The following is a 72,089-nucleotide window of genomic DNA, read 5'->3' as shown; positions in this document are numbered from 1 at the left end:
AACAATGTGATCTATATACTCTATTCAAATAAAGATTGGCATAGCTCAGATATTACAACTCAAAAATCCAAGATAATGTAATTCCAAAGTGTCAAATGGATATTTCCCATAATTTTAATTCAATTAGTTAAGACAATAATAGATTTTGATTATGATAGCAACTTCCTAATCATATAAAACTGCTTTATTTACAAATGACAACATATTTTTTACCAGGTAACCACCAGTTAATTGATGTAATTCCTACTTTGGGCATTATTTTTTATCAGCTACCCTACTTTGAATTTTATCATTTCCATATCTCATCATTGAAACCATTTTCCTAAATCACTGAATTAGAGCATATGTTTTCTATTCCAAATGTCCTAAATATTTTTCCTATTGATCTTAACAGGGAACTACCTGGTGGCTTTTGAAAAGAATCTTTAATCAAAATGTAAAAAGCCTACGGTTTGTTTTTTTTTATATGTTATACCTATATAATATGGCAAAAATCACACTACCACCTTGCAGGCTTATGCCATGTTCATTAAATAGGATGAATTGCACAGATGTATAGCTCATTTTTTTGCATTAAAAGCTAGGTATTAGCCAAATTTGTGTATTATTAACTCTACTGAACAGAATAACTATTTGCAGACAGTAGCCAAAGAAAGAGATAATAGTTAAATAAATTGTAAATATTGGTTACTCATACCCCTCCGCAGAATGACATCATTTGAGAAATTGTGTCAGCTGTGCATATCAATTGGCCTCTAGTCATGCCTGAGGTCTGTAAGATTCTGTATTGTCCTCACCCATGTCCTTGTCTTCGCCTCCTAACTTTATTGACTATTGTTTTCCTTTGCACTGAGTTGAAAGGATGACAGCACCTGCCTCCAACAAATATATTCAGAATTTCTTTTGTACTTACAAATTGGAGATAGAATGGAGAAGTCTCAGAGTTTATTTTCTTGCTGGCTGATTTCTCATGAGGCTTTCTTCCTTTTCAGGAAGTGTCTGGATATAACTCAGTAGGTGGACTATTGACTATTATCATGGCTGGTAGTAGAGTATTATACTAATGCTATGAACAGTTTCCTGATCCTAGATATGAGGGGAAAAGAGAGATCACTTGTTGGCATAAGGTCGAGGCAGGGGCATCACGGGCATATTGCTAAATTTTATGCAGAATATTTTTACTTCTGAAAAATCACTTAACCTCTGCTTTGGTTTTTCTAGTTGTAAAGTGGGGTGTTGAAGAGGTTATACAATTAATATTTCTAAAGTATTCTTAAAATGAAAAATGCTATGCAGGTGTTAATTATCTTGTCATGTTATTATTAATAGTAATTTAGGTAATACATTTTAAAACACAACCATCATGCCATTTCGCAGCCCAGTGAGCTGTTTTCCCTGAATAGCAGGCATATGAGTATCATATAGATTTTAACATTTATAAAACAACTCCTGTATAATCTCTAGAGGTAATCATATCTAAACAAGTTGTAGGATTACATTACATGAAGAGGAAAAAAAACACCCTAAAACAGTAAAAATACATGCAGATCAATAAACCAAAACACACTGGCTGTGTGAGTGCAGCACATATGTGTTCTGCGCCAATCAAGAGAGACAAGGGTTGAAGGAATATTATCTTAATGAAGGAAACAGGTCAGTGATCTCCAGTTTATTTTGACAAATTCTACTTTCTTTTTATTTTATGTTTTATTTTGACAAATCCTACTTTCTTCTGTCAATTCTCTTCCCCAGAGGCCTAACAGGAAGAGAACTTCAAATAGCTTTACTGGTTTGTGCAGTCAATAAACAGAACATATGGGAAGATAATACCACAGGGTATTAACAGCTCATGGGTTATGTAAAGGAGAAACTTCTATGCATAACACTTATTAGTGTTCTCCAGAGAAACAGAATCAACAGGATCCACACACAAACACACACAAACATATATATATATAAATATATATGGAGAGGAAGAGGGAACAGGAGAGGAAGGGGGAGAAAGAGAGAGATTTGTTTTAAGAATTGGCTCTGGAAGGCAGCTATGCTCACCACTAATTCTGGAGGCCAAGAAGTCCAATGATGAATCTGTGTTCTTCCTGGTTCCTAGAGAACCAATAGAGCCAGTTGTGTAATTCAGTCCAACTCCAAAGACTGGAGAAGCAAGAGTGCTGATGCCAGAGGGCAAGAGACGTCTTTCCCAGCTCAAACAAAACAGCAAACAGTCCCTTTGTCCGCCCTTTTGTTCTATTCAGGTCCTCAATGTGTGGAATGATATCCACCCACATTGGTGAGGGTAATATTCTTTACTCCATTGAATGATTCAAGTGTTATTCTCTTCCAGACACACCCATAGGTAAAAGTTTGACCACTATCTGAGCATCCCTTAATCCAATGAAGTTGACACATAAAATTAGCCATCACACACTGTTACAGACATTAAGAAAACATTAAAAGTAACCGATAATCAGGGGAGTCATGTGCTTTCTATATCTGAGAAGAAAAAATGCCCTTTGATCTAAGAAAAAATGCCCCTTCCTAGAATTCCTAAGGACATGTAGTGGGTAGTCTATGGTAGGGACCTTGAAAAGTTTACTAGACACTTTTTATCAGAAGGCATAGATTTGTGTAGATTAAGGTTTGTATAGATTAAAATAGGTGGGTAAATACTTCTGGAATGTCACTAGAACCAAACACAGAACCCAATACTCTAAGCTTCCCCTTAGATGAATTTCTGCCCTTTCTGTCTTGATATAGCATTTATTTGAAGCACGAATTTTGCTTCCTAAGATTCTATTCTATGCTGCAAATCATGATGCTTGTACTTATGGACAAATAAAAGATTATATGATATGGGTCCTAGCCACAAGCTCCTTACTGCCTAGAAGTGGAGATGAGGTATGTGCACAGATAATTGTATGATTTAGGTGTTTTTTTTTCTTCAAAAAGTACCATACCAGGTAGCTTTTGTTGTATAATAAATTACCCCAAAATGCAATGGCTTAAGATATCAGCCATTTATTTAACTCATAATTCCAAGAATTGACAATTTTAGGCCAGATTCAGCTGATCTAGACCTAAGATAACTCAAGCATTTATAGTTTGCTTTAGCCTGAGGGTCTCAGTTCTTCTCCACAAGATGTCTTATCCCCCAGCGGGCTAGCCCAGTCTTTTTCATATGGTAGAGTGCTCTAGAAGTATAAAGAAAGAGAAAAAATGAAAAGTGTTAAGTTCTTTTCAACCCTTTGCTTGTGTCACATTTGCTACTGTTCTATTGGCAAATATAAGCTAAATGGCCAACCAGATTCATCTCTTAATGGAAAGAGCTGCAATGTAACATTACAAGGGCATAAAAGGTAGGGAAAGAATCTGAAGCCATTATTGTAATTTGCCAACACTGAGGGACAAAAACAGACTCTCCTTGGAATAAATGCCAGATGCCATTGCCGAGAATCTTGTCCCTCAAGAACATACTTTCATAAATTAATGTAGTTCCTCTTCCCTAGACCCCTTTTTCCTTGAGATTACAAGAAATTTCCAGGGTGTACAGTCATGGCACAAGGGTTATTTCTTACTGTTATCTCCAACAGGTTTGCTGGATTTAGAACTAAGTTGTACTCCCTTGAAGTTTAGAGAGTCTCCACAATCTCTTTCTTCCAAAACAGTTGTCTTCCATCAACACTGAATAGAGTTTCCACACACAAAGCCTCTCTTCCTTCCATGGATTGACTCTTGAATTATATATCATTGCAAGGTAGATAGAGTTGAGTTCCCTGATCTGATTGCTGTGTCTTTTTTTGCTGCAAAATTCTTAAAGTTGCAGGTGAAAAGAAACCGCTCTCTATGTTACTTCAGAAAAGGATGCTTAAATCTAAATGTCCAAATTGGTGCTTGTACTTCTGGTGTTATAACTTTTTATATTTACTCACACATGCATATCACCAGAAAGCAAACCTACCCTCTCAGAATTTCAGAACTATCATGACTTTTTTTTTCCAGTGTAATTTCTAGCAAAAGTTCAAAAACATCATGATGTTTTTATCTTAAGTGTCCTATTGCTCTGACCTGTCTCTAGACCTAGTAATAGGGTCATTCTGGGTCATCACAATAGGTTGTTTGTTTCTCATTGACTGGCCTGGAAAAAACAGTATTTTAGGAATTATCAAAACTGACTGATGATTAGAATGAGACTTTGAGCCCAAATGAGAGTGCATGTCTTCAGAAAACCCTTCCAGCTATATTGAAGTCTGCTTTTTTAATAACTGAATCCAGAGATTGTGATCTTGTTCATTCTTCCCCGAATCTCCTGGGGATTCCAATGCCTGCTTTCTAGGTTCCTTTCCCAATAGCTTCCATTTTGTCAGGATCTCTCCCTATACCTCTACCAGCCACAAAACCAATTAATAACTAGATATCCACATCATTAGCCACCCAAGGCTATAAAAGTAGAATGGGTTAAGTTATAAGAGAGCTCACAGTAGAGAAAATTGTTCATGGTAGAAATAGATTATTTGAAACTGGGGAAATCAGGAAAGAGTTCATGAAAATTGTTATTTTACTTGTTTTTGATTTGGAGGACGTATAATCTTTGGTTATTAAGGAAGAGGAAAAAGGGCATTCCTTGAGTAGTTAAAAGTGGAGCAAATGCTCAGTTATTGGAAGTTTAAGCTGTTTGGGCAGAAGAAAGTTCCGGAATACTTTGGAATTTGTAGTTTTTGAAGGGATAAAGCAGGTAATAATTATTTCAGTATTGCATAGCAATACCTCCTGTAGTACTTGGAGTGGTAGGCTAAGAAGTTGAACTTTTTCTATAGGGAATGATGATAGCGACAAGATCAGAAATATGGTTTAGAAATAGAAATTTGGAAATAGCTTGAAGACTGCACTGGACAAAGCCTATGGATGATATGGAATTGAGCTTTAGGAAAATTATAAAGATAATGCAGGCAAAAAGCTTTCCAGTTCCCTTATTTGTTTCATGGGAAGAAGAATGTTTCCTTTACTTACCTTGAGGATTGAGTAAGATATTTTACTCTGGCACCTAACATTGAGCTTGGCACTTAAAAGAGAAACTGTGATAATGGTAAGTTGCTACTTCAGGCTTCAAATTACCCTAAACAGAATGCAAATCTTACTTCTAAAAAAAGTGATTTAAATTTCTTAAAGGGAAACTCTTCCTACGACCTTAAAGGACTTCTTTTGCTTTTTTGTCCTTTATATTTGACACAATTTTAAGTTCTTAGAAAATACTCGCTGAATGGAAATATGTAACCACGTATCACACAATTGTTTTTAAGCAGAAGTATCCATAATTTGACACCAATTCAGATTATTCCAATTGTGAGCAACATGTACTTTAAATGTTTTAATCTGTACTAATATACGGGTTTTCTAAACTCCTCCATTGTTGAAATCGCTTCAGAAATTTAGAGAGTAGTTAAAGTCAAAGGAAGTTCCTTAACTGCCTTATTCCAGTTGCTGAACCAAATTTCAGAGTCCATTTTAGTTCATTTCATCCTAGGCTTTCTGCATAAGTTCAGCAGAAGTGAATTATCTGCAGGAGGTCAAAATATAACCTCATATCCTTCAACACACATAAAAAAAAAACTGATCTGGCCTGTTTCTTTATGCTCTCTTACTTACCCTGACTTTTGAGACCCTATTGGCTTTTCCAACTTGTCTTGCCTCTAGATCCTTGCTCAGGTGTGCTTTTATGACTTTGTCCTTATTATGTCGTTTGCATACTATTTGCTATTTGCTCTCTTTTGTCTGAGCTTCACAGCTATTTTTCTTACTTCCCTCTGACACCCTGGATGCATATGACCCTTACTGGTTGGGACAGTCCTGTTGATCTTCTACATGAGGTAGCAGATTCAGAGATGGTTAAAGACTTGGCTCTGTGTTAGGGCAAGAAATATGAGAAGTACTAGAATTAAGAGCTGAGGCATTGGACCACCATATGTACCAGTGGAACTTCTAGGTGGCAGGACACATTGACAGAAATAAGCTTGGCATAGACAACGTGCCTCAAAGGGTGTTGCTTATTGGTTTTGTATGCTCTGGGCACTGGATTGTTGATTGTGATCATAATTCAGAGCCTACCCATTCCAAATATGGCTATCTTAGCCATATCAGCCATATTAGGTTTGTGTAGGTAGTCCAAATGTTTAGCAGACTCATTTGCCTACACAGACCATGCAGTTATCATCAATAAATAAAATGGGTGTTGTGTCAGAGAAAATAGCAAGTGGAGAGCACGGAGATGAACCAAGAGGACAACACCATGGAGAGCTGCCAGCTGCCGCTTAGCCCCAGCCAAGTGCTCCGAGAGGAAATTAATTCGGAATATACTTACTTTCTGAATTTTTCAAAAGAAGATTGAAATCTGCGGTTTCATGTGCCTTAAGTATATTTAAGACACTGTAGGGCCAGTATTCTCTATGAACTCTCATCCATAATAATAAAGAAAAGGGGTGGAATTTTATAAAAGTGATACCCTATTAAATTAGGGATATTAAAATTAAATTATATAGAATTTACTCAACGGTGTAAGCATGCATATATTTACAAAAATTATAAATATTATACTATGGAGTTTGTTTTTTAAGGCCAATTATTTTATCCCATAATGGGATAATGTTTGGAAAATATTAATAGAACTTATTTTTTATTCCTCCTAAGTATTTTCCTCTGTAGTGTTCTCTTAAGGACAAGCCAAGAGACTTAACTCTGGGAAAGATGGATATACCAGTTAGGACAATAAAATCATTGCTAGGTTTTGACTGTCAAATTAATCACTGAAGTCACTAAGAATTTCCGAGTCCTCTGTGTGACAATGTTCGGGAAAGCTAAGCATTACTGAGAAGAGGATTTTCTAAATTCCTTAAGCTCCCATTAACATATCAAGAGCCAGTTCTGATAGAGTCAAGCTTGAATAGTCAGTTTTATTCTAAGCCACATAGAGAGAACTCAAAGAACTCTGGATATGATGTAATAGAAATCCAACCTGCCAAAATAGGATGTGAGAAGTTGTCAGGGTAGGAAATGAGAGAAATTCTGTGAAACTTTTAGTGAAGGGAAGAAGGAGCTGGTTTATTTTGCTTTTTTTAAATTTTTTTAAAAGATTTTATTTATTCACTTGAGAGAGAGACAGACAGACAGACAGAGTACAAGCAGAGGGAGAGGTAGAGGGAGAAAGAGAAGCAGACTCCCCACTGAGCTGGGAGCCTGACGTGGGGCTCAATCTCAGGACCTGGAGATCATGACCTGAGCCAAAGGCAGACAGTTAAGCATCTGAGCCACCCAGGTGCCCCTGGTTTAACATTTTTCTAAGGGAATCCTCAAGATGGTATGTGAGAGAAATACCTAGATTAAGACAGGGGAATCTGGGAAAGGACAAAACCCTCCTTTAATAGTACCACATTATTTTGGTACCATATCTAACGTAGCAAAAATTTTACAAAGGCTTATATACCTCAGGTAAGTAACCAAAAAGTAGCATTCCAGTTTCCTCACAGCCTGCACAGGTAGAATTTCAGTGTAGAGGATGTAAGAGGATCAGAAGATTGATATCTTTTTGTGGTCCAGATGAAGAACTCATGGTTTAAAAGGGTTCATGAACAGAGGCAAATGGCCACAACCTTGAACTTCCACAGCAGATATCTGCACATCACTCTTTTGCTGGCTGGCATCTTGGGTAGATTGGAGTGGGCTAGGGAAAAAAATCCTCAAAAGATTAAGCTTTTACCTACAACAAATGGAGTCTATGCAAAAAGACTGACTTGACCCTTAAGAACCTGAGCAATTTCACTTGGCAATTTTCAGTCTTTAGTTCCTTCATCACTACCCAGTGGGTCTGGAATTTACAACCAAGATTAAGTAGTTGGAAGTAGTAGTTATTTTCTTGCTCACCTTAAAAATGGTTTAATTGCTGACTTTACCATATCTTTAAGGGATTAGAGAATTTCAGGCTAATGCAATTATTTCTGGTGGGAAATTAGTATATTTCTTCTCTTTTTTTTTAACACCTGTTTGTCTTAGGCTTTGCAGTTGTGCCCAACACCAGTCTTACCTCATTTCTGCTTTAAGGTGCCTTTTTCTAAAATCAAGGCATCTTGCACATAGCTATATGACAGGAGCATGGGCAGAACCTCATTTTTTTTTTTTTTTAAATTTGGAGTGTGGAGAATAATCTCACATACAAGACTTGTTTACAAGTTCCTATTTAGCATTTCCCTTCACCTGACTCAACTTAAACAGTTTGGTCCAGAAATACGGACATTATGGTGCTTACATAGTGACAGTATGAAAAGGTTCTCTTATGGTAATAGCAGATTAAGAAGTTTCTATGTTGTCAGTTCCTGACTACATTATGTAGTTGATGTTAACATGACATGTGACTATATTGAGTATGGGGCCTGGGTGGGGAACAGTAGGATGTTGGGATGTTTGAGAAAAGCGGCCCTTCAGAACTAGGAAACTGTCATAGTAGAGAAAATATGAGTGGGAGGAAAAAAAAACAAGCAATGAGCAACCTGTATGAACAGGCACTTTACATAAAAGAACATTAGAATGGCCAAAGAAGATGAAGAAAAGGAACACTTAAACATCATTGGAATTAAAGTTGGTATGACCACTCTGGAGAGTGATTTTGTGGAAAATAATACTGTGAATATGTGTATACTCTATGTCACAAAATTTACATTGCCACCTACAGTACATATTCTAGAGACATTCATGCATATGATCAGGGAGACATATACAACATATTTTCATAATTGTTTCTATTAATAAGAAATTGGGGGAATATGTTAAAATTATTCAATGGAAAAATTAATGTAAAACTCTAGATAGTTAAATAGATTACTTTCTCCATATATATATATATATATATATATATATACACACACGTCTATGAGTGTGTATGTGTGAGTGTGATATATATGTGCATATATATGCAAATTTGACAAAATAGTAATAATTTCCAATTTTGAATTATTGTAACATGAGTGTAAATTATATAATTTTATTTAATATCTATTTTTTAATTCCTAAAGATGATTGGTGGAATCAGAAATTTCTAATGTTTTTCAGCCTTGGAAAAAAATAATAAATCAGGATTACATACTTAGTATCTTCCATTTCCTTCTAAGGAAAATTAATCTTAAGATGTTTTTCAAGATGGGCCATGGTAACAATAATTCTACTCTTTTATTCTCTTCCCCAAAGAAATTTGTCCCTAATTCCTTAAAAAGCCAAGAAAATGAAGGTGACAGCTTTATCTCCATGCTTCACTGTAGGCTGGAGTAGCTGCTGGCATTCTCATTGGTCAGTAATTAGCTAAGGCAGCTCCTGCAAAGGTATAGTCAAGTGAATGTGATTCTGGGTAGGTGTGGTAGCCAGTCACCACTGAATAGCTTGCAAAAAAACACTTCTCTCTATTTTTTTAAAAGTATTTGCTCCTATTTTCATGATCTTCGTAAACGCATTCAGAATTCAGAGCACAAAAAAGAATATATGTAAATGGCTTTTGGACAATACAACTCTGAGAATTGTGCTCACGTGTCTATGCACTTCACACTTTCTTTAAAATACCTTAGAAATGAGTGGAAGCAGTTGGGTTGCTAAGCTCCATGGGGTTGAGAACAGTGTATGGCGTCTAGTAATGGTCAGTTAATAAGTATTTGTGGAAAGAGGGAAAATGGCAGGAAATATATTGTGAATAAATGTGGAGGTCAAAGTTAGATCTAGTCCAACTAGCCTCACATACAGAAAATGAATTGCTTTGCAGCTTTAGAAGGTAGCACTTACCTCATATAGCCATCTTGAAAATTTGGGCTAAATTACTCTCAAGATATGGTGCTGGGAGAATTGGATGGGAAGGTGTTTGAAGGGGAAGTTGTTGGAAGAGATGCAGAGGAGAGAAAAGATCATCTGGAAGCTCCCATAAGGCCAGTTAATTTTCAGTTCATGTTATATCATTTACTTATGGCAGGTGGTGATCCTCTTTTCTTTAATAGAAAAATAAATTTTGGTTGCACTCCCTAATGAGTGCATGTAGACACACACACACACACACACACACACACACACACACACACACTGATGATGTGGAGTTTTGAGTACATGGAGGACAAATGCCCTTATATTCAGTGACATACCTCTCTAGGGGCTGAACTTTCAATTCTTATGTTATGATTCATTGTCTTTGGATAGAAACCTGGGAAAGTCAAATGTGAAGTAGGGCACATGGGTCCAAGGAACACATTATTTTAATGTTGTATAGAATTGTGACTTCCTAAGCAAAAGGTCTTGTGACTCACACAATATTGGGCCTGAGTCACAAGGTCCAGGGCTTGCACATAGAGATTTGTGGCTACAAGTGTACATAAAACTTATTTGCTGCTTCTCTCCAAATATTCCTGGGATGAAAACAAACAAACAAAAATGCATTTCTTTAAAAGTAAGGTAATGCATTTTCCCATTGCATTGCTACATGAGCATGGTATGTGATTAACTGCCTCAAGAGACCCGAACATTCACAAATTCAAACTTCACAGCTCTGCTAATTTCTTCATTTTCATGTTTTCATCAACATTATACTAAGGAGAAAAAAATAGTTACCATTATCCATATGAATGTCACTTCATTTTCCCTATTATAACTTTTTTACTTAGTCCCTAACCCGTCATTAAGGTGAACTGAAATTACACATGAATATAAAATAATCAGAAATCTAGGTGTGAAAAATTGGATAGATATTTTTTTCTTTCTAAATTCGGCTTCTCAGAAATAAGAATATTTTTATATCTATGTTTTCTCATGTTTTTTTTTTTCTTTTTGCTTGCTTGTTCAGTTAGTGGGCAGGCTGCTGAACAATGGGACTTTTCCATCTAAAATGTAGGAATACCCTATGATTCCCAGTCACTGAGATTGCGTGCTACACTGAGTTTTAAAGAGTAACTTACCTTGACGGTGCCTGTTCCATATTAAATTTTATGTATAACAATTAAATTCCCTTCTGAGCCATCTGGTTTATTGGTTCTTTGAATTGAGATTTTTTCAACTTGTCCTCCCAATTTACCCATAGTGGGACCAGATTCTCTCACTCAGTTTTTCATAAATGCCCGGCATGTAACCAGTCCAGCAAACTCCCTGCTGATGGGTCTGTAATGTGGCTCAGATGTTTAAAGCTAAATATCTGTACATCAGACCTCACGAGGAAGCATGCACGTCTCTAGTTCTGTTCACTCAAGTAAGTTGGGTCATGATACAATTTTCAGAAAAATTACCTTGCTGGAAACTGGCTTGGCTTAGAAGTTAGTTCCTCCTGTTTTTTTTTTGGTTATAATTATAGTCTGGTAAGAATCCTCTGCTATATGTGTTATAGACATCCTTCATTAATTCTTTAAATTGAAGATAATTAGTCCTCTTTTTCTAGTAATTTATATAAAAAATAAAATCATTTTTAAATGGCTGATAGAAAATCAACATTTCCTTCAAGCTTTTATTTTAGGAGTTTCTTTAGGTCATCAAATTGAGGGAAACTATTCAAGTACAAAAACCAAATTACTTTCTAATGAAATTTATATAATTTCCTATTCTTCATACACTTAAGCTAAATAATAGAATATGTAGCATAAATAATACATCAACTCAATTAAAAGGCAAGCTAGCTGGACCTTCATGTTAGCAAAACAACTGGTTGAAAGTTTAATATTTCATTAAAAATAACTTCAGGTTTTTATTTTTATACCATGTAATTTAAATGCTAACAATAGAAAATCAATCCTGTTCTACATAATTTATAGTCTTCAAATGTGTTATATTTTAGTTTATTCTTTTATCAACATTTAAAACAATTATAAAATACAAAGAAAAATAATCACTTACATATAAGGACTACCCGGAATTAACAATTGTGAATTCTGTGTCATATTTTCTTTCTACTTCTAGTAAAACATTACATATAATATAAATATAAATAGTATATAATTTATATATACATACTATACATATATGTTGAGGTGTTATTGATGAATGACATAAACAAAAATCTTTTCCTTCTTGGAAATTATTTCTAGTAGGGAGGAGACAGAAAATAAGCAGTAAGTGTAAATTCTATCAGATAAAAAGAGATGAAAAGGACTGAGAGTGCCAGGGTGGGACTTGGTTTACTATTTTAAATGGGATGAGCAAGTGGTGGTAGGTCCATGATGTAAGAGAATGCGCCATGCAAATAACTGGGGAAGAATGTTCCAGGAAGAACAAATAGCTAGTGAGAGCCCAGAAGTGAGAGGATTGTGATGCCAAGCAGAAGGAAAGTATGTGTAGAGTAGAGTTGGCCATTAGAGAGACAATAGTAGACAGAAACAGAGAGATAACGAGGGGCTCAGATCATGTAAGACTTTGCAATGATATGGTCTTAGATATTAACACTTTGCCTCATGTCCCCAGCTCCAGTCCCTCTTTTCTGAGGCAATCACAATAATGATCTGTTGCATGTATTTATCATCTCCATTCTTATTGTTTAACCAATTATATATCCTAAAACAGTATACAGAATTGTTTGTGTGTAGTCTTATATACTTACAAAAAACAATTCACATTATTAACTCAGGCCTCTTACATAAGATCTTTCTGTATTAGTAGGGATAATCAAGGTATCTACAATGTAGATATGGTGTAGTCTATAGAAACTGCTTGTGCTAAAAGTCTTAAAATTGTACTTTATGTAGGGTAATAGAGTTTGCTTACATGTAAAATGCTTACAAGAATAGCATGTAAAAAAGAGTCAAAGAATATCATGATTATGATATTACTAATAATATTAATATCATTATATTGTAATTATTATTATATTAAAGGGACTGTTTTCTAGGTCTTAGGTTATCTTCTGGGTAAGTTATGCAGTGGCCTCTATTGTGCATCGCTTGCTCATATGATTTGCCCATTTCCTATTTGAATGTTTATTTTTTATTCTTATTTATTATTCATATCTCCTAGATATGAATCTTTTTTGAGTCAAACATTTTGTCAATATCTTCTAGTCTTTTGTCATTTAAATTAGTATATGGCTCGAAGGGGCAAACGCACCCCAATGCTTACAGCATTATTGTCAACAACAGCTGAATTATGGAAAGAGCCCAAATGTCCATTGACTGTTGAATGGAGGAAGAAGATGTGGTATATATACAACGGAATATTACTCAGCCATAAAAGAAATAGTGAGATCTTACCATTTGCAGTGATGTGGATGGAACTAGAGGGTATTATGTTAAGGGAAATTAGTCAGAGAAAGACAAATGCCATATGATTTCACTCATATGTGGAATTTAAGAAACAGAACAGATGAACATAGGGGAAAGAAAAAAAAAAAGAGAGGAGGCAAACCATAAAAGAGACTCTTAACTATAGAGAACAAACTGAGGGTTGCTGGAAGGGAGATAGGTGGGGGGATGGGCTAAATGGGTGATGGGTGAGCACTTGTTTGATGAGCACTGGGTGCTATATGTAAGTCATGAATCACTAATTTCTACTCCTAAAACAAATATTACATTATATGTTAAATAACTAGAATTTAAATAAAAACCTGAAACATAATAAATATATAAATAAATAAATAGGCATTATTTACTGTAATATCTTTATCTTTTTTATTATATTAATCTTTTATTGTGCTGCCATAGTGCAGTTAAAAAATTTTTCCCTTTATATAATCTTTACATCTTATTTAAAATAGTCTTCTTATTCTGGGGTTAAAAAAACTTTGACTTAATATTCTAAAAGTTTTGAATTTTCTTCCTCACTGAGATCGTTAATTCAGAAGAAAATTTCTTTTCTTCCCATGTGGAAAGCTCATTTTTGTAACCAGTTATATTGAGAAATCCTTTCCCCAGTAATTTGCAAGGCCACTCCTCATTTACTCAGGTGACTGTTTTGTGTAAACAAACTGTCCCTTTTGTTTATGAAGTTTTTGTGGGCAGAGAATATTAGTTATTTGTCTTTGTATCCATAGTGGCTGCGTGGGCCATTTAGCAATGAAATATTTTAAAAAGAGATGTCATTTAAAATGGATCTTGACAGAAAACTTATAATTTATGAAGAGCAAATGTCTAGGACATATATTTTCACTAAAATTAGTTCACTAAATGTGTCTGAAAGTAAATACAAAAATGTGAACTATTGTCTTTACCACTATGCCTTTCTAAATTTCTTCAGGGCTTAATTTTGCAATTTTATGTATGAATAACTATTAAGCATGTGATCTGTAATGTTGTATACCTCATGTTAAAGGTGATTTTCATGTATTTACTCATTTAACAAAAAAACAATTATTCAGTGCTAACCTGCGATGGGCTATAACTCAAGACATGGGATATAAAAACAGTCGGGTCATAATGTCTACCCTCACACAACTCAGTCTATCCGGAAGGCGAACACACAAGGACATAACTTTGATATAATTAGTACTATAAGGAGGGGGCACTATGAAGGGCAATGGCATGTAGTGAAAGAAGGGCGAGTTTTGCAATGGGGAGTCAGAGCTCTAAGTCTTCACCAAAGTGATCATGTTTGTAATCTCAGTAAGAAAATTTAAAGTTCACTAAGCCTAAAAAAGAAATGTGCTTTCTTCCTAGTGGGAATGACAAGCACAAAGGCACAAAAGCATGATGGAGCATGACATGTTCAGGAAATAGCAGTTGACCTTTTATAACTAAAGCAAAAACGTCAGGAGTGGGCAAAGGAGTTGGAGATTAATCTGGAAAAATAGATTGGGGTCAGATTTTGAAGAGATTGATAGGAAGTGGTTGGACATAATTCTGTAGGCAAGGAGTAACCATTGAAATTTTGAAATGGGCAAGTCAGGTGATCAAACCTGTAGTTCAGAAAAGAACTGATGTCAGGCTGATGGATTGATTGGAAGGCGTCTAGACCAAGACTTACTTAAGTTTATATTCATAGACAAAACAAGAAATGGACTTCCAGATTTCTGTAATAAACTCTTAAACTGGTCTTCTTGTTCTATCTTTGCCTCCTGTAATACAATCACAACACAGCAGAAAGAGCCATTCTTTTGTAAAAAAAAAAAAAAAATCAGGTCGTGCCACTTCTCTGCTCAACTCTTGTAATTGCTTCTTCAAATCATTCAGAGTAAAATCCTTGTGATCCAAAGCTTACAAGTTCATAGCCCTTGCCTGCTCTCCCTCACCACTCTTCCCCTGGCTCTCTCCATTCCAGAATTCCTGGCCTCCTTGCTGATCCTCACCCATTCTGGACATATTCCCATCTTAGGACCTTTGCCCCACAAATGCAGGGTTAATTTCTCCACTGCTTTTAAATCTTGGCTCAAGCGTCATCTTCCTATTGAGGACTTTTCTGGTCACCCTCTTTAACATTGCAAACATCTGTCTTCACCTAGCAATCACAGCCCTCTATAACCTGCTCCACTTGTGTGCCCCAGAGCATTTGTCCTCAAACATATATATATATATATTATATACATATAATATATATTACTTATATATATAACATATATTATTTACTTTATTATGCTATTGTTCTTCTCTCTTGCTAGAATTTAGGGCATAGATTTGCTATTTTGTTCAGTAGTGTATTCAAAAGTGCCTAGAATATTGGCACATAGCAGGGTCTCACTAATTAAAATTTGTAATGAATGAAATGATGAGAGCTTAAGATAGTAAGATGTCGACAGGGGAATAGTTGGAGTGAACAGTTTTAAGATAAATTCAGTGGAATTTGAATGAGACTGTTTTAATACAGCCATTAAAAGGATGAAAGATTAGAATCTGTCTCCTATTTCTCGTTTGAGTCAGTGGATCATAGTGCTATTAGCCTACATTCTTCTCTTACTTCTAGTATTAATTTTATTTTTTAAAATTTATTTAAAGATTACTTAGTTATTTATTTGACAGAGAGAGAGAAAGAGACAGCAAGAGAGGGAACACAAGCAGGGGGAGGGGCACAAGGAGAGGGAGAAGCAGGCTCCCCGCTGAGCAAGGCCCGATGCGGGACTCCATCCCAGGACCCTGGGATCATGACCTGAGCTGAAGGCAGACGGTTAACGACTGAGCTACCCAGGCGTGTACCTCTAGTATTAATTTTAAAACCATGTGGGGACTGAATAAAAATAAATTAAGGACAAGTTTAAACTTAAAAAAAAATCTCTTATTGGGGCGCCTGGGTCGTTAAGCATCTGCCTTTGGCTCAGGTCATGATCCCAGGGTCCTGGGATCCAGCCCTGCCTCGAGCTCCCTGCTCCGCGGGAAGCCTGCTTCTCCCTCTCCCACTCCCCCTGCTTGTGTTCTCTCTCCCACTCCCCCTGCTTGTGTTCCCTCTCTCACTGTATCTCTCTCTGTCAAATAAATAAATAAAATCTTTAAAAAATAATGAAAAAATAAAAAAATCTCTTATAATCTCTAGTAATTTGAATATACAGTGTTGTTTCTTTAATGTCCGATAGATATTTTACCTTGGAAAAGAGATAGAGAAAGAGAGAGAGAGAGAATGAGAGAGCAAGTGAGAGAGATGCTTTCAAGTTATCATCACCCTCTTCAACTATTATGTCAAGTAAAGGGGAAATTAGATCATTTTCTAATTTATCTCTAATTTAAATTACCTTCCAGTGCTCTTGTTTCCTTTTCTTTACACTGGGACCATTGTCCACTTGATACTGGTTACATCATTGACTCTGAGCTCTTACAGAGGTGCAATTACTTGCTCTGGCAATAGTCTGGTGTCCTCCGAGAGCATAGGATCATGACTGTTTTACTCTGAACAGTGTGGCCTTGTGGGGAGAAAAAGAGGAAAAAAAAAAAACCCCACCAAAAAACAAAACCAACTTTGCTCAGGCTTAGATTAAGCAGAACTGTTTTGTTGTTGTGTTTTGTTTTTAATTAAATTAATTAATTAATTAATTTCTTTATTTTAGATTTTTAATTTATTTATTTGACAGAGAGAGTGCACAAGCAGGGGGAGCTGCAGAGGGAGAGGGAGAAGCAGACTTCCCGCTGAGCAGGGAACTGGATGCGGGGCTCCATCCCAGGACCCTGGGACCATGACCTGAGCCGAAAGGCAGATTCTTAACGGACTAAACCACCCAGGCGCCCCTGTTTTTAATTTTAAAAACCTAATGAGAGAAGAACAATGTTTAGTCCACATGAAAATAGCCTGGTGCCCAGCGAAGGAGCTATGAAAGGGGACTTATCACTCAGCAGGGCACCGTGGTGTTTGTATTTGAGTTTACTTGCTTCCATAGTAGCAGCCAGAGAACATGTGGGTTGACTTTGATGTCGAATATGCACCCATTATCTTGTAAATTAAATTCTTGTCCTATTTGGCTGTATGGGACCAATGACAGAGGGAATTTGAGCCAAATAAAGACTACCCAAAGAACGAAATAATCAAAGAAAAAATATGGAAAATTTTGTTTAAAAATCCCTCTGTAAATAATTTTATATTCTAAGTAGAACTGTTTTTAAGTTCCAGCTTTGTTAGTTTATTAGTAATGTGCCTGAAACAAGTTATTTCACCTCATTAAGAATCAGTCCCTTCACTTGTAAAATTATACTGTCTTACAATAGTGTGTGAAGATGAAATGCGATGTTTTTCAAAATTGTGAAGTGCAATAAAAGTGTAAGATGTAGTCACCATTCTGAAGAGCATGGTGTCACAGAAAAGGTATCAAGTAGAGAATTTCATGTTACTTGGTCTCCAGAAAACTAGTTGGTAAAAGAAAACTTAGTTTTACAAATTCTTTTTTTCCTAACCAAACTTGTTGCTAGGTTCTAGAGTCATTTTTTCCTACTGAACAGCCATAGCCTGCATTGTCACATTTATATTTTTGTTTTACAACTTGCCTTGGAGTATGATCACTTAGGGACCCCTCTAAACTTCATGTGAGCTCATACCAGGATATTTCCTGTGCAGATACACTGCCCAATTAGCATCTCTAAAGGAGTTAAGTGTTTTAAAAATTAATCAGCGACTCTAATTTCACCTTCAGAGTATTTGTCAGAATCTGATAATGTGTAGTCACTAATATAACTTCATACTATTTCTTATTAAATCTAAGATTTGAGTTTTCCGTCTTGATTACATGCTTGAAAATTTCCATAATCGATAATCCCTTCATTTTTTCCCACAATTTTCATTGTTAAAGTCCTTCCCACATTACATAAGTTAAAATCAGTGACATTTTTTTTCTTTTTTGTATTTAGAAAATTAAATAATGGGAGTAATAAAACATTATAGGCAAGAGAGGACTGTTTTGACCCTCAAAGAACAAAGGTATTAATGCAAGACAGTTTAATGTAGCAGTAAGGACACTGAAATGAGTCACCAAAGATTCAGATTTGGTCCTGAATCTGTCATTAGTTAGATTCTATGCTAATCATTTTACTTTTTTATGCCTAAACTCTCTTACCTAAAAAAATATGAAAATAAACCACATCATTGGTCAACATCTTTACATACAAAATTCAATGCATATTCCATGAATATCTGATGCCCTCCTGGAATTAGATGACAATTAGTGTGAAAGAGATATTTTTAAAAAATCCGCTCATGGGATGTTAGCCAAAGATGCATGGCACAGACATCATCCTGGTAATTTGTAGTCATTGGAGAAGACACTCCTTCTTAATTGAAACAGAACTCAAAATATCAGCTTAGAGAGCCACTTCAATTATGTTTACAGTATTCTCTTTCTAGGAAGTAAAAAGTCCAGTAGCCAGCAGTATTCAAGAGCATGCATTTCCACCGGATTCACTGTGAAACTACTCTTGATTTGAGGGTCTGTCAGATGAGAATTGTTGTGCTTTATATACTTTGTTTATAATTACTTTGCCCATTTCAGTGCCCGTGAACAACTCTTTACAAAACTACAATGAAAGTATCACAAAACTTTCCATATCTATTCCTCGAGGCTGTTCTGTTAATTCTGAACCAAAGAAAAAATCTGATATCTCAATAATAACAATGCACGCAATGTATTAATTATTTATCTGAATATCAGAGAGTTTTGAATAACTAGGCAATAAAAGCAATATGCCAGGGGAAGATGAGAAAAGTAACAGCAATTTCATTTTGAACCAATTCTGCTAATGTTATTATTCTTTCTGGAAAAGCTCCCTCACCAAAGACTGCATACTGAGGCATTCTGGCAGAACCCAGATGGAGTGGATGACAGGTACAGCAAAAAGTTTCTATGCCCGTTTCCCCCCCCTGCCCCGGGAAACCAAAACAATTCCCACATTAATAGATGTCAGTATGGCTTGTGAATAAAAACATAAACAAAAAATCAGAGTAATGGTGTGGGTTGTTTGTATTTTCTTTTATAGGGTCATTATTTCACTCAGGAAACATCTATTGACAATATGCTACATACCAGGTATCGCACTCTAACTTAGATCTCTTCATAGGTTAGATCTGGGTTATTACTCTAAAGGCTGCTCAGTACTTTTACCTAAAAAGAATTATCATTCCCCCGGCATCTTCACTTCAGCAAGTGCTATCTATTGCTGTTTATTTCTTGATGGTGACTCCGTGTAATGTCACCCTATATTGTGCTTCTCAATAAACTTAAAACATGTATTGATTCCATCTTGCTTATTACCAACACAAAAGCTATCCACGTATTTTGTTATCATTTATCATTTCTGCCTTGTCCAGAGCTTTCTATTTGAGATGCTGTAAGCACAGTTTCACAGCTTGTGGACTTGTCACGCTCTAAGAATTGATTGTAAATTACTCTACCTTGTCATGTGGTATTAATTACAACTCATAGTGTGTTGGAGACATTGCTCAGGAAGTATAAGTGCTCAATAAAACTCTTCTGAAAAAAAGATTTGGAGTTTAGAGATGAGTTGACCCCACAATTTACATTTGCATGAAAAGTCTTTTCCCCCCAACTTTCTGTTTTGATACATTTCAAACCAAAAGCAAAGTTGAAAGAATAGTATGATATAAACACCCATATATTCTCTAGTTACATCTACTAATTGTTAACATTTACCACTTAAATTCTCTTTACACGCACAAACATATATGCATACACACACGTACATTTTTGCTGGACCATTTTTAAGTGAGTTGCATAAACCATGACTCTAAATACTTCTGCATACATAAAAACTTGAATTAAAAAAAAGCATGAGGATATTTTTCCACATAATCACAATAACTGCATAATTAAAACTCTCAAAGATTTTTAAATTGATAAAACAATGTTATCTCTTGTGCAGTCCATTATCAAACGGCCTCAGTTTTCCCAATAATGTCTTTTATAGCTACTTTGTTGTTGCATTGAGCCAAAAGTCAACTGAGAATAAAATGTGATAGTTGACTATTATATCTCTTTGTCCCTTTGATCTAAAATAGTAATAGTAATAACAGTCTTTAAAAAATCACTTATAATGTTGAAGCTTATGAATAATATAAACCAGCTGCTTTTGTGATATAAAATTTGTGTTTGTGTAATTGTTGTCTCATGATTTAATTCAAATTAAACATTTGTGGTCTGAGCGTTACATACCACAGGTAGCTCCATGTAACTTACTAGGAGTCATGTAATGTCAGTTTGATCTATAGATGATACTTGTTTATCTACTGTAAAGGCAATTTTTTCCCATTGTAACTATTTTTTAAAAGATTTTATTTATTTATTTGTGAGACAGAGAGTGAGATCATGAATGGGGGGAAGGGTAGAGGGAGAAGCAGGCCCCCTCTGAGCAAGGAGCCCGATGCAGGGCTCGATCCCAGGTGCCTGGGATCATGAGCTGAGCCAAAGGCAGATGCTTAGCCAACTGAGTCACCCCGGCGCCCCCATTGTAACGATTATTTTTAAAAAACATTCTATTTAAATTCTAAATCTAACTAGTTTTTTTTTTCTTTTTGAAAATTTACTAATGGTTTATAGAAAAAGTTGGTGACTTCTTTGCAATCTTGACACGATTTGTATCTGGATATATTCATTACTCCTCTTGCACTAGGCCAATTAGTTACCAGTAAGCCTGTTCTCCCATGATTCTAGGTAGACCCCATAAATTCTTGGGCATGTAGTTGTGGAATTACTTTTAACTTTTGATCAAATGTGATATCTATTGAATTTTCGTGTACTGATTACTTCAAGCTAGTAAAAATCAAGCCAGGATGAATTACTGGTAATTCAGCAACACTGAATTGGAAAGAAGTTGATATTATATTACTAATTCTAAATTTATCTGCTACATGATACAAAATTTAAGCATATTTCCCAATTCTTTTTGGGGGAATTAAATCTTAGTAACAAACAAACCCAAGACTGTTGTTGTTCCGACAGCATTAATAGAGGTAGTAAATAGGCAATATGATTATATGCTGTTTCCTTAAGTAGTACTTTTTCTGACCTGCTAGTGTAATTTCTAAGTTGTTCAGCTTAAATATCTTTTCAGGAAGAGATAACATAGTTATTCAGTAGGTTCAATACATTCTTTTCTTATATCTTAAATTATTAGGGATTAAAGTGAACTTAAGTTTTCTTTCTTTTTTTCTTTCCAGACTTTTGTTTGCTTGTTTGTTTTTGTTTTTTTAAGTGAAGAGTTTATGGAGTTGTTTTGTTAACACATCATCTTTCTCTCTAGGTCAGCTTTCGAAGCCAGATGAATATATCAGCATGGCCGGGAGCTCTACCATACTTAACTGCTCTGACCAAAAGAACAACATCTAGAAATAGGATACAGTATTACAAATAAAATAATAGAAATACAATAGGTATTCTCTTTTCTGTAAACATTCTATATCTTGCCAAGAACTTCATCAGTACTAGGAGAAAATGTAATGAAAAGATTTCTGAAAATCCTTGTTCCATAGGGGCATTCTCTTTTTGCCCATGAAAATGAACTATTTTCATTTTTTTAATGTGGGAAGACAGCCAAATGCCCTACTGGGTTTGATCTTCTCTATTTCAGGGAATTATCTGGCTTCAGTAGGCCAAATTGACCATTTAATATGTCTTCCTTTGATTAACAGATTATAATCGTGGATTATATAAATTTACTTCTTCATCTGTAGGATGGGGAATATATTTTATTCAATTAAGAATAGAAACAAAATCTACACCTAGATTTAATCATGATCTACAGTGGAACAATTTTCCTAGAAGAGAGGGGATATTAATAAGAAATAACAATGCCTATTAATCAACATGAGGTCCATGCTTTAATCTGATTCCTCACCATTGGACATTTGTTGCTTTTCAATTAATAACTTCCAGAAATGACTAATTTGACCAGGTTTATGATATTTCTCAAGTAACCGAATCATAGCCAGAGTTTAATTTCTATGCTGAACTGGTATTGATAGTGAATTGTTATCTTGAAACAGTGAAAAGTAAGACATATTTCAGGTGTATTCAAGTGAGCTAGGGTTGATAGACCAGGAGACATTTCTATTCTGTGCCTCTTTTGTATCAGTAATTTATAAGCTTGATCAAATGACCTGCGAGTCTTGGTTAAGACCCTCAGTGCGTGAAACATAAAAGAGTCCATACACTTTGTTTTCTAGGGTTTAATAAAAAATAGGCAAATTTGCTTGGGGCTCATCATCTATCCCCAATGTTGGTATGAATAGTAAAAGACATCAGCTCTACATGTCTGTTTGTCCTGGAGAGAATGAAAGACCCAAATAGAAAACCAGCGTGCTTATAGGGCAGATTGTCCCAGAGTCTGTATGGCCGGTGCTCTGTGAGAAATCAAACTCATCTGTACCAGTGAAAAGTGTTGGCTCCCACCTGCTAGTGTATCATTCAGGTACACATTGTAAAAGCAATTCATGACTAAACACAAATAAGTGTAATTATTCATGTCCTCTCCTGGCAAAATTATGTAGTGGAAACATGCTATGAGAATTCTCTCTTTTGCCCAAGTATTTTTCGTTGAAAACCGTTTTCTTAGTCTCTTTGCTGTGTTAGATTCTTCACCTCTTTATGGGAGCACTCTGAGTGGTTCACTAAATGAAAACGATTTGTAGGAAGGGGCATTATAGTGTTAAGTATAAATGGGAAATCACTCTTTAAAATGTAAGGGTTAAAATTTTAGGATTCTCTATCCTATATTTATATTCCTCAACCAAACAGTTAATACCACTAGTTCCTGATTGTGTTATTAACGGGCTTTCTTTTTGATATGTTCTTTTCTTTCTTTTCCTTTCTTTCTTTATAAATACAATACAGTGTCTCTAGCTAAAACAGAAATGAGTAAATCACAAATATGAAATGTATTCCCCAGCCATGAACTTCAAAAGCAGCCAGTGTTCACTACAGAGGCTGAAGTTTTTATGTTTTAGGAGCACTTGAAGTTAATGATTTTTGAGCAGCTCTGAATAATTTGAGCTAGTTTTTTTTCTAATTGTTTAATGTCCCATAAATGAACTATTACTAAAAATAATGCCATGCTCAGTTCTAAGTTTTAAATAATTTTTGCATGGATGATGCTTGTAATTTAGACAATATTATATAAATTAACAATCTGGGGTCTAAAACACCTTTCAACCATTTTGTTAACATCTCTGTCATGGACATTAAAATAATTTTACCTTTTTTCAGATCAGCCTTATATAGCAATAACAGTATCATTTTATTTTTTCTTTAAGATCAAATACTGATCGAGAATATAGTTTGCAACTATATTGCAAGGATATTTATCTTTTTCAAAGAAAGTAATATTAATTCTGTTCTGCTCCATAGGCCTTGTTAAGTTATTCAACAGAGGACGAAGGACTTTTTTTTTAAGAAAATACAAAGAGCACTTTCAGTTTACCAATTGTTCTGTCATTAGGGGTCCAAACTGTTGTACACTTTTCTTGGATCATTAGGCAAACTTGTAATAAGATAAAAAAGAAAAAAGTCTGGAACAATTTGTCCATAGTGGTAAAACTATATCCGTGGTATTAAAAGCTCCTTAGTGGGCAGGGTAGTTTCAGAATTCCCATGTGATGTATACCACCGCAGATGAGGTACTATGAACATTTCTACAGATGGCTGCTTACTGTGTAAATTAATGACTCAGTAAGGATCATGCCAGTCACTGGCAGCTATAATTATAGATCAGAATAAAATCTTGCTCTACAAATTTGTTCAACCAGAGAACTATAGCACAGACACAAGTTTATTTAAATTCTTTAATTATTTACCGTCAGAATTTGTGACATATCTGTGATCCAACTTGCAAACTAATAGGAATGATATAGCACCATGTTACTAGCATAAAATAAGCAAGGTAATTAAAAAAATACAGGAAAGAAACACCACAAAGCAACAAAACCAAACATCCATCTCCAAATACAATGGGTTTTCAAAGCAAATGGATCAACTAGCAGACCAGTCAGCATGGGCATTTTGAAGGATCCAATTAAATATGAAGCTGATACTTCTTTACATTTTTATAACCTTAAAATTAAAATTAAAATCTAAGTTAGTCCAATCAAGCCCTTATTAACTAGTTGAACGCAGAGTCTATTTCAACTTCAAGGTAACAGCTGAAAGTTTACTTAAGACAAGCATATTTACACTTAATGAGATTCATATGAATTTTCAGCTTTTATTTGAAGAGTTTAGAAAAGCACCAACCTTGAAAAGCACATCTGTTCCTGTTACTAGTCCTAGAAAACAATCCCCTTCGTCCTATTAACTACAAGAAACAGAATTCTCTGGAAAAAAAAAATACATGGCAATTGATAATCTTTTATTTTTTTTCCCCCAAGGTAAGCTTTAATCCTGTCCTTACTAAATTAAAGTAAATCCTAATTAAAATAAACTAATCTGAAGCTCTCTTTCATTTACAATAAAGGAAGAAGAGGTAGACTAAGATGAGATCTGCTGTGATCATTTCAAAGCCGCCAGTGTTCTCTTTGACAGGAGGCTAACATTAGCCAAACCCTCTGCCCAATGTTAAGGAATGTGGCCTTCTCTCTTTTCATGCCAGTCTGTCAATGGAGAGATGATTAAGCTATATACATCTTTCTTCACATTCATTAAGAAGTTGGGTAGCACGATGTTAAGGAACACAGGCTGGAAGTCAGGACCTTGGTTTCTGCTAGAATAAATGATTGTCAGCAAAGCACTTAACCTTGGTGAACCTCGGTTACCTCATGGATAAAATGAGAGGGTTGGTCCAGAAGACATCGAAGGTGTCTCTTTCAGTTCTAATAGTTAGTCATTCTATAAAACGGTGTATATACAAATGAAGAGAACCGACTTGTTTCTCCGGATAATTCTGGCCATTTAAACAAAGCTTATCTCAATGATATGGATGCTCCAAGCAAAATATTCTGCCTTACTTTTCCATTTCACTTTAAAGACACAAAAAGCCCTACTTCTAGCTAGAAGAGGTATGTGCCTTTGTGGTGTGCTTTGAGGCACCTGGGAAATCTCCATAACTCACTAAAGGAAATTTTCAGCTTTAGAGTTACTCTTTCATGTTTAGATGGCAACATTTTTCTGTAGGTTTTGAAATTGAAGTTGGTTCACTGTTGGTTTGTCAAACTGGGAATGTGAATGTTTATTGCAAAGGTCACTACTAAAGTGCAAGTACATATTTCAAGTCATTTGACAGGGAACCCTGTTTTGGGGTCCCATACAGAAAGATTTAGATGAAGAGGGAAGGGAATATTACCCAAGGAAATGAGACTCATTAGGAACACTGTTTATGCGTTAGGCATAAACAGACATTAATCTAGAAAAGCAAGAATTGGAACTCTGTGTTTCAAGATGTTGGAGGTACACACCACCCATTGGGGCATGGGTTATCAACCTAGTCTGAGGAAAACTTAATTTTCTTTGCTGATTGAATCATAAGTTTCTAGCAGGATTTGATTGTACTACATTCTTTAGTCCTCTAATTAAAACAGGGGTAGAAAATTGAAATGTGGCCAATGTAAATGGTTTAGCAGTAAGGATTTTTTTAAAGAAAGCAATAAAGCCAGAGGAAAAAGTGGACTGATGATTGCTACTTAACACTTGGGTTTGGTATAAGAAGGACAACAGATTAATGGAGACAATGGCAAATGACCCATCTAAAAGGGGCTACTTGGGTCTTCAGTTTCAGCGAATATACCCACATGATTGTTGGCTCAGTGCTGCCATGTCTACTGAATTTTTACAAGAAACCTTAAATCTGGACTTTTATAAGCAACCCTCCATTTTTCTCTCCATCTTTTTTTTTTTTTTTAATTTGGCAGCTATTTCAAAAGAAGAAAATGTTTGAAATACTTGCAGGTCAAACAAAATACATCTGTAAGCTGCATTTGGCCCAAGGGCCACCAGTTTTCAACTTTTGAACTAGAGCTCCATCAGACTTATATGTATGTACTGCTAAGAAGCCAATACTCCTCCTTTAGTAGAAAAGAAGTTGAATGCCCAAGTCAAAAACTTGCCTAAGGGCACACAGTAGGCTATCCTAGCCTGATTTCCTCGGTTTTGGACTGGTACTTAATCCACTGTGACAGGCTTTCACCAGTTAAGGTTTTTTTTTTAAATTAATAATATGAATGCAAAAGTATATACAACTTATAGAATCAAAGTTCACTCATTAATATGGATATAACGTAAGACATATTAATAGAGAAAATGCCATATACTCAAAAATTTAAATGTGGGTATTTGAATATTTTGAAAAATTATCACGCATTGTGTCTTGCTAATATGTGCCATACTGCTAAATTCTTTTATTTATTTATTTATTTGGTTTTGTTTTTCATACTGCTAAATTCTTAAATATGTTTGGAGGTCAATTAGTAATTTCTTTCTAAGCCAGATAATGAGAAGGTTTTAATTTTTGTTCATTTTCTTCTCATCAGCCATAACTGGAAAGTATTTGGCATATTTTTCCTTTTGCAGATTGCCACAAGAGAGATAACATTGAGTCTGATTATGTCATTGCTTTGTAACTGCTCTAAAATCAAACCATGAGAAGAAAGAAAATAGAATTTAATTAACTCATAACTCATAATGGCATCAATAATGTGAAAAAAAGTTCAGTACTCTTAAAACGCCCCTAAACCAAGTTTGTTGATTAAGGGATATTACTGCTTAGTTTTCATCATAGAATCTGTGTATAGCTAAACTAATACTATAGGGTAGTGGTGCTCAAATATTTTTGTCTAGTTTCCCATAACTAAAAAATACATAACTTAAAAAGTATATGATTACATATCTATATGTATGTTTATTGAACAATTATTTGCATAGCACCTAGCACAGGTCGGACACCAGGGATATAGTGCTGAGTAAGATAATTATACCCTCTTCTGTCATGGCTTTTATAATCTGGTGATTGATATAAGCATTGAACAAATAATTGTTGAAAGACTTGTTAACTGCGGAAATTGCTAATTAGGAAAGAAAAAGACAATAATACAGCGATTAACCGTGTCCCTGTTGGGGTGAGGGTTGGCAGTTGGGGTAGAAGGCTTTCCTGAGAAAGGGGCATTTATGTTAAACCTGGAAGACAGAAACGCTAGCCAGACCAGGGATTGGTGGCAGGGCATCCCTAACATCCATAAACCAGAGGTGGTATTCTGAATAATTATTCTTTAATGTGGCCTTATTCAGTATCCTCAGGCCTATCAACAGTACCGCATTCCATTATTGCTCTGCAAAATGACAGAGCAAATGGCCAAGACCTTGCGTTGGACAGACTGGGTTCAATTCTACTCATTGCAGAAACATACAAATTGTGTAAAATCTCTGCATCTGGTTTTCCTGCTTATTGAAAGAAGGCATAAGACCTTATTTCTTCTCCAAATATTTTTAAGATTAAATTAAGTAAAATATATTAAGGGGTTCAACTTTGATATACAGTGCTTGTTAGTATCTCACATATTCTTTCCTGTAAAGATGAAAAACCCTGAAAAGTAAGACACTTGTTAAAATAATGCTGATAGACAGTGAAGTAGAGTTAGGGACTTCTCAATACAATGGAATTTTATCCTTACATTTACCTGTAACCTCTGTCTGTCTTATTTTATCTTTAGAAAGGAAATCTGCTTGGAAAGACAAAAAACGTCATTTGTTTAGTGAAAGACATCGTACTGGGCAATTTCAGAAGTCTCCTTTAGTCTTTACAAGACTGGATATTAGGTATCCTTGCTTCCATTTTACAGATGAAGAAACTGAGATTACTAATGTTAAGTAATTTGTCCAAAGTCAGAATCTTATCAAGTAGCAGATGGAGATTTAAATTTAAGTTGCCTAAACCAAAGGCCATGTTCTTAAAATTCTGGGCTCGATTTCATGGAGTAAATATTTTAATTTTCTGTGCATGTGGATATAACTTGACAAAGCCTAATAAGTATTACACTTGAATTTTATATTTGAAATATAAAAAATATTTATTTTTATGATATAAACATCAGACACTACAATTCAAAAAACATTTTCTCAGCTCAGTATCAGCATTTCCTCAAGGGAGGGGTGCAAGAGCTGAGTTTCAGGGTTTTTGTTTGTTGCTTTAAAAGGGGTGTAGATTTAAAAGGAAATGAATTTGAGAAACACTGGCATGGAGGTTTTCCTCAAAAACACCGTAGGAATTAAGACAACAATATTTATTTATGTATTTTACTCTCCCTGCCACTTGAATAGCAAATTCTTTGAAATATAATATCTGCAACTAAATAAATTGAGGTGAAACTGACGTTTAAATAAATGAAAATTACTTTTCTAAATGTTCTTGGAAATACATACCAAGAAATATAATAACATTTAAAGCATTTGCTTTAAGTATTTTTCTTCTGGTCATCTCTCAAAAAGAAATGATAGAAAATGTGAGAAGAGTTATATACAGGAAGATGTTTATTTCAATATTATTTATTAAGTGAGCAACTGGAGTCAACACACATATGCAACAACAAATAAATGATTGACATATAATTAATTCATTGAAATGGATATCAATTATTTAGTCAATTAAAATGATAGTCCTAAAGCTATTGGCAAAATAGGTCATACTTAATATATAAAGTTTTTTGGGGGGGCGTGGAGGAAGTGGGATATGGAAGTGCATGTATTAAGATTTAACTATAAAAAAACAGAAGTGCAATAAACTGTCAACAAAATGATAAATAGTTGTACTGTTGGATTAATATACGGGCACTTAAATAACTAATTTTTTATAAAGTAGCCAAATTACCTTTAAAATCTTTAAACTATTTAAAATAAAAGCTCACAGTGAATCTTTGGTATACAGAGCAATATGATCTCCAAAATCGCCTATCAGTTAGTTAGTTATCTATCAAGCTAATCTTTCTGCTTTTACATATACCTAGATGGTGATGGTCTTATTTCAATACATTTATCTATGTGTCCAGTTCATGTCTCAGCTTATAGGCTAATTAAGACCTGGGATTGTATCATAGCCATCTTTGTATACTCAGTGCTTAGCACAGTGCCCTCCATTTAGTAAGTTTCAGTGCATTCTGCTTAATAAATGAATGATTCACTGTATCTTAATGGCATACATATGTTCTCTAGTGTAGATACAAGGGCTTGGTGATAAAAAGTAAGTTTTCTATGTAGTGGAAAATTAAGTTTACTGACTATTTTGCCCCTAACAAAATAATGGATTCAGGCAATGATTATCAACTGGTAGCTAACAAACACAAGAAAAGGCAAAGAGGTAGACCTTATTCGTCTCCTGACTAAAGTATACACCTTCAATGAAACATTCTTGCCTGAAGTTGAACCTGAAACAGATCAAATCTCAAGACTGAATTACCAGAAATATAATGAATGAAAGCACATTAAACAACATCATAGGGATTCAGTTACCAAAGTCCAGAACATAAGAACTCTATTGGAGAAATGACCAGTTTCCCCAACAAATAAGTTGCAAAATAAAGAAAAGAATGAGTGGAATTTGTAGATTAAAAGGGAGCTAAGAGACATATCAATCAAATGCAGACCGAGGAGTTTGTTTGGATCCTTTTTCAAGCAAACGAACAAGTAGACGGACAAAACAAGAAAGGGAAATTTGAACAGGTAATTTGATATCATTAAAAGATTAATGCTAACTCTGTAATAATTGCATCATGGTCCCTTTAATTTTTTTTTTGTTTATTCTTGTCTTTTAGAGATGTATACAGACATATTTATGGATAATATGATGTCTGGGTTGGAAGGAGGAGGAGGAAGGGTATACATGAGTGATCATGAATTTCTAATTACTGAATATGGGTGATAGGTATGGGAGGTATACTATTCTTCATTGATACACGTTCAAAATTTTTATAATAAAAAGTTAAAAAATGGTTTTAAAATAATTCAAAATAAAACCAAACAAAAAATCCTAAGAAAAACTGGTTTAGGTAGGAGTAACTAATTGATTCATCTAAACTGCTTCCCAAGAAACTGGCTGATAAAAGCACTTTGTTTTGTACATGATTAATACATTTCCATCCAATGATTATGATTTCTTTCAATTATTTAGAGCACGTAGGAAAAGTGCAGAATATATCCATACACGTATGCAAATGAATGGATAACTGTTAAAGAATCACTGGTCTTAATATCACAAATTCCTCTTCATAGGAAAGAACTAACACTTTGATTTTTTTTTTTTTTTTGGTATTCAATTATTTGTTGCTCATCTGCCTCTCTTAGGTACTCAAAGTTTATTCAAAAGATTCCCCAAAGGCTTCCTGTAGAACAGTCATGTCTGGAGTAGAGTGCAGAGTTAATTAGGTGAGCCAAACAGAAGACAGAGATTAGCATCAAGTATAGTTAACCATGTCTACCATATGGCTAATTGCCACATATGAAGAAATGATTAAAAGTAAATTCATGTTCCAATTTTACTGTAATTTACAGAAGAGCCACTACGGAAATGGTGTTAGCCTCTGCAGTATTTTATTTTATATTTCAGCTTAGCTGGGCCACAGTGCCCAGATGCGTGGTCAAACATTATTCTGGATGTTTCTGGGAGGATATTTTTGGATGAGATTTACATTTAAATTGATGGACTCTGAGTAAAGCAGATTGTACTCCATAACCCCATAAGGCTTCATTCAATCAGTTGAAGGCCTGAATAGAACAAAAGACTGACCTGCTCCGAGCAAGAGGGAATTCTGCAGCAGACAGCCTTCAGACTTGAACTACAGCATCAGCTCTTTCTTGGGATTCCAGCCTGCCAGCCCACTCTGCAGATTTTGTACTCATCAGCCTCCATAGTCTCGTGAGCCAATTTCTTAAAATAAATCTCTTTATATATATACATAGATATAGCCTATTGGTTTCGTTTTTCTGGAGAGTCTTGACTAACACAGCCTCAGACAAAATTTCAGACATAATGAAAGTTACAGTTTATGACTAAACACATAAAACCTTTTTCACAGTAGGAATCTGTAAGATAATATTAGTTGTAGACTGTAGCAGCTATATATTATAGAATTCCTACCTTCCCTTTAAAAAATCTTACTTCTCAAACTTGTCTGAAATATTATAGCGCTCCATGATTATTACTTAGTGTACAGATTTTTCTATTTTTGTTAAGTTAGTGTTTTTTTTTTGGATTATATTCTTTTTAAAGCAAGTCACATTTTGTCCATTATGAATTGTTAAGAATACTTAAGTTTTGACGTACTCAAGATATGCAAGATTAAAGACTGGAGCAAGTAAGGCACAGTAATAGCTCACAAATGCACAATTTTAGTGGATTACAGTTTTTGAGTCAATCTATGCAATTTATTTAAAGAATATAATTACCTCAAATTCCTGATATATATATAAAGACCATCTTAGTCAGTTCAGGCTGCTATAACAAAATACCATCGACTGGAGTGGCTTGAACAATAAACATCTATTTCTCACAGTTTTGGAGGTTAGGAAATCCAAGATCAAAGTGCTGACAGATCTGTGAGGATATTCTTCCTGGTTTGCAGATGGCCTTCTTTTTGTTATGTTCTCACATGATCCCTGGTGCATGCTCAACAGAGGAAGAAGAGAGAGAGAGCGATCTCCTGTCTCTTCCTCTTTTTATAAGGTCATTAATTTCATTGAAGTCCCCACCTCCAAATAACATTATTTTGGGGATTAGGGCTTCAACCTACGAGTTTTGGGGGAACACATACTTTCAGTCCAGAGAAAAGGTAAATAAAAATTCCAAGCAATCAAGATAGATCAGTAACTTTCGAATATATACTAATTATGTTAATTTATTATCTCATAAAACACTTTAATGCTTATATGGTGCTACTATATAGATAATAATATAATAATACATAAGCGCGCGCGCACACACACACACACACACACACACACAAGGAAGAGAGCCTTCATCCAACCATGCTGGTATCCTGATCTCGGACTTCTAGGCTCAGAACAGAGCAGCCCAGAAGGATTTACACTTACCTCTTCCCATCTCTTATGAGAAGAAGTTCTACCCTCATATTTTGTTATCTGGGCTCCTGTCACCACCCATTCCTTTAGGATCTCTCAGCGTATTAAAGCAAGTTGCCTTCATAAGTGACATTCTGGTGCTAACTGTTAAGATAGAGATTGATTTCACCTCATTACTCAAATAATGATAAAGTTATTTATGTCATAGAATTTTTGTATTTTTTGATGAGATGGTGCTTATAAGGACATCAGCACTATGACTGTTGATAGAGTAAGTTCTTAGTATATGTTAATTATTTTTTCTGTTAATACTATTACTAAACAAAAAAATATAACTGTGGTTATATCCAGAATGGAAGCCTTTGTGGTGAGAGAGAAAGAGTGAGGAAGAGAGCTGAGAGAATGCAAACTAGGTCTTATGCAATAAAGAAATAAACATCAGAATATCTGGCTTTAATTACTTAGCTCAAGGTTGTGTGTGACTCAGCTCTTTGTCTTTGAAACAGGAATATCATTAATTCTTACTTCTTAGTACCCTTGAGAGAAAAATGTTTTTCAATATCCATTTAAATTACTGAAGACGCCTAGATGCTGTGGATGACTGGAGAAACAAATTTATTTCCAAAGTATTTCTTGCAGACTTTTGGGAAATTGGCGGGGAGTGAGGGGGTCCATGGGTAGAGTGATAAGAGCCTTGACTGAAATCAGTCAGTAAGCTAATTTTATTAGGAGGGTGAAATGTTCAATCACTTTATTTAACTAATGAAGAAACAGAGGCTATTTCCCTCCTTCCCACACTCCTTCCCAACCTTCCTCTCTTCATTCCTTTCTGCTCTACCTCAGCCACCTTTCTTATGAAATGAGAGTCATATACGTCAAACAATAATAGAGACCAAGAATACACAGATGACTAATTCTTTATCTTCAGAGCTTACAATCTAGAGGTAATTATATGCAAGGGAAAATAATCTCTCCAGAGGTGAGAATTATGATAGAATTATGCACTCAATACTAAATTTGCATGTGGTAAATTTGCATGTGGCAAAGCACCTGGATTAGCAGAAGTTACAAACCTATTCTTTCAAGGAGGTGATGTCGAGCTGAGTAATGATGTGGAAATTATTGAGGGTGGATGTGAGAAGCAACAAGAAGGGGTTTCCATGCAGAGGGGGCCAGCTGAGCAGTGGCACCGAGTCAAGGGAAGTCACTTCACTTAGTGGAGCGTATAGAAAAAGAGTTCTACAGGCTGGTTTGATGAGTATGAGAGAAAAGGGAGCATTTGAAGCTAGAAGATTGAAAGGGAGAAGAGGGAAGATTGAAGCGAAGGGCTGGCTCTTCAAAGGTCTAACATGCTGCACAAATAAGCTTAGAATTTATTTTGTAAGTAATGGGAATTTAAATAAATATTTAAGAAGGAATGTGTCATACTTTGCTTTGCATTTCTGAAAGATTATGTTTATTGTACAGAAGAGAAAATGTTAAGAAAGAACAAACCTAGAATCAGGAAGAATTACTAGCCTGCAGATACAGTAACCAAGATGAGAAATGATGAGAGAGTGCGTCTGAAGAGGGAGATTGGTGGCCAGTACTGAAAAGGAGGACATCTCTGTGGTTTCTAAGTTGGATGACATTTTTACTGGGTGCATACAATTGTATTCACTGACAGAGGGGAAGAAAAAGGCAGGGGAGGAACATGACTGGAGGGGAAGGTAACTATATATTTTGAGGACATTTTGAAAAAAATATTTATTTTTGAGAGAGAGAAAGAGAGTGAGAGCACAAATGGGGGGAGGGGCAAAGGGAGAAGCAAACTCCCCACTGAGCAGGGAGTCTGCTGTGGGGATGTGGGGCTCCATCCTAGGGTCCTGGGATCATGACCTGAGCCAGACAGATGCTTAACTGACTGAGCCACCCAGGTGCCTGAGGACATTTTGAATTTAAGGAATATACATAGCTGTCTGTGGTACAGTTAAAGGTCTGAACACGAAACAGATTTAGAGTTTTCGCCTCACTCAACTTATGCTGTTTTTCTTCCGATTAACTGCAAATACTTATTGAGCGATTACTAGGTATGAGGTACTTTTCTCTGGGTCATGTCCAATGCCAGTGTATATAGTGCCTTGATATTAGTGTGATGACCTAAACATTAGAAGATTAAAGTAGAACAACCTTCCACAGAGGACAACATAAGTAAGTGTATAGTAAAAATGCTGATTGAAAGCAGTAAGACTTATTTATTCATTTATTCTATTCCCAAATGTATTTTTGAAAATGTCTTTTGTTTCACTGTATTTTCCAAATATTTGCTTAAATTTCATTTTTCCACAGCTAAATTATAAAAGCAAGTAGATTCCTAGATCTAAATTGTAAATTTTCTGGCTCATCTCATAGTATCTATTGAATTTTATATAGAGAAAATGAGATGCAAAATGATCAAGAGAAAGAAAAAAGAAAAATAAATCAATCAATAGTAAGAAGCCTGATTACCAGAGACCATATTTCTATACCATCACTTGATTTCTCTCTCTTCCCTCCCTATTTTCAATAATTCTACAATCTCGAGTAAGTGCAAAATGATAATATTCATTTCATTTTCTGTCTGAGTACATGACCCCAATTTATAACAGCATCCAAATTTGCCATCCATACGCTTCCTTTTAAAGAGATGCAAGCCAAACATTTCTCTTTATAGGTTAATGCAAGTAGTCCATTTATACAAAGGGAGCTTTACAAGTCCTCGAGGAAACCCATTAAAGAGGTCCAGGGATATTACACTGCAGCTTCTTTCAAACACTGAATTTCCATTGGCACTATTACCCTGACAATAGTTTTAAAAATGTCTTATGCAGCCCCAGAGACCTTCCAACATACTTAATAAATGAGCTAAATAATGGTTAGAATGTTTTAACTAAATAAATACCTGACAGGTGCTCTTTACCCATTGGCAAGGATCCACAACTCTAGTACTGAGTGCAACAGAAAGCCAAATCTCCCATTAATCCCCCCCCCCCACTACCTATGTTTTCTCAGAGTTTTCATTAAAATGAACACTTTTAAAATTTAAACCTTGCAGCTCTTACCTCTAAGGTTTGCAGAAATGATTCCTTATTTATGGGGGATCAAGGAAGGTTATATAACACCAGTCATGCTGTAACAAGAGCTTTTGAAGTTTAGTTATATTTTTATGCTTCTGTTTCTTTTCTTAAAAATACGAAGTTCCTAAGAGCATGTAATATGTTTCTTAGAGCTACGTGAATTATTTTTCTTTTACAAAGGATAATGCCCTCATAATATCTGCTTTCTTTCATGAAGAGATACTGAAATTATATATATTTTAAGAGCACACTTAAAGTGAGAATAGAGAGAAAATAGAGATTCTTCTAGATCCTTAATGTTTTCAATGTCTCAATATTTTATCTTGCAGAGTTGGTAGAGTGATGCTCAGGAAAAGCCTTTCCTTACACTGTGTGTGTGTGTGTGTGTGTGTGTGTGGTGTGCATAAAAACAAACAAAACATAGTAAATATTGTCTTCAGAAGAATTGATCTAGTATTTATCAACAAAACTTAGGAAACATATGAGAGAGAAATAAATTATTTCAGTTAACTCTTTGGCAGAAATCCATGTGCTTGGTATCTCTAGTTGGTTAAAACTCTCCTTTCACGTGTTGAACCTGTCAAAGGCACCTGCAGTGAGTATGGACTCTGCTGTGAGTTAAGCATCTTACTTGAAGTCCTGGGGGGATTCTAGTTTACTTTATAGAAGGTGATACCTTGGTATTATTTTGACTTGCTCCTGTATAAATGACAGAAGCCTTGCCAAGTTGTTATCGGAACTTGCAAGATTCTCTAGAGGCATAGGCAAAAGTTAATATCTATTGAAAATCAATCCAGTTAACTTTTCTGAATATATAGAAGAAACAGGCTCATTGCTTTTCTGGGTTCAAAAGCCTAGAAACCATGGTTAGAAGCCAGAGGCAAAAGTTACAAGCCTTCTCCTCAGAATATTTTCAAAGACTTCACATTTCATTTTCTTGAAGGTCCCCAAGCAGCTCCCAAAAAATTAGCTATTCTTTTTAAATACCAATTTTAATTGATGTCTCCTTTCATCCAAAGAATCCATGGAAAGAGAAAAGAATATCAAAATCATTTACCTTCATTTAAGCCCAGTTCCAGGGAATGCTTGATAAGATTTGAGAGTAGATGGTATAGTAGCAAGTTGAAATAAAGATGAAACAAATATTTTTGATTAAAGTGGTAAAAACAACTGTAAAAACACAAACACCTAGGTTTTAAAGATTTCTTGGAAAGGTATCCAAGTATATCAAAAAGAGGAGGCAATGTTTTTGTAGCTAGCGCAGAACTATGGCCAAATTATAAAAACACATCTCACTTTAATATAATTCATTGGACATCTCAGCATGCAACAGGAAAGTAAGACATTTTAGGTAAATACATAGTGGATTCATGCTTTTCATATGCTTTGCCTTATTTGAGACGGAGTACTACATGTCAGCAGTGTTGGTAATTCTCTGTGTTTGCTGATTGAGTCTTGGGGTCCCCACCCAGTCTCTATGAGGCTTTCTTTGTGACATGAAACACATACCATGTGAGTTGCTGATATTTTGGATCAATGGCCATAAATTCAAATGCCTCCAGGAGTCAGAGAAGGAATTATGGTAAGACTATATGTTCTGTGCCAGTTATCAATTTATGGCCTCTCATTTCTAAGTCCACCTTCTGCCGCCCTGCCTTGGTCTTCTCTACTCAGTTTGCAGTGGTCACACCCTCCCCAACAGGAAATCCAGGGGGTGGGGTTGCGAGGGCTCTCTCCCAAATTTGTTTCTTCTCTGGGTGCTCGGCCTCAGTCCTGGGATAGTGGTTGCTGCATCTAGATGCTATTCTTGTATCCTTCAGGTTTCCCTTCTTCACCTTTTAGTAGTTTAATCCCTTGTTACTAGCTAAAAATTTCCATGTTCAATTTTTCTTGGGCAAATAACTGTCATGGTTCTTCTCCTCTGACTTGCCCCTTAAAGATACAAGGCCCATCACCTCCAGTTAACTATTGCCTGGGTAGAATACATGTTATTAGATATTCAGATTTTTCACAGAAGCTGGGGTGTTTTCTGTGAAATCTTTTAATTGTGAATATTGGCAACTCATGTAAAAAATCACCATGTGGACAAAATATTTTGTAAATTTGACAATTTCTGATCTTACTACAGATAAATGAGGAAGCAGATAGATGGATGTAGAGTCACGAGACAGGCAAAGCTTTGGTAAGGATGAAGGGAAGTTTCAGAGAACCTAAATGGTACCTCATAAGAAGGATCCATTAAAACAGAGAGATTGGGAAGGGCAGGCTTTTTAAGAGCATTTTAGGAAGGAAGGTTTCTCTCACACAAAATTACTGCCACTTAAAATATTGGTAAGAAGGAGCCCCACAAAATGCGCGCACACACACACACACACACACACACACAATATTAAACCATATAGGGAGTTGAAGTTAAGTCATTTGAGGCTTGAATTACCCATGGGAATGGAAATGATTTCCCATTTCACGTTACCATGAGGAGAGTCTTGAGATTGCCTAGTTTTTAAAGGGCAAATTGGCACTTTTCTGCAGCCAAGAATTGTAAAGATTGGGAAGGTCTAGAATAGGGAAAATTACAAGCAATTTAAAAAATATATATATTGTTTTTGAACTACTTCACTTAAATGTGATATGATTTTGTCACTTTACAGTGAGCTAATTGAATATTCAGGAATGCAAGCCAGTTGCAAGGGTTTGTTCTATTTTTAGAACTCTCTTCCTTCACATTAAAAACTGAGAACAAAAGGGACAGCCAGGTGAATAGTGTCTGCTAATCTAGATACTGGCCACTCAACCTTGGCATAATGGTTAACTAACGCACACTGAATATTTGAACAGTTTAGCATACAGAAGCATAGGGTCAGTGCATCTTTATTTTTCATCTAGGCAGCTGGGCAGAAAATTAGCCAATTGAACTCCATCTGTCTCTATCTTTTCTCATTAGGGTTTTGAGGAAACATAACATTTTGCAACATATGTATGCTCCTTTGGCTTTTTTAAAGTGTATGAATTATCCTAATGCAAAGGTATGGTGGAAAATATTGTATGTCATGTCAGGAGGTTTGGGTACTTTCTACTAATGCTTGATTTGTAGTGATCTCTCCCATACATAACATAGACAAAAATTGCTAAGAAAAAATGTTATTTTCATGATACAATGTGAACAGCATAACAGTAATTTGCAAAAGAGTTAAAAAAAGGTTTAATAATAAACATATTTGGGACTTCATATGGAAAAGGAAATAAAAAGCATATAACCATTAGAAAGACAGGGTCCCTGCATTTAAAGGGCTCTGTTTACTGGGGTTGACAAACAAGTATCCGAGAAATTTTAATTCTTACTAGATTGTTGTGTTATAAGAGAAGAATAAGCAAACTGCTAGGGACCTGGATGGCAAAGATGATAAATTCTTCCCAAGCATACAAAGAGGATGGATTGTGATGTGAAAAATGATTAGGTTTTCCCAATGCATAGAAGGTAGCAGTGGTTACCCATTCAAAGGAAATTGTCTGTGAGAAATATAGACTATTTGGAGATAGCCAATGGTCTAGTCATGCTAGAACATGAAGTATTGAAGAAAAATAACCAATGGGGCAAAAAATGAAGGGATTGGTGCCTTGCTAAGGAATTTCGATGTCATTATCTGTAAAATGTTATCACCAAAAATGTTTTCCAGCATCTGAGTGGTTAGCTCTTTATACCTGTGTTTTAAAAGAATAATGCTAGCAATATAAAGAGGGTGTTTTGGAGATAGAATGAACTAGTTCCTGGAAGCTTAGCAGATAGCCCCTTGGAATAAGTTAGGGCATCTGTCAATTAGGACCTGAACGACAGAATGAATGGTGTAGATGGAGCATAGAGGACACATTCCAAAGACATTTCAAAGATAAATTTGAGAGGATTTGGTTGATTAGATTTAAGGGGTCAGGAGAGGTCAGAGTCAAAGACGACGGAAGTTTGCTAGCCTGTGTGCCTGGGAGGAGAGGGGCCCCATTACTGGAGCAAGGGAACACAGAGGAGCAGCCGCTCTAGGGCGGGGGTGGAGAGATAATGAGTCCAATTTGGAACGTCTTGGGTTTTGAGTGTCTATGGGCCAGAAGTGCTTCATATTTTCTAAATATAAAAGGGCTTTGGGGGCAATCATCTAAAATAATTGTAATATTAAAATATAATTCATAAATGTCACCCTGATGTAAAAATATTTAGCAACTCACATCATTAGCTCACAAACCATGCTATTTCCAAGAGGCCTATGTATACACTTTAGGTCTAAGGTGTAAAAGTCTATCCATTAGAGAATGAGGCCTAGACAATTACATTTGATTTGACCTACCTCCTTGTACATTTTGGAGACAGAGATTAAAGAAAGAAAATATTTTTTTCTCTATTTTACTATCAAATATTTTGGATATCTCTTATCTATAGATAATTGGCTTTTCAAAAATAAGATTTAGACAAAAAGGTACAAAGAAAAGAATTCAGTGTCTTTAACTAATGGAAATAGAATGAATTACGTATTTTAGTAAAGACTATTTCTTTTAAAATGTCTAAAATCAAACAAAAGTGCTCAGAAATCCTTTCCATTAAATTACTATATTCAGCCTTCTAATTATGACTGCTAGGTATTTGGATTGGATTGCAGGACAAAATAAACAATAGGATTAATACTGAATTACAAATCCATTTTATATAGTACTATTGGATTTGATTAAATCAAGGGTGCTTTAGCAATTAGTAAAAGGACATATAAGATGTTACTAGGCAAACAGTCTGGAAAGCATACTAGCAGGCTCTTAAAACTGGGAGCTAGAGTAGAAATTAGCTGTTAGTTATTTAAGGTCTGTTTTCTCACACGTTCTTCACTTCACCCAAGTACAAAACTCTCTAGAATATTCAACCAATTTGATACACATAGTAAATGACTCATCATCAACTAATCAGTACTTTCTACTTTCTTTCTTAAAACTTTGTGATTCATATAGAATGCCTGGGGAGCATGATGGACCAGCACAGCAGTTATATGCTTATGCCAGGTGATTGTTTGGCTCATCCCAGTGCATACGATTTATAAGAATCTGAAACTTGAACCTAAATTGGCCATGCATAATGATTTCTTCCTCCTTTACAAATCCAGGAATTCCTTCCTAATACCCCATCACCGTTTTTACATGTATTTTCAGTGACAAATAGCAATGCATATTTCTTTCGTGTCATCACAGTTCAAAAAGATTTTCATGTATTTTTTCTCATCCGATACCTTCAATGGCCCCAAAGAGTTATCTGAGAGGCATTATTTGACCATATTTACAGAAGAGGAAATAGTATCAATAATTTGCTTAAGTTCATGTTGTTAACAAATGATGGAAATAACCCTGGAATCCAGAACCTCAAATTATTTTTCTTATCTAAAATATACTTCAGGGGGATGCCTGGGTGGTTCAGTCATTTAGGCGTCTGCCTTTGGCTCAGGTCACGATCCCAGGGTCCTGGGATCGAGTCCTTCATCGAACTTCTTGCTCAGCGAGGAACCTGCTTCTCCCTCTCCCTCTGCCTGCTGCTTCCCCTGCTTGTGCGTGCTCTCCTCTTTCTCTTACAAATAAATAAATTAAATCTTTAAAAAATAAAATAAAATATACTTCATGGATTTAGAAAATCTGTAGAATGCCCGAGTGAGGGAATAGCTGGGAATGTTAGTAGTAGAGAAACTTTTCTCAGTGGAGGTTTCTTGTTTGCCCTTGCTATTGTAGGTCGAACATTTCTCTCTCTCTCCAGTAAATTTAAGGCAGAAGGATTCCTAGCCCGATAGTTAAAAGATGCTTAGCTCCTGGAGCTCACTAAAATAATATTCGTCCTGTATAAGGTAGCATAGTTTATTTGTGTAGATCAAGTCTTGTTTACACTCAATGTTTAAACTCATTACAAAAGAGTCTTAAACTCTTTAAAAAGCCATTTCTGTCAGCAAAGAAAGTTTGTCTAGGTGTCAGCATATCTGAGCAGAGGGAAATAACTACTCCAGATGTGTGCTCTAGAGCTTCTACAGGAACATCAGTGGGCAAGGAGCTGGACCTTGAAAGATGAAAAGAAACTGACTCGCATGGATACCCAGGCCAGCTCCATTTTGCATGAAATAGAGTCCTGGGACTCTAAGTGGGCAGAAAACAATCATTTCTTTATTTACTTCTTTTTGTTTGGTTTTCCTGTGTGGTCTCAGTTTCAGTGAGAAACTAGTAGGGAAAAGAAACAGAGGAAATATTCTGCCTCATCAACAGTGTTCAGTGTAAATAGTTAAAGCGCACTGAATATAATATTGCAGCTTAGTTAAAAAGCTTTTACAGAAAACTCTAAAATTCCCATGGAAAGTAGTGACATTGGCACAGCCAATTCTTTTAGAAAGCTTTTAACACTGTTGGTGGGAATGCAAGTTGGTACAGCCACTTTGGAAAACAGTGTGGAGGTACCTCAAAAAAATAAAAATAGAGCTACCCTATGACCCAGCAATTGAACTCCTGGGTATTTACCCCAAAGACACAGCTGTAGTGAAAAGAAGGGCCATATGCATCCCAATGTTCATAGCAGCAATGTCCACAATAGCCAAACTGTGGAAAGAGCCAAGATGCCCTTCAACAGACGAATGGCTAAAGAAGATGTGGTCCATATATACAATGGAATATTACTCAGCCATCAGAAAAGATGAATACCCAACTTTTACATCAACGTGGATGGGCCTGGAGGAGATTATGCTAAGTGAAATAAGTCAGAAGAGAAAGTCAATTATCGTATGGTGTCACTTATTTGTGGAACATACGGAATAGCATGGAGGACATTAGCAGAAGGAAGGGAAAGATGAAGGGGGTTATCGGAGGGGGAGGTGAACCATGAGAGACTATGGACGCTGAGAAACAAACAGGGTTTTAGAGGGGAGAGGGGAGGGGGACAATCCCGGTGATGGGTATTAGCCTGGTGATGGGTATTAAGGAGGGCACGTTCTGCATGGAGCACTGGGTGTTATATGCAAACAACGATTCATGGAACACTACATCAAAAACTAATGATGTACTGTATGGTAACTAACATAACATAATAAAATTAAATTAAATTAAAAAAAAGAAAGCTTTTAACAGAAGGAGATATGCTTCTATAAAGTGAATAAGGTAGTTGTCATTGCTCTTCCTTTGTTGACAGATTCGGGTCTCTCCCAGGTAAAAAATGTACAAGACTCTTAGTGTACTGCCTTTGTGGATTATTACCAAATCTCATAGGCCTTTCTTTTTCTTTCTTTTCTTTTTTTAAAGATCTTATTTATTTACTTGACAGAGAGAGAGAGAGAAAGAGCACAGGCAGGGGGAGCAGCAGACAGAGGGAAAGGGAGAAGCAGACTCCCCACTGAGCAGGGAGCCTGATGCGGGGCTTGATCCCAGGACACTGGGATCATGATCTGAGTCCAGGGCAGATGCTTAACCAACTGAGCCACCCAGGTGCCCTTCATAGGCCTTTCTTTATCTGTTTTTAATGCTTTATTTTTGCTTGTTAGCAAAACATATGTGAAAACCTGTGAAGCCATGTAACCATGTATTTTTGATCAGTATTCAAATTTCAACTTCTTTCCTTTCTAGTTGTAAAATTTGGGCTACTCGTTTAACCTTCTCAGCTTCCGTTTATTGATATCTAAAGAAGCATGGCCAGTGTACCTCCCTCGTAGGGCTGTGGTGAGTCTTCCATGAAATGAGCACTGGAAAGTACTTATCATGCTGAGATATTGTTCCTTTGTCAGTGTGATCATTCCTTTTATTTATATCCATTTCATAGTTATTCTGTGACCTCTTGGGAATGCAGCAAGTAGGTCAATGATGACTCTCCACTTAGATTGCAGCTATCGACTACTGCCATCGACCAGTGGTGACTCTGTGTGCTGGCATGTCCGGAAGATGCTAACTATGACACAGATTCCCAAAAGATCAACAAAAATTTGTTTTGTTTTGTTTACCTTTTAAGTTCACTGCTACAAAGGGCTCAGCGAAAAGGGCCAGGCATTTGCACTTTGATACATTCTTTCTGAATTCGGTTCAAAAAGTCTAGGTAAGTGCAAAGACTGAAAAGACAAATACTGGAATCAACTTGTATTTCCTTTTGCTTACTACCCTTCTTACTGAGCCATCAAGTGGAGGCAGATAGGAGGGCTGTCTACAGATCCATCTGACAGGCAGAGGTGTGGTTTTCCAGTTCTTGCTGTGTCCTGGACAACACATTCCTGTTTTTCTAGGCCAGTCCAGCCAAGAAAGGGACAGAGACCGTGTGGCCACAGTGGGCAGGAGGCTGCACAGGGGCTGTCTCTGACTCCTGACAAGCTGAATCACTGCAAGGGGAAGGACACTTAATGAATTTATAGAACTTTTGTAATTATTTGAAATTGTTTTACTATGTTCAGTTATTACTTTCATCATATATAAGCCATGATCCTATTACATTTAAGTACTACTGTAAATATCAGAGCCGTTAATTTTAAACTTGGGTATATTGTTTTATTGCTGAGTCCTCTCTGTTTGCTGTCTTCAAAGATACTTTTATAATGTATTCAATTAAATATTTTGTTTATTCAAAAGAAATCCAATAAAAATTTCTGATTTATTCAATCAAAATATCGATTAAGTGCCTATGTGGATTCAGCAAAAGTAAAGACTCATAACTACTCAGATGGGCCTCTTGTACTGCGGACCCCATAAAGTGTGGTTCTCCAATAAACACCTATTATTTTGGTAGAGAAAATGGTACTTTATTAGTTTCATTATGCCATTAGAACACTACTTGTTAAATGGTTAACTATGAATTTTATGAAATAATCCATAAGCATAAGTAATATGGAAAATTCAAATTTACCCACACATGTCAATTTGTTCCTTTTGTTTTTTGTATGGCAAAAAATAATTAAGTGATTTGTTAAAATAACAAAAATATTAACCTGCCCATTTATCTTCCCAATAATACTTTTTAAGTTAAGGTGTTCTATTTATACATAAATTTTATACTTAAATAATAAACTGTCTCAGCTTCACTGATTTGGTATAGCACAATGTTGAATAGCAGCATATTCAAAGTCAGATCGGACTATGTTCCCATTTTTATACTCCAGAGTTGTCCACTTAGTCTTTGCATGGTTTTGTGTATGAAACTAAATCATCTACCCCTCAGTCTTCTCATCTGTCTAAAGGGATCCTAATAATCCCTTCCAAAATAGGGTTGTGGTGAGGAGGAAACGGGATAAATGCAGTAAATAATTCAGTGCTGAGCTTGGCACATAGTGAATAGTCAGAAAATTATAACTGTTGTAATCAAATGTGTAGGCACTTTCTAGTGAGTACATATCTAAAGGGGTTGTTTTCATCTGCATAATGTCATAGAAAGCAAAGTTCCACCAGTAGCTAATTTCTTGGGGTAGTCCTTAAACACCAATTGCTCTAGAAATCCACTAAAGGATCATATGGGTACCATGTGCCTTGGTTCTTGGTTTTGAAAGCTGCCTCATTTAGGGGAAAGGAGGAGGAGGGAGGGGGAGAATATAAAGAGAAGAAAGATGGGGAAAAAAGAGAAGAGTTTTCTGTTCCTTCTTGGGTACAATGTTAATTTTGGAGAACAGTTTGAAAGACGTGAAACTTTCTTTGCCATCCTTATACATCGACTTTTCATAAAGGCTCACAAAGCAAGCTTTTCCAGTCTGTAGCATGGACATTCTCTAAAAAAAAAAAAAAAAAAAGGCGTTTCACAGTAATTCTATTACAGTAGTAGAAACATCAGAAAGTGATAAAATAGAGAAATAGGAAGGCTTGTTTATTTATTCTTTGCTTGTTGTATTTATTTCTAACTTGAGTGTTGCTTTTATGTAGGATGTTTTTACACTGGAGACTTTTTGTACTTAAATTTATAAAGTTGTACGCATGGTGTGTATTTGTGTGTGTTTTATCTTCCAAAGTTTTGCAAGGTCCTTATAAGAAAGGTATTCTGAAGTCATCTTTATCAATAAAGCTATCTGGAATATACTTAAATGGAGAAATATATTCCCCTAGGTGAATGTTGAATTATTTTTATAAAAATTTCATGTGGAGTTTTTCCTCTATTAATCTGCTAGCACACAAAGGATAAAAACCTGTGACTTACAAATTAAATGCAGAGAGGAATCCATGCAAAATGAGAACAGAAGTTGCAGACCTGGATGGTAGGTCTATACATATGGAATAAGTGCTGTCCTGAAATGTCCAGAGCATGAATTTCTCCACATTAAACCCTTTGTCTTTCATTCTGTTTACTGGACTGAATGCATTTTGCCAGGGGCAGAAGAAAAGCCATAAAGAAAACAGATCCTGTCTTAGATCATGATGTCAATTCCTTACTCATCACCCAGTCTACTTCCTAATGTCCCTCCTCTTCTTCCCTAAACGGAAACCCTGGGGGTAATGCCCTTCAAAGAGACGGCAGACAGTTTCCAGGGAAGCTTCTGGAAGAGCCTCCAGCCTAATTAGGATGAAGATAATTTCTTGTCCTGGCCCTATTTTCTTTCTGACCCTCAACCTAGTCCCCATCTGCTGTCTTTCCAGAGATCATGAGAGACTTTTGTCTCTCCCCTAGAGCGGATTCTCCTTTACTCCATATATTCCCAGGGGTGGGGGTGGGTATAACATTCCTGCAGCTGAAATTTACCTAGGAATTGTTCATTTAGAAAAAGAAAGAGCAGCAAGGCTATTCTGCTAGTGGGCATCGAAGCTTAGAGTCTTTCTGTTCCCTTGAAGATCATTCATTTGGCCCTAGGAAACATTCCACAAATGCAGAGTTAGGGTAATGCATGCTTGAAACTACACTCTTGATTTATAAATCCCATAACACAAAATGCTGTACACAAGGTCACGAAGCAAAAATCCTACATGGACACATAAAATACTCTGGTTTTATTTATTTAAAGAATTAACCTTTCTCTTACCGACAGCTGGAATTTCTATCAGTTCTACTTAACTAAGGGATTTCTTATGTAATTGCCACATTGCCCCACTCAAAAAGAGACACTATCAATTCACTCTGTAGCCTCCAGTTGGTTCTGTCACAAAAATAGGACCCTTGACTGCTTTTGCTTCATTTTAACAAGTATTTGTTAATTTTTATAATTTGCAGAGTTTAAAGAACAGCAGTTCTGTTTGTGTAAATCACAAGATTTAATTAGAGAAGAGGAAGCCAAATGGTGCAAATAAAAGTCTGTGCATAATAAAATATTAATTGCCTTTAAAAATACAATAGCGCTCCAATATTCTATTACACTCCAGTGGAAAGTGCCGCAAGCCACAGAGCACGGCGCGGCACTCGGCCTGTAATCATGGTGGCCTTGGAAAGCCTTTGGCGACTGGAAAGGCTGCGGCCACCAACCGCCTCTGATGCATCACTGATGAGGGGGCTTGAAGCCTCGCTTCTGTTGGGGTGTGGGACATTTCCCGCATCCTCGTTGTACAGCCTTCTGATCTTTCGAGCCTCTTCCAGCACATTCCTGAAATCTGGAGTGCGGGGAAGAATTTAATGTCTTAGGGTTTTTGTTTTTCCTAACAAAAGCAACCTCCAATTGGTTGGAGGAAAGGAAACTAAAGAGAAAGACATATAGAGGAGGTCCTGTTTTGGTTCTGCCCTAGAGGGGTTGCCTCATTCACAGGCCCTGGGACCGTGGGTGCGTAGCTTCGCCTCACGGGGCCTCTGAGTCCTTCACCGGTACAGCGAAGAAGGTGAAGAGCTCAAGGTCCCTTTGATTTTTGAATCATTTCTCGTATTCTACTTAGTGTCTCTTTTCAGGATTTTCACGGGAAGGTCAATGTAGAATAAAAATAAACAATGTGTTATCTGACAATAAAATGTACTTTCCAAATAGAGCATACAATAAATATATGTAAGATCTAAAGTAATACCTTGTAATTTAGCATCATGTTTTATAGTTTCAAAGATCTGTTTCATGTATATTATTTATTTGATTATAACAATTTGATTTCTAAAAATCTCATAGGGTTAAGTAATATTCTGTGTGAGAGGAACGTGCAAAGTTTAATGCTGAATAAGTATCGTATTATTAGAGCCAACAGATTTAGTTTTTTAAGGAAAATGAGCACGGAGAAACTTAAGTTAAAAGCTGAAATCTGTATTAGATTCCTATGTTGTATCTTATGTTTATTTTAACATACCATCTGAGCAAACTTTAGGCTTATAGGGTGGCCAGTGATGCCTTGCAATAAATTCCTTCTCATTTTGCACCGGTATGTGGGGGTGAAGGGTGGGGATCCATTTGACTCCAGTCTCTGCTTGCTCCCCTCAAAGTGGAGCCAGCCAGTACATTCACAGCCTACCCTGGGTCCTAAAACTGAGTTGGAGTGTCCAGGCAGAATTCCTTACTTAGGGAAGAGACCTACCTATCAGAAGTAAAAACAGAGGAAACTCATACCAGCGACATGTCCTTCTGTCTTCAAGATGAACTGAAAGACAAAGATCCCTAAGCATCTGGAGAAAACAAGCAACACGGAAAAGAGAAACAGCAAATAAAGAAATGGGAAAATTTGCTTCATAGGAAACAGATAATTCACAGCACAGAGTTTTTAGAGATTCCTTACTTATATTCTCAGAGATACTGAAGAAGTTATGAGGCTATTTAAAAAGATTAAAAAACATGAAAGAGCTCTTAAGAGATTAAAATATGAAAGCTGAAATTAAAATAAGCTAACAGAAGTAGAAAATATTAATAGACAATATTCACATAGCACTGGCCTTGTGCAGGCCCTGTTTTATGCACTTTACATGTATTAAGTTATTTAGTCCTCATAACACTGAGATGAGTATACTTTTATAGCTGAGAAACCTTAGTGGTTAAGTAACACATATTTCCCAGCCCAGTAAGTGGCAGAATTGAGATACAAGCTCAAGTAACAAAAAAACCTGCTTCCCAAACCTGGCAGTTATGCAGTCAACTCTATTTCTTCCCAGAAGGAAAAAAAAATAATAATAATGAAAAGTTCCCAGAGGGAGAGAGAAACAAAAAGTCATTTACAGGTTAGTAAAAACCAGAGAGGTATCCAGACTTCTTTTCAACTCTGCTATGAGCCAGAAAGCACAAAGGCACTCACATTCTGTGATCAAATGGTTTTCAATCCAGATTTTATATCAAACCAAGCAATCAACCACATGTGAAGACAGAATAGAGGCCTTTTATGACATTCATGAACTGGAAAAATTGATCTCTCCAAAACTTCTCCCAGGAAGTATCTGGAGGTCTGCAAAACGAAGTAAAACAAACAAACAAAGAAAGGAAGCATCCGATACGTAGGATCAAGGAAATATCGGACACAACTCAGGGGAGGAGAAGGAAGAAAGAAAGGAACTCCCGGGAGACTGTATGCAGCAGTCTATGAAATAAATTAGTTCCGATGGGAGCAGGAAGTAAGAGGTTCTGGATAGTGATGAATAGGGAAAAAAAAAAAGGCGAGAAAACAAAAAGTGGAATTTTGGGAAAAAGTGAAACTATGAAGAAGGTATAAAATGTTATAAAATAAAAATAATTTTAGCAGCCCTCAAAATAGCAGAAATGGTTTCAATGTGTTTGAAATATACACTAAACTGAAAAGTGGCATAATTCTTAGAAACTGAAGGAGTATAAGAAAGGAGAATACACTGGATATTGATCTTCAGAACATTCCCTTTTAATAGCCCAGGGGTGATGGAATTGGGCCATTGATCCGAGAGCACCACTGCCTGGGCCAGCAGTGGACAAGATACACACAGCCATAGTCACATCTGTACTGGTTCTCAAATTTCGAATCAATCAGCATTCATGGAAGACTTCCACGGGTTTTCAGTGTAGATTGTAAATATGACCTACATTGATCCATAGCATAAATGTTATGTGTGTAGCTGAGAGAAGGTGTAATGAAAAAGAGCATTAGGGAGAGGTGGAGGAAAATGTAGAAGTGTTAAAATACTTACCTGACAAAATGGAGAATCAAGAGACACTTTTCAAAGTCACTGAAACTAGCAACTGGGGTTTAAAAGGTATCTAGTAGGGGAAGTTAAAATAAAACTGATAATTATCAACCATAAAGAGAAGAAGAAGAGAGGGCAAATGAATTAGATCTTCCTGTGTAAGAGGAAGTATATAGACACTTTCCGCTATGGTGTTTATGGAAGTAGGCACTAGAAGAGCTACTTTTAGAGTTAGAGGGAGTGGAACTACAGGTGGTAAGAGGTAATAGGGACATTAGTTTTCACCATAAGCTTCTGTGCTCTTTGTTACGCTGTGCAGGTGTTATTCTGATAAAAGGAAAATTTTAAAATATTATAATATTTTTGAGGTGATAAGATATGCTAATTCTCATTTCCTAGTTTTCTAAATCTAAGGAATTTTTAATGTGTCAATTTGTGATCAGACATGAAAATGGAACAGGAAATGTATTTGCATCAATGTAACCAGAAGGTCCGATTCCTTTGAGAGTTGGCTCGTGGATCCCACGGATAAATTCCAAAGATAACACATGATGATGGGGCCAGTGTCTCTTTATGATGTGGGTCAGTATGTTGTCAGTATTGCATTATAAGCATGACATATAATTCCATGCATAGTACATTGAATAAAAGGGCAAGTTTTTAATCTTCCAAACGAGTCCCAGATACAAAGAAAAGGCTGATGCCTCCAGTTGAAGGCATTTATTTCTTTTAGTTTTGAGCGTGTGCTAACATGAGATGGGAAGAAGATGTGGTAAAAGGAATCTTTAGCAAAGAACTAGAAGACATGGGCCCTGACTGATCACCATGTGGTGTTAGCCAAGGCTCTGTGCCATTTTTTGTGAGGGAGTTTTCTCATCCACATAGAAAAGGAAGAGAGGAAGAAAAGAAAGCAGGTAGGATGAAGGGGAGTAAGTCAGAGGGGGAGACGAACCAGGAGAGATGATGGACTCTGAAAAACAAACTGAGGTTTCTAGAGGGGAGGAGGGTGGGGGGATGGGTTAACCTGGTGATGGGTATTGAGGAGGGCACATTCTGCGTGGAGCACTGGGTGTTATGAACAAACAATGAATCATGGAACACTACACCAAAACAAAATATGTAATATATGGTGATTAACATAACAATAAAAAATTAAAAATAAAAGAAAGCAGGTAGGAAAAGAAGGGGAATGGAGGGTGGGAAGAAGGAGGAAGAAGAAGAAGAAAACAAGGAAAGTAGGTGGGTAAGAGGGAAGGAGGAATTTGACCGGATTGGCTCCAAAGTTCTATTATCCTGAGTGAGACAGATAGTTTATCTTGAACTAAGGTGATCACATCAGTGTAGAGATAGGAGGGGGACTTAGAAAACTCTGAGCCTGAGAACAGAGATGTGTATTTTAGTTATGGAGCTTTAGGGAGTAGGGAGTCCCTGAAGTCTTAAGAAGTAGGTGATGGTATTAAAAGAGTTACTAATTACAGTCAAGAGAAACAAAGCGGAGAATGATTGAATGCACTGGAAATTTATTAATACATCAAAACTGTATTAAGCTATATTCAAAGTACTCTCCTGGAAGCTTTAGAGGTTCTAAAAGGCATATAAGATATAGGCCCTAACTTAGACATTTACACCTAGATAAAGAGATAAGGTTCTCTGCCTGCAAGATAAACATACAAGAAATCAAAAACATTTGCCAAGTATGTTGCAGACAACTTTCATCTGCTGTAACGAGAGAAGATTTTACAGGGCATGAGGAGCTAGAGATGGAGTTTCAGGAAAGCTGAGAAGAGTAAGGTCTGTGGTGAGGTAAGAGAGCAGTTAATGAGGTAGAGATCACAAAAATTCATCCTACCTTCAGAATTCCCCGTGGGGTTGACGGAGACTCTATTGATGCTTCATAGAAATTCAGCTTCTCAACCTCTCTCATTCTCTCTCTCTTTCTCTGTCTCTCTGTGTCTCTCAAAGAGACCACCTGAAACAATAGACCTGAGTGAGAAGGGACAAACCTTAATATGATCTTTCAGGGAAAGCTGAGTCACTTTGTTTACCTGAGAAACAATACTAGATTTTTATCACTAAAGACTTTTTTTGATCATAGGACTTAACTGTATGGGGTCTAGAAGGAGTTGGGTTTTCCAAATCCCTAAGGCTTTTGATCTTTGGCTCTCCATGTTCTTATCTCATTCTTAAATAGCTTGTTAAAGCCAGGCAAGGGTGGCCAACACTCTGGCTCTTTCCAACACTTCTCCTAGACCTACTCACTTAACAGGTAAGGCATGCTTTCAAGTTATCATAGTGATTTTGCCAGGGAGTTTTTAAATATTTTTTTATTGTTATGTTAATCACCATACATTACATCATTAGTTCTTGATGTAGTGTTCCATGCTTCATTGTTTGTGCATAACACCCAGTGCTCCACGCAGAACGTGCCCTCCTCAATACCCATCACCAGGCTAACCCATCCCCCCACCCTCCTCCCCTCTAGAACCCTCAGTTTGTTTTTCAGAGTCCATCGTCTCTCATGGTTCGTCTCCCCCTCTGACTTACTCCCCTTCATTCTTCCCCTCCTGCTATCTTCTTCTTTTTCTTTTTTCTTAACATATGTTGCATTATTTGTTTCAGAAGTACAGATCTGTGATTCAACTGTCTTGCACAGTTCACAGCGCTCACCATAGCACATACCCACCCCAATGTCTATCACCCAGCCACCCCATCCCTCCCACCCCCCACCACTCCAGCAACCCTCAGTTTGTTTCCTGAGATTAAGAATTCCTCATATCAGTGAGGTCATATGATACATGTCTTTCTCTGATTGACTTATTTCACTCAGCATAACACCCTCCAGTTCCATCCACGTCGTTGCAAATTTGCCAGGTATTTTTACGGTACAGCCAAGATCTATAGTTTTCCAGTCTCAGCTCTCCGTTTTAGCGCCACCTGCTGCCATTTTTTTTTTTTTTTTTTTTTTTTGCTCTGGCAGCTCTAGCTTCCAGTAACACATTCTAGAATACATTTGGCCACACTGGGAATAGCTCCATTCCAACCACCAGGGGGAATCGTAAGTACATGGTATGTGGAGGTCATTGCTAAATATACCGCATATCCTTTCTACTACATTCTGAGGGTTAGAACTGTCAAGTAGTCATTCCTCACTATGGGGAGGTTCAGAAGTGAAATCCAGCTGTGTGCCCAGGAGGAAGGGGAAATCCATTTAATGGTCCAGATAGCAGTATCTGGCACAAAAGCAGCAATTCTGTGATAGATTGGACAGTACCCACCACCGATGAAGGGCTGGCATGCAAGTGTTTGTCTCATGTGTCTTCCATCTTTGTCTTCATAGACGCAATGAGAGACACTTGTTAACCAATATTCTTATAGATGTGTAAATGGTTCTTCTGTTTTAATTATACAGACTAGTTTCTAAGCAGTCTAGTTTTCATTTTTTTCTTAATAACCCTCCTTAATAACCCTTTCCAAATAAATTTTGGCTCAACATGACAGTTTAAAATTTAAAATAGGCACGAAGGCATCTTTTATATAAAAAAAAGCCCAGTTTTAGAATATCCCTCACTTTAAAATTCTGCTCTCTGTTCTCTAATTCCACAGTACCCAAATATTTCAGAAGCAATATAATCTTCAGTTTATTTCAAATTTCTGAGCTTTCCCTAGGGCACCTGTCTCTCTATAGGGCATGAATAACTAGGAACTTTGGTCTGATGCTGTCCACTTGGTTAAAGTTCACAGAGGGGAGAAATTGCCCATGTAGAATCTGCAGTTCCAATACTTGTCGCTGAACATAAAAGAACTCAGGCCTCCAGGGTTAATGGTAACATTAGAATCACTTGAGGCTCAGGTAAGAAAATTGTAATTAAAAAGGAAATAGAGTTTGAGATATAGCTGAACTTTATTATATAAAAGTACAGCGTAGCATTTCCTTCTTAACCTTGGAGCCGAGTCTCTGAAGGTGCTGCAGTTTTTGATGCCTAAAAAATACCTTGATGAGGAAAAGGGAGAAGGAGGGGGAGTTAAGTTACCACTGGCAGAGTTCTGCCCTGAATTCTATTGAATAATTGAAGCCTGCTTGCCGCCTATTTTAAGTTTCCCTACTTTTGTTTCACCTTAGCTTGATTTTGCTCGCCTCAGTGCCTGGGCAAGGGGCGTCTGGCCTCCGTCCCTTGGTGGCTGAGCCATCATCCGTCCCCAACCCTACTGAATTCTTCCCAATCCCCTCATTTAGGAGTTGAGCCAGGTAGGCAGAGTGTCTTTAGTTTGGGTTTTCGTTCTGTTTTATTGTGGTCACTAAAATTGCATGGCCTAGGAGCCGTGTTTTCTTATCCCTTCCCTGTGACAGACGGAAGTAAACCTACCACCATCTGATAAAGGTTAGCTTGGAAACACAGCTGCCTGCTGGGCTCCCAGAGTAGGCCACAGTGCACCCTAAACCTTTCCTGACAACTAATACAATTTAAAATCCAATTAAAACCCTTCGCCTCCTCTTTAGATCCTGAAGGGCTTAGGGACCCAGCCTCCTCAGAAACAGCCCACTGAAGTCATCTTCCCCTTCCTCTTTCCATCACTACTTGCTCTCAGCAGTTGTTTACTTCTAGGATTAAATTGAAAAGACCTCAACGAAGTCATTCTGGAAACAAAAACCCGAGAGCACAGACCTCTCACTTCCCGTTTATCCACCTGGGTCTTGCTGTAATAATTCACAACGTGGCATGCAAAACTCCCTCTCTCAACAGGCTCACTGGCTTGGAATCCAAAGTCTGCTACTGCCTGGTTTTTCCCCACTTGTATTCACATGGTTTAAATGGAGTAGCGCCCGGGAGAAATTGATTTCCCTCTGTTGCGTTATACTTCCCTGTTTCTCTGATCTCCTAGCTACGCTGAGTGCCTAGCAATAGGACAATTTTAATAAACACTGTCTAGCACGTGTGCAGTCGGCAAAGATAGGGACCTTCGAACGCATCTGCTGATTAGTCCCTTTGACAAGAGGACATTTGGTGTCTCGCACCTGCTGCAGGTGCTAAGGTCCTCAGTAGCCACATGCCCTCACCTGAGAACTCTCTTGCAGCAATGCTTTGCATTTCTCTTTGTTGAACTTCTGTCCCTTTTGATACCTCAGCTATACCAAGTATTCAGTGGGCCGGAACCACTCGTTCTTTGTGTTTGTGCACATGGTGTTAAGGGATTAAAAGACAGCGAGGAATATTTACCCTTTAGGAAGTAAAGTCTTGGAAGGGTACACTGCTCCGGAATAGCCCGTGACTGCTCATGGTGGTGAGGGGGATCCTTTCACTCCGATGGTCTGGGAGCTGGAGAATCACAAATGTGGCTCAAACCCTTCACTCAGTATCTATTACGGCATCTGTCCTCTCCATGCTATTGTTTGGTAGCTAATGTACAGAGCAATCCCTCTGCAGAAAATTTACATGTACAGAAATTTTGCAAGCACTGAGAGGAGTTTCAAGTCCTCTCAGAGAGTCCACAGGGTTCAGTGAAAATAGAATCTAATCAACCTGTAAAAATTGAAATCCCACATCTATTGCATGACTTGATTTGATTTGAGGTATCTTCTTTTTGATCCCCGAGCAATAAAATGAGTTGACTGTCTCTCCAGGAACTTTATGTGTGTCTGCTTTTCTCAGCCTCTCTTCTTCATTCTTTGCCTTCTTTCAGGCTTTGATTTCTAAAAGCTTCCTAGCTGCTCTTTGGTCCAAGGATAATTCGTCCTTACTCTGGTGGTCGTGGCTTTTCTGCTGACTAAAAACAAAAGAAAACCAGTCCTCATTGCTCCCCTCCTATTTATGATGGGTACTTCTTGGCCTAATCTTTTTGTGTGTGTGTGTGTGTTCTTTGCCCAAGTCACATAGTTTCCCTCAATTCCCAGGGTTTTATGAGGACTTTGTGGAGAACCATTTCTTAATCAATCAAATTTGAATCAGGGCAATTTCAGAATTCCTTGCGGTGTTTGGGCAAGAATCCCCTGTTCTCACAACACACCAGGCCAGAGGGAAGTTTATGTTTAAGTAAATCTTCCATTAAGTGTTTCAGGATAGGGTTGCCTATAACAGGGAGAATCAACAGTGGATTAAGGCAAATAATCCAAGCCACATAGATTTAATTTTGAAGAGAGTGTTTTGAAGAAGAGAGTTACTCTGTATGGTAAGAGTCGAAGAAGGCACCTACGATGGAACAGAGGGTCATAGGTCGTGATTTGGGTGGGGAAGTAAGTATTAAAGATGCTTTGGGAGGGGAGATAAAGTTTTTTTCCTAGAATTTTACTTCAGTTTTTATGCAAAAAACCAGTGCTTGCACACATTATGTTAACCCGACTTTGCAATACTTTGTAAAACCTGTTGATTCACAATAGTTACGTTAGCTTCTGCTTCATGAGACATGTTTTCCCCAATACCTTGTCCTACTTCAACACCCAAAGCATATATTTAATTTAGTATATTATACCGTGTTCCTTTATGGATTAATACAAACAGTCCTTTATTCAGAGAAATGCTAAGGCTGTCCATAATGCACTAGCTCATTGTAGGGATAAAAAGAATTATTTTCCAGTCAGGAATATATGAATATAACAGAGAACTCATCAGAATTTTACTATGGAGTCCAAATTCCCTTAACTATTCTAAAACCATTGTATGGGAATATTAGGGAACATGGTTTGGTGTCACTTTGCAGAGCCAGTACCCGAAGCAAGGGTGCCTTCTAGCCAAGTGCGAGGAGTGGGTTCAGCTGCGAATGACGAGAGCCTCTGTGAACTGGTACTGCTTCTCCTTTGTCTACTCCTACAGTCATCTCCTTCTGCCACCTGATCACTCGCTCAGTGCTCTGTGTTGCTCACCCGCTGAGCACTCGCAAGATCTCAACCTGGGACAGGAAAGCTGGAGTTCATCTTGATCCACCCATTCAACAACAGAGGAAGGATAGGTGTGGGGTGCTTTGCCCAACTCGGGAAGCGTTTCTTTTTTTTTCTTTTTTTTTAAGATTTTATTTATTTATTTGAGACACAGCAAGAGAGGGAACACAAGCAGGGGGGTGGGAGAGGGAGAAGCAGCCTTCCTGATGAGCAGGGAGCCCGATGCGGGGCTTGATCCCAAGACTCTGGGATCATGAGCTGAGCCGAAGGCAGATGCTTAACCGACTGAGCCACCCAGGTGCCCCTCTCTTTCTCAAATAAATAAGTAAAATCTTTTAATAAAAAAATAAAAATAAATAAAATCTAAGATTACTTGTTTGGGCATTTTTCATTTTTTTTTCCTGATTCTATGCTCATATACCCTAGCATACTTTATCTCTCCTACAACATGAGGAGAGATAATAAGAGGCAATTTCCACATTGCTTATCTCTGCTTTAATTACAACATATTGCATGGGAGATATTATTTTCAAATGATTTCCTTTTTTCTCAGTCCTGACTGTTTCTCATCCCCCAGCAAATATTTGCTTAAATGGTGTAAGCCATCTGTAGTTTATAAAACACCTTTAAGCTATTGTTTTAAAGTTTCATACCTTTAATGTTTTCCTATTTATTTCCTGCTGATATCAACATATACCTTGCCAAAACCAATCTTTGGTGGATACTAATATATTCATATTGAACGTTTGATCCAGAAAGTTTGCAGATAATAAGCAGAGTGAACATCTGTGAGGGCTAGATAATTTCAATATTTATGGAGAGTTCACTTCTGTGTTGTAATCCTTACGATGAGTTCAGTTATTCAAGACACTGGACAGTGTGAGCCTTTGCAGTGGATTGCATCGTGGGAGAAGTTTGAGGATCGAGGACTACACTGTTTCTTAATTGGGATTTCATCTGTGTAAGAGAATATTACTTATAAGAGCACCATGCAAGGTATCTATGGGAAGGAGTTGATCTCATACATTTTAAAATTGTCACATGCCAAATGCATTACGGATGTTTCTACTTTAGACAGAAATGGCCAAAAATAAAGCAAATTTATTTCTAGTAGTAAGGCAATTAATGTTTTTTTACTATGAACAAGATGTCTTGGTGCTTGGCTAACCCTGTGGAAAAAAGAAAAACAAATGATAACTGTGGAATAAGAACAATATCTCATTAGCGTATTCCACTCTTTGTAAAGTATTAGCGCCTGGAAACAATTAGTCACAGGTTCAAGATTCATACCAATGCAGTTTATGGCCAGGAAACTGGTCCAAGGTCTTGCCTTTTTTTTTTTTTTAAAGAAAGAATTTTAATACATTCCCTACCCTCTCTGAAGCAGTTCCCCATAAAATCAGATAAGGTGAACTGGCTGCCACAGTAAGATGATAAAATGATACATGTTGTTTTGATCTGGTAAGTAAATAAGCAATAAAATTTAGATTCAGAGATCTGAAAAGTAGTTTTAGAGATCATGGGGTTTATCTGTTCATTAAACTAAGCCCTGAATAAATCAAAAACAAAATGAAACAACAACAACAACAACAACAAAAACCCCAAAAAACAAAAAAACAAAAACCCTCACCAGCTGATGCAATCTAGTTTGCAGCAGATTTAGGATTAAAATTGAGCTGCCATATAGAACCAGAGAAGTACAAATCTAGAAAGCAATCTCGAAAAAATGGCCCAAATGGGTAGAAATATTAACCTGCAATGACACTTCCTGCTTACGAGCTACTGCTAAAGGATCTCCATTTCTCTCAAGCACATTATTAGTGTTGAGAGAGCCGCTATCCCCAAGTTGTTTAAATTGGTAGGCAAAATCATGCTGTGCCCGAGAACACTATTTGTAGGAAGAGGAGCTGCAAGCTTTTTATTCTCTTATTCTCTTCTACTCTCTTTTTCTGCCTTACAATTTCCATTTGGATTTTGAAATGAATACTGAAGATAATTTATCTTAGAGCAGAAGAAGCACCCTTCTCTTATCCAGAAGCAGCTGAAAAATAATTGAAGAAGGGATCAGAAGATTGGCAGAGCACCATTATTTTGTTTTGTGTTGTTTTAAGCTACCTGCATGTATAAATTTGATCAATTATTAATTGACCAGAATGAGGCTACCAATTTCCACTGCAAATTTCACTTTGTGCCCCACAGGGAAAAAAAAAAAAAAAGCTTAACTCTTGTTGAATCTGGAGGTAATGATCTTGCTGAAAGTATTAATGAAACATAGATCCCTCAAAATTACTCAGCACAGGAGTGTTGTGTGGTCCAAAAAATTTTGCCGAACGATACATCTGATAAGCAAATAAGTATCTCACCTCATGGGACCGTATGGTTTCCTCAACACCAAGATGAAAAATAATTCAAGAGCTTATTACCATACACGGGCTTGATATAAATAAGAGGTGCGAAGAATAGATCTGTAGAATAAAGAAATCATTTGGACGAACAAAAATCAGTATGTTACAAACTGTAATGTGATCAAGTAGTCCAAGGGCTATCTGTGGATCTAAGAAGCAGGGACCTATGTCTCCGCATTGCCAACAGCCACCGAATGCCCGACCCACGCTTGCTATCTAGTAAACTGTTGTTGAAGTAATTAATTGATTAGCTAATCTGTTATTCACTAGAAAGGAGGCTGTTGGGGCGCCTGGGTGGCTCAGTGTGTTAAGTGTCTGCCTTCGCCTCAGGTCATGATCCCAGGGTCCTGGGATGGAGCCCTGCATCAGGCTCCCTGCTCAGTGGAGAACCTGCTTCTGCCCCTTCCCCTCCCCCTACCAATCCTGCTCCCGTGCTCTGTCTCTCTCTCGCTCACTGCTTTCTGTCTATTCAGGACAACACAAGACAGGCTATTATTTCAATGTAATGGAAGTCTGCAAAGGTAAAATGCTAAATGTAACTGGGCTATCTGTGGACTTGCACTTTATGCTTCTCTTGAACAAAATGCCAGCATCCCTCAAGACTTGCCGATAGACTTTATCTATAGGGTCACTTATGCAAACCTCTGTTCACCTGGGCCATTAAGAGACGAAAGAGTTTATATAAAAATTTTCAGGAGTAGTGGGATTATTTCCCTTCTACTTTGAGTCTTTGCAGTTCTAACTCTAGATGTTTGAAAAATGCATTCTTCATTTCTATCTTCATTTAACCTTAATCCGGGGAGTGTAATTCAGACTTCCTTAGTGACACATTATGGGGATACATATTATTGTATCAGAACAGTGATAATAGGCATGGGGGCAGATGGCATAAACTTGTCACTATCCATCATCCAGCTATTTCTTTCCAGGCCTTACCTCCTCACCACACGGCTGTATTATTCTGGTAAGTGTGTCTTCGTGGTCCCATGGCCCCAGGACGTAAGGCTTTCTGAGGTATAGGTAAATATTAACATACAGGTAAACAGACACATACTCAAGCATTATGAATGCAAACAGTTATCAAATGTTACAGTTTGGAGAGGGACCTGACTATATTGTTCCCTACTTCTCTCGTTCTTTATGGAGCTATTCCAGTTCCGTTCCTTCTTTGTCTTTTCTTTATATTTGTAAAAATTAATTAAATTCCATAAACTTCTGATGAATGCCTTCTATGGGTCAAGCACTAGAGTAAACTTTGAGGCTGGATAATGGACGTTTCTGCCCATGGCAAATTTACGATCTATTATACTTTAAAAAATATCAAATTAACAGTTGTGCTTTTTGCTTCCCTCACACTGAGGCCAACTGTCAGTTGCTGCTTATCAGCACATTTGCACTACCATTATCCAGCTCTGAGGAAAGTGAAATACCCCTCGTAGCCATATCTCTATCAAAACTGAGAAAATAGCATGCAGTGCACAAGAAAGATGAGAAAGGATGTTTATTTGTGGAGGAAAGAATATTCTTATGGATCTAATTTACAAACAAGAGTTTCAGGATCATGACTTAAATCACCTTACCTTCCACCTTCACTGAGGTTATTTATCTGCCCCATAGGCATTTGGGTTTGTGATTATTTATCTATTGTTTACTGGCTACTTCTAACTTCTGCCGATGATCCTGCCACAGACGGTTTATAATCTTTAACACCTTCTTTCTTTACTTTTGGTCTACTTTTTTCTTTCCGGTCTCCTCTGTTTTTTTCTTTCTTTCTTTCTTTTTTTTTTTTTTTTAGATTTTTTTTTTGACGAGAGAGAGAGCGGAAGCAGGGGGAGCGGCTGGCAGAGGGAGAGGGAGCCTGATGTGGGGCTCGATCTCAGGACCCCAGGATCATGACCCGAGCTGAAGGCAGACGCTTAACCAACTGAGCCACCCACGCGCTCCTCCTCGGTTTTTTCCTTTGAACTACCTTGGTTTTCTTTTAAAAGGGTTGCATTTTCAAAGATGCCATTAAACAATAAGAGTATTTTTTTTTCTTGGCGGACAAATTAATAATAGCATCTTTACTATAATCCCTTTGATTCTATAATTGTCATTTGTTTACAACACATTTGAAAGTAGTGATTGGGTTGTGAGGCTAAATACTATAAAAAAAATTCCTTTTGTCTTGTTCATTGGTTTGAGCTCTTCAATTCAAGGAAAGATCATATCATGAAGTGAGACAGACACATTTTATATTCCACCCAGTGAAATAGTCATAGGTATAACTATTCTGAATATGAAGGTGAATATTTTTGTTAATGAAATAGCTTACAGTTTTAGTTTATATCTATCATTTTTGTCCCAGCGTGTTTCAGCTTCTTCTAGATCTCCATATTATAAAGATCTCAAGACTGCTGTTGTCCTGAGTCTTTATAGATGTGATCTGACCCAGACACACAGGAGAAACTAGAAAGGACTGCTTATAGACATATTCAGAATATCTAATCAGTTGACAAGGAAACATACACTTAGCTTTAAAGGGAAGCAGCGACACAACAGCACACTTTGGAGGACAAAGCCCTCATGACATTTTCCGTCCTCGGCTGAATGCAAACTAGAACACCCACACTTATGCCAAAATAGCTGTCTATAAAATGCCATCTGTGAAACTGGATGTTTTGGGGGTGGGCGGGGTGGAGAGAAATAATGCAAGGTAAACCAACATGGGGCAGACATCAGCAAAAGTGGAGGCATTCAGATACGCAAGCCTTATCTGCAAGTCCTGTGGTATAAACGGCAATGATGTTAACAATTACCCAAACAAAACATAAGTAAATCTTCCTATAGACACAGAACAAAAATGTGTTCAAGCAAATGTACTTCTGTAGTGTCTGGGAAAGCAAAGCTGTTTAGTATTGTTGCAATTATCACAAGCACAATTTTCCTGGGAGTGAGAAGGTTGTTTTTGTTTTCTTAGGTTATTGTGAAGTGCACATTAGTGAGTAAAGGCAGTCCTTTTAGGTAAACACCAATCTCATCTTATGTGTGTAAACATAGATTTAGGCATTTTAAAAAGTTCATTTATTATCCGGTTAAATAGGGAGTTTGTTGTTTCTTTTAGAACAGGGTGAAGAGAAGTATGCATTCAGGGTATGAATCAGGAGTATCAGGAGGTTTGGGATAAATAGAATGGGTAGTATGAAAATGCTCCATTTGTAGGATCTATGTAGCATAAGCTTCTGAAAAATAGCCCAGTTCTGAATTGGACTAGAAGTGTCATGGTTCTCTTTACTCTCATAAAACAAAAAAACAAAAAAACACACAACAACAAAAACAACAATAACAACAACAAAAAACCCTGTTAAATTTGAACTCTGGCTTCAAGATTTTTATCTCTTACACATGAAAAAAAAAAAGAGCAACAATGATATTGCATTAACAGTGGGGCTCAACCCTGGAAGAGGTGCATACTTAGGAGCAATTCATCTAACTTACATTTGTATTTAAAAGTAGTGAGTACAGAAGTTCATTACAATTATCCTGAATCAAAAGGTCATTACCTGCAATACTAGGGCTCCATCCTGTGGGAATAAGATCAGAAGAAGGCAAAGGCAGGAAAGGCTCTTTATGCCAGAATATGCTATATGAACCCGAAAGGAAAAAATGAAGAAAGAAAGGGGAATTGTGAGTGGCTTTTTCCTTTTTAAAAAATGTTTTAAAAGATTTTAGCAATGAGGCCAAGGGTGTAAAAGAATTGAAATATGGTGCTAAAGTCATGGAAGACAAACTTTTAGATGAAAGGAATCTAGAGTTGAAAATAAAAATAAAATTCTCACTTTCTGTCCTTGGCACGCCTTTGAAATTCAGAGCACTCTTCTGGTAGACAAGAATATTAACAATTGGAATGCAAACTGAGTTGGTATAATAAGAAATATCAAAACTCTCATTTTAGTAATCAGAGTCTGAGTCACAGAGGACAGCCCTGCTTGAAGCCCATTAACACATCATAATAACAACCACCTGATGTAATGAAAACAAATGAATTCCAAAGAAATAGAAAATGTAAGATTGGGTCATTATCACACCAGCTAATGAGGAACAGACTTTACCTGATGTCTTGGGTTCCAAGGAGATTTTTCAGTCCACTGAGGGCATTTTACACCAGGAAATATTTCATTCTGTTTTGGAATTTCTCCTTGGAACATGTTACAGAACAATTTTCTTGCCTACAGCCTTCTTGTTTTAGTTTAGCTAAGCTGAAATCCCTGTCTGTTGCTCATTGCTTTATTTGGAATTTTACAGAAAACAAGGAGGTGAGGGAGCTAGAAGGGAAAAGGGAAGAGATTGAAATGTTAGTGTTCTAACTCACAATGCCCTGGTGATCCAGACGAAGCCAACGCTGAAAGGGTCCTTTTGGTTTTTATTTGTCACATTCCAGTGCTTTATTTGCAGCTTAGGCATTGCTTCTGACAGCCCTTCCTGGTACAGTGAAAGGGATGAGCACCAGCTTTGGAATTTATATGACTTTGGGTAACACAGGATTCTAATCCATAATATGTGGTGAATAGTAATAATTCATGCATTAATTCCCTACTTGTTATGAGGATGAAATTGTGTGTCTTCCTATACATTTCTACCCAGCTACCAACACCATAGTTAGCTTAGAGCAGTTCACACATGGACCACATACACCAAAGGCCTCCTACCTTCTCTCCTTACCTCCTTTTTTCAATCCAGCCCACCCTCCCCACTATGCTGGAGACATCTTCCTCATATTGCACTTTAGAGCTTGTTTTTGTTATTTTTTTCTTTTTTTTTTCTTTTTTCTCCTCTGATCCATTACCCAACCATTTCTCAGCTAAGGGAAAATTCTCACATTTATTACACATCCTTATTGTTTTTTAGACTGAATATAGGCAAACTCAGCTACAAGTATTGAACACTTCTTTTCATCTGGTTGTAATTCCACTCTTTAGAATTTAGTAGAACCAATTCTGTTTTAGCATCCCCAGTGCCTAGATTAATGCCTGGAGCCTAGAAGATGTTTGAAAGTTAGGATAATAAATGAATAAAAGTCATATAGAAATTCTAAAATGCTATATGAATGTTAACTGTCTTATGCACCTATCAGATCCTCTTTGGGTTCCTTACTATTGTTATCCAATGCTGACACCCTGGAATGTTGCAAGCACATACTTCTGAATAGATATGGATTCAAATTTGAATTTTCCCACTTATTAAGTTTATGTCCTTGGACAAGTTATGGTACCTCTCTCATACTTGGTTTTCTTATCTGTAAAATGGTGACAATAGTACCTACCCAACAAGGCGATAATGCCCACCAGCTCATAAGAAGGCTGTCAGAACTCAGGTGTGTAGTACCTAGTGTAGTATCTGGCTCACAGTAGGCACTTAATCCAAATTCTTGTCTAACTAGTTTAGCCTGTGGACAAATCTGGGGGACCATGAATTTTTTTTTTCCACATGGCTTGCTAAGTATATGCTATGCATTCCATTGTATGGCTGTATTCTGAACTAACCTTACCTGTAACCAAATCGTATATGAAGGCAACAGAACAGTGCGATTTAAAGCTACACAACAAAGATGCCAACCTGCTCAAAACATCCCCCATTGGCTTACCACGATGTCAAAACAAAAAACAAAAAACAAAAAAAATCCCACAATTGACTCTTCAGAAATCTTTTTGTTTTGCAAATACACTCAGGAATGTAAATTATTAAACTGTTATTGATATCTTAATGCTAAGAAATAATGCAACATAATCTCGGAATTGGAATACAACCCTAAATATAGGTGGACCACATAACCTCCTTTGCTTGAGATAGTTCCAGTTTCTGCCTATTTTTTGGTACAATTGTTAGTAGTACTCCTTTTCACTCTGGTCTGGGTTTGAATAATAAATTTATGGTCATGCTACCTAAAGATATTTGTCCGATCTCTATCTCATGCTTGAGATCTTTCTGCTATGTCTCTTTCATGTGGCTATCAGTTGGCCTAAACTATTTTTCTGACAAGGAACTTACTACCTCTTGAGGCAGCCAAATACACTGTGGTTTGGTTCTGATAGAGCTTCCTTAAAATAAACCAAATTAGATCTAACTTTTTGCTTCCACCCACTGGTTCTCACTATACCCTAGGGTTATACAGAACAAATGTAATGCTTCTCCCACATGACAGCCCTTCAAATATTTGAGGACAGCAATCATGTCCTGCCCGAGGGTGTTCATTTCCTGGTTATGTGTCCTCATCGCTTAGTTCGATTTTTGCTCATATAACTTAGCTTAGAATTTTATAACTATTCTGATTGTTCTCTGAATGCATTACAGTTTATCTTTATCCCTATCTAAGTGAATTGCCCAGAACACAACAACATAATACAACTGTGGTTTGACTAATATCAAGAAAAACAAGACTGGAACCACTATCTTTGGGTACGATGCTTCTAGCAACAAAACCAAATATTTAGCAGTTGTTCTGCTCACCACCTTAAACTATGTTTTGTTTTGTTTTTCCCAGAACTTAATTTTCTAAAAGCAAAGACATGTTTCCCTCATTCCAGTATTTGTGTCATTACATGTTAATATTCAGAGAGCAGCATGACGAGTGACCTTCAAAGAAATAGAGCATGGAGCAAACACAATAGTTTAGGAGAGAATTATTGTCACTTCAGGTTCTTGTCTAGGAAGGGAAGGTCTGGATGTTGTCTTCAAGGACTGGAGTGTAGTAGAAGAACCAAAGCCAAGAAAGTACAAGAAACTTTGTGTGGGAGACATTATTAACACGATACTTCTGATATCTTCCCTTTCCGGGGCTAATGGAAGATTAAATTTCACAGGTCCTTATGCCACTGAGCAGGGTCATATGACTAGTGATGGCCATCACTAGTTTTGACAATGGTGATGAGTATCACTTATAAGCTAATGGACCAAAGTGGAGGTATATAATTTTCCATGTTTCCTTACAGTACCAAGGATAATTCTGAAGCTACATTTTGAAATGGAAGTATTACAATATTAACACAGCCTGAAACACTTAGCTACCACATAGGGACAGTGGCCATGGAGTGTCATCAATTTTTACACTTGCTAAGTACTTTACAGCAAAGTCTGAGTCTATCAACATTAAGGAACCAGTTAAGAAATGATTCTTCACTTCCACTTAATAAGCACTTACTATGGGGTAAGACCGTGCTGAGCACTAGATTTTCTCATTCTGTCTTTCCAATGGTCCCATGAGTTAGTATGGGCTTTAATGTACAGATGAAGAATAGAGATGAAGTTACTTCTCAAGCTGTTAGCTGGTTAGTTTGTTTTTGTTTGTTTGTTTTTTTAGGATTTTATTTATTTGAGAGAGAGAGAGCACAAATGGGGGGAGGGCAGAGGGAGAAGCAGACTGCCCGCCACAGGGCTCCGTCCAAAGGACCCCAAGACGATGATCTGAGCCAAAGTCAGACGCTTAACTGACTGAGCCACGCATGCGCCCCACTGGTTAGTTTTTTAACACGGGTTTATGGTTTCAAGTCTGCGTTCTTGCTACTTCACTATGCTTCTCTTACTATGCATATCTAGGTATATAATTTTGGTGTACCTGTTGTCAAGTGAAAAATTATTATTCTAAGTTTAAAAGAAAATAATTTAATAATTCATTCAACTAGTCAACCTTTCTTTCAATAAGCTTTTATTGAGCAATGATTTTCAGCCAAGTGCAGGTATTAGTTATTAAAATGATTAAGACAGGCCCCTGGCCTCCCACTTCTCTCTTTACTCCTTTCCTCTTGCTTTTTATTACAGGAGAATTCTTCCCTATTCTTAATATTTCCTTCCAGTGAAAAAAGTTCAATTAGTATAAATCTGGGTCTCTAAGGTTTTACTTGCTATTCCTCTGGGGAGGTGGAATGATGTAACTGATTAGCCAATTTGGGAAAAATAGCTAAACTTTTCAGGGTAACTCCACCTTTCTTTCGAGGGGATCTGACTTCTGTGAGCTCAGTTTCTTCTCTGCTGTTCTTTACTGAATTTCCCTTCTGTGAAAATAGGAAGGCCTGCTCCAGCTCAGTGTTGCCTATGCCAAAGCTAGCAAATCACTCTAATTTTGGAGATCAGTAACCAAGTCCATTTGGTGTTCCCATTAGTCAAACTTCTCCAACATAACATCTACCAATACTAAAAGCGGTACATTTGCCTGTTTCCTGTTGGTTTCCTGTTTATGTGTAACAAATCACTACAAACACAGAGGTGTAAAACACACAAATTCATTCTTTCATGGATTCTGTAAGTGAGACATCTGCTTAGGATCTCAAATCTAGACCAAAATCCAGATGTTGGCCTGTGTCATGGTTCTCATCTGTGCTTGGAGTGATCACTCCTGCTAACTGCTTGTAGGGAAAATTTTATTTTCTTGCTGCTGTAGGACTGAGGACCCTGTTTCTTTGCTGGCTTTCCACTGGGTGCTGCTCTCAGCTCATACAGGTCGTCCACATTCCTTGACACATGACCCCTCCATCTTCAAGCCAGCAATGGCATATCAAATCCTTCTTATACTTTGAATGTCTGACTTCTGTGAGCAGCCAGAACAAAACTTTTTGTTTTCATAGGGCTCAATCGATTATGTCAGGCCTACCTAGATAATCTCCTTGTTTTAAGGTCAACTGTGCCGTATAACAAAACCTAGTCATGAGAGTAAAATCTATCATATTCACAGTCCCAGAGGTGATGCAGTACATGTACACTACAGGAGAGGAGTGCAGGAGATCTTACCAGTCATCTTAGAATTCTGCCCACTACAGCCTCCATCTTGATTTACCACTTTATCTCTTCAATTTTCAAGAAGTGATGGAAGAGGGATAGGTTCGTTTATGGGAGACCTTTCAATGTTTTCAATAGTTTCTTCCTTCCCTTAACTCAGGGGTGTGTGTGTGTGTGTGTGTGTAATCTTTTTGATAGAAAACAAAAGATAAGAGAAACTGGGAACACATATATAAAACATGCATATACACATACACACACACACACACACACACACACACACACACACACACACACAGCTTTCTATCTAGCATCCTAGTTTCTAGGAGAGAAAATCCTAAATGTTAATAAGTATTGAGGCAACGGGTGGGAGGGGAGAGAAGTAAGAGGAGAGTCACAGAGTGATTGCTTTATCCAGAGTGTCAGTCTTCTCCTTCCTTTCTTCTTGGCACTAGAATCAACTGGTCATCCAAGAAGCATTAACTAGCGTGTCTGGCTCCTCCCTTAAGCCTGGAGACTCAGTTCACTGTTGCTTATTAGACTCTTTACCACAATGTTTATTGTGACTCTTTTCACTCAGAATCTGCCTTCAAGAAATTGTTCAGTTTTCTGAGAATTAAATTCCTAAGATTTAAGGAACCTGGGAATTAATCCTTTCATATTATCTCTTTATTTATTATATTGCAAGTTCCTGACTTAAAAGAAAGTACACTAAGTTATGTAGAAGCTTATGATTTTAGACCTGGCAGGTTAGTTAAGGAAAGGCCATGATTTATTTCACTGACAAGGTCCATAATAGATGGCTGGAGCCCCTCAAGAACAAGTCTCCTAGAATCTCTAGGATCTTCTTAGTACAGTCTCATTTTGCATATAAAAAAGTTGGCAAAATACCTTGTGGCTAGCCAGAAGTAAGAAAAGACAATGATGAATCGAAATACATTTTGTTTTATAATGACTTTCCCGTTCACTGGAAGAAAGCAGCATTTTAATAATTGAATCGAATATGAACACTAAGTTGTTATATAAGATGCTTATGATGAAGTATAAATAAGAACAGAATCATTTTTGCTTATGACATGCAAGCTATCCATTCATCTAAACGTGTATGACCAAGGAGGTACTACCTAAAGATATTCACATCTATTTAAGGGTAGTGCTGCTGGTTGGAGAGAGATTTGATAGTCACTATGATTTTTCTCTATCATTTAAGCCCATGGTATAATAAATGACAACATTAAATGATCAAAATACATGATTTTTTCTCTAAAAACATCCACATAAGAAAAATTGAATGATACTGGGAAATCAACTGGAAATATACCAATGGAGCCTATAATAGTTTCAGACACCTCCTGCTTCAGGTGCTGGTGAAGCAGTACCCATGATAAGTAAACCACATAGGCGTACCAGTGGTGAGTTGGCAAATCACAGTCCAGGATGAGTGGCGTATTTGATAACAGGAGAGCACGGTGCCATAAAATCAAAGCAAACGTTGAGGGCCTTTTCTTTCAGACTTGTTGAAAAGAAATGGAGACTTGCTTTCTTTTTCATGTACTCTAGGCTGATGTTTAAGGATCACAATGATTTCAGCCAACAGACTCTTGTCAAAATTCCTGGATTGATTCTTCATGGCTATGACTCCTCGTGCTGTGTAATGCTGGTCATGCTGCAGAGCAGAGCATGACGTGCTTCCCGCTGACAATGGGGTATTAGAGCACTGGCTTCACTCCAGTATTAACACGATCATTTCTGGGACCACAGGGAAATCGTACTACCTCTTTATGCTGAATGAAGTGTCTTAAAGAGGCGTTTAATTTATTCATTGTAACAGTTGCTTTTGTTGAATAAATACCAACTGCTTATTAAAAAACTATTTATTGAAGATGAGCAGCTATATCATAGACACATATCAAATTTATGGTTACTAAATCTCACTTAATATGCTTTGAATATTCTATTGGTCTTTAACATACTGTACCAAGATGACTGTATTTATTCTAACCCTTCAAATAAAAATAGCTGCTATTGAATAAATATGGATTTTTTTTTCCCTCTCAGGCTTATTTACACAATGTTAAAAACTATGCAATAGTTACCTACTCTATCTTATTCTTGGTGGTTAAATTTTCAATAAATGTGTTTTCAATATTCAATTGATTTAAAATCAACAGGGATTAAGTATCTTGTTAAAACCAAATTAAAAGTGTGAGATATTTATGACATTCATTGTAATATGGCACCCAAAATTCCTCTTAATCTCTTAGTAGGTCTCCTGGGAAGAAGCTAAAATTCTGTTACCAGAAAAAGGATTATTTAATTCACTCCAGAACAAAAGCATGTAAAAGACCTAAACTATCTGGTCAGTGATTCAGTTGCCAAATTGGTAGCTAGAATCTTCACCCAAGAAACAACAAATGAGACAGTTTTGTCTTTTTCAAATGTTCCATATTCTCTCATTCAAGAAGCTGACAGCAATTCATCATGCCTTCAGTGTACTGATAAATAATTGAACTGGGTCATTTCCAAGATGCAACACTGGTATTTTATTATTATTATTATTTTGCACTATTGGTTACGAGATGAGGATAGATTATACTAAGTTTGATAGGGTTTCTCATATGGCAGCTGACATTTCTAGGCCTTACATCCTGAGAAGAGACTGCCTAAGATGTGGCCTTCTTATGCCTTCCTCTAGGCTACGCACTGAGACATCCATAATTTGAATTGTTTTCAACTTATTTCTTGCATTTACTGATTGGTAAAAATGCTAGGTATGTATTTCTGTTTCTTCTTTTCTTTTTAAATCTATCTTTCTGGCTTCCTTTTGAAAACAGAATTATATGAACAAGCAACACAATTTATAAACATAGGATATATAGATTGCAGCTGTTGGAATCCATGTTGTCTGTTCTGGGAGTGTTTTAAGATCTCAAGAAATGAACTGTCTATTCAAGATTGGCATTTTAAAGTAGAAAGTGGAATTCAATTACTAAGAGGAAACAGGATATTTAGGGGAAGAATAATCAAGTTAGTATACCGTCCTATCTCACTGCCATAATAACTCCGGCGAAGGTAACTACCTCCCACTGGGCATTAGGATATTTTTATGAGGTCATTCAACAATACAGATATTATACATATTGCTCCAAATGCTTCCAATACAACTTATTTTGTGACTGTGAGATTTGATTGGAATCATCTTTTGTAAAAGTCATGTGAAGCTCGTTATGTTTTCCTTTATTCTTCTGACCCTCTTGATTGTTATGTTCTCTAGACAACAGCCAGGTGTGTAGTTAGTGTTGTCTAGGGACTTGAGCTTTTTCCTGGCAAACCATTTTACAAAGGTCAACAGAGCAAGAGATTAACCCCGACTGGTTAGATAGAAGCTCACCTAGGCACTTCAAAGGAAACAACAAACTTTTTGGCTCTTTGTGAATTCAGTTCTAATCAATGGGATGTAAAGATTACATTCATTCCTGCTTCCAGTCACACCCCCCTTTTCTTTGCATTAGTATTGATTTAGCCATGAGCCTATTTAACCATTAAAAGCATTACATTATTCTGACACCCTGCATTTAAGGGAATCTAGAGTGTCCTTTAAAGAACTAAGAGAACACATGGGTTTACCTCTCCTAAGTTATATTGGATTGGATTCCTGATGGAAAAACCACCATCAGGTAGCTATTTATGCACATGGGGGAATTGTCTGATAGTGATTTTGACAAGCAGGATTGCTGTTTCAATTTTGTGATAATAATTGTAACATAAATAATAATATAGTTATTAATTGTATGAACCAGTTCTTGTCATAAGCCCTTAACGTACTTTATGTCATTTAATCCTCTGAATAAAGCAGTTGTATCCCATTTTATTAATAAGAAAATTGGAACTTAGACCAATTAAGTAGCTTATGCAAAGTCACACCGCTCTTCAGTATTGACCCTGATATTAGAACCCAAATCTGGGTAAAGCCAAAGCTAATGCTTTTATCCATTATGTTATGCTATTACCAATACTTTAAAATACTGTATTAGTTTTCAAAAAATCTGGTTGATTTCGTGTGATAATAAAAGTTGTTGAAGACCCCTTTTCTGTTTTGCGCTCATTATCTTATAGTAATTTAGCCTTTGTCCAGCTTCCTGAAGCACTGACTAGATAGAATTACCTACCTTATTGTATTCACCACCACTTATATTTAACATGGCAGAAATCCATGTGAGATAGCATTTATTACTTTGGGTGAGACCACAATTATTTGTTTCTCCATAGCTATGCCTGTTTTTGTTTCCCTGGTACCTAAACGTGCACCTGAAATAACACAAAAATTTGCTCAAATGTTTACAGAAGGGAGGAAGGAAGGAAGGAAGGAAGGAAGGAAGGAAGGAAGGAAGGAATGAAGGGAAGAAGGAAGGAGGGAAGGAGGGGGGAGTAGGAAGGGAGGGAGGGAGGAAAGAAAAGGATTAGAAGAGGGACAGAGGAAAGAGGAAAAAGAAGCAAAAAGAACCTGGGGGATAGTGTTGCACCCTGGAGTGTGCTTTAGCTCTTGAATGTCATTCTTTGAATATGTGACTTGACTATGTCTACTTGGCTTTATTAT

At 36.8% G+C, this 72,089-nt stretch overlaps 1 long non-coding RNA gene across 1 annotated transcript; it reads right to left on the bottom strand.

The window, feature by feature from the left end:
* Positions 1–43,641: 43,641 nt before the first annotated feature.
* On the bottom strand, positions 43,642–54,276 carry LOC141373365 (uncharacterized). Its single transcript, XR_012379271.1, has 3 exons — positions 54,155–54,276; positions 51,318–51,437; positions 43,642–43,835 (listed from the first exon to the last, which is right to left on the bottom strand). It is a non-coding gene; the product is annotated as an uncharacterized lncRNA (long non-coding RNA).
* Positions 54,277–72,089: the final 17,813 nt, after the last annotated feature.

The sequence above is a fragment of the Callorhinus ursinus genome, unplaced genomic scaffold (assembly GCF_003265705.2).
Source record: "Callorhinus ursinus isolate GAN/ISIS: 27379988/994484 unplaced genomic scaffold, GSC_fseal_2.0 scaffold9, whole genome shotgun sequence".
In the NCBI taxonomy this organism is placed as follows: Eukaryota; Metazoa; Chordata; class Mammalia; order Carnivora; family Otariidae; genus Callorhinus; species Callorhinus ursinus.
The sequence above is the reverse complement of the archived record's forward strand: the minus strand, read 5'-3'. Positions and strand labels throughout refer to the sequence as shown.